A 66,408-nucleotide genomic window follows, 5' to 3' on the forward strand; every position below is an offset into this window, starting at 1 on the left:
AGCTGTAATTTCTAATTTTTACATTATTAGTTGTACCTAGATTTTTTTTACTTCCAATTTCTGCTTTCTTTGTCACATAAATGTTTACTATATTATGAATTTACATTATAATTTTAGATTGTAAGTATATGGTCTAAAATAATCCAAGCTATTTTTTTTTTTTTTTTTAGTTTGAAATTTAATTACATGTATACTATTTCATTAAAGCATAGAAAAGTTCATAGTCAACCGAGCACAAATACAACCTACAAGATACCTGGTTGATTTCAAAATTCACAACTAAATTTAGATTTGTTATTCCAAATATTAATGTAACTTTTTATTGTTGTTCTTTTGTTTTGACTATTTTTTTTATTTATTTCTAACAATTAATTATTACATATAAATAAATAACTGAATAAATAGTCAGAAATATTTAGTTCACATTAATGAATATAAATGAAGGGAATAATCAACATAAGAAGACTTACTTGTGAAGCTGAAAAACTGAGAGGCAAATTTAAAACCCAGAGCGAAGAGATATATTTGTGAGCAACGTTGTAATGCGAGAAGTCTATTTATAGTAAATAACCAAGCGGCAAACTGTGAAAGCAGCGAATTAGAAAAAAAAAATCTGAATCTGATAAGAGTAAATCTGTAGCAAAAAAAGAAGATGAATATTATTTTTATTCGTAGCAAAAAGCGGTAGAAGCGGTGGAAAACACTAAAAGCAAAAATACAATCTGCAGAAAAAAAAAAAAAAAAAAAAAAAAAAAAAAAAAAAAAAAAAACCTGTTAAAATTAAGTGGAAAAAATTATTCTAATACGAGCGGTGGGAAAAGATCAAAGAAGAAAAATCTAGATGGAAGCGGCGGCAAGATAAGAGAAAAAAAAAAAAAAACGGTGAGAAGATGGGACAGAAAAAATCCAGAATCTTACAGAAGCTACGCGAAAGATATGGAAAGCTAAAAAAAAAAAAGATAAAATTATAAAATTGGAAACAGAAGAAAACAGAAATCTTGGATAGAAAGGAAAAATAAATATAAAAACAAGGGCAAAAATGAAAATAGTAATAGGTGACTGCAGAATCCAAGAATAGAAAGGGAAGACAAATATAAAAGTAGGGGTAATTCTGGAAAAAAAAGTATTGCACGAAAAAAGGAGGACATCAATGGAAAATGAACAGAAAAATAGGAGTAAAAATGGTGAAGAAAATAAAAGAAATGACATAGACGAGAACAAATATAAAAAATAAGGATAAAAATGGAAAAAAATAAACCAAGAGGTGAGACACAAAAGGAAAATAAATGTAAAAGGATGGGTAAAAAGAAAAAAAATATTGAACGAAGAGCTGCCTGTTTATTGTCGTTTATTATATATAAGATTTATATAACTTCATGGCCGGTCCCAGGCCTGCACCCTACGATGAAAGTTAATCCAACAGTTATATTGAAAGGTGCATGAATTACAGAAGTCAATAATAATTACTCATCCTCTTGGCCAAGTTGCCTCTGTGTGTATTCAATTCGAGGAGGAACTAAAACAAATGTAAAACACCGATTGAAGCTAATAAGTAAAACGAAAAATAAAAACGAAGTTAATCAATCACCGATTGGTCAACAATCACATTTTCTTTGTTTTTGTAAGGAAGAGGTCATATGTAAGAACACGGCGGCCAATTTTAACGAAAACACATTAATTAGATCATGTGCGCAAAGGAGAAAATGTCCCATGAATTGTTGTGAAACCGACGATGGCAAACGAAGTATAAGCAAATACTAGCAAACAATCATACCGACATAAAGTTAACGTGATATATATATATATATATATATATATATATATATATATATATATACACACCTGTAGTTGAAAATCATGGAGTCTAACTTCTGTAGGTTGCAGACGATCGATGACTTCAAGTGTGATTTGGCTTGTAGCAGACGATCGACGACTTTTAATGTGATTTGACTTTTAGAAGTTCTTGTAGTACTCTGATTGATTTCGTGGGGAGAAGGGAATGGATTTAATTAACTGGCATATAAAGCTTAGCTATGAACTCCCTGGAATTGCATGCAAATATGCCTAAGACAAGATGTATTATAAGTGCATGATGCGCATTCTTCCTCGATCTTTCATTGGGGTGAAACGTTTTCGGCCTTAAATTCGTCTACAACTTGGGTTTCGATATTTTGATATGTATTAGGCAAATTAACATCTGTACGTTCCCCCCAGCCCCGGCCCGACCCCACAAAAGCAATTAAAAGATCATGTTCAAAATTATAGGACATTAAATTCAGAATACATTTATTATAAGGTACTTTCTTTTTGGGTCGGTTGATAAGTCCAGTTGTGGTCATGACACAACTCCAAGCAGGCCGCCTATTGGGCTCTCCGATAACTTAGTCCAACTATTTTGTCGACTACCCTGTATATTCATTTACAATTTACAAGAGATTGGAAAATGCATGCAGAGACTAGTTAATTAACGATCAACTGTGTTTCTGCACTTGTTTTGGTATACAAACAGATCAGATCCTGATCATCTAGTACATGAAAACTTCGGTTTGAAAGGTCCCAAACGCTGCAATGAGAACATTGTAGGATACCAGTTCCCCCAAGGCCAATATGAAAATGGGATCTCATGATTCATGAGCAACACAAATTAAAGCTAGCATTCTTCTTGTGAAAAATAAAATAAAACAACCTTAGGCCCCATGATCTCTCTCTATCATTGATTCAATACTACTCCGTACGTACTGATCGTCTAGTTGACTCACGGGCCAACCATATATGCATGCGTACTCGGAATTGTCTCAATATTTTGTTCCGTCGGCGTTCTATATATAAAAAAACGTACAGAAACTTCAATTCATTGCCTCCCTCCATCTGAATTGAGCCATCAAAGAAACCGGCCCTCAACATTGATTTACACCAGAGAGTGACTACCGCGTACTACTACTCATGCGCGCCCATTATAAGTACTCTGCCAACTTTTTCTTTTTTTCAAGAAAAAATTATTAATTCTTATTAGCTCGATCGGCCATCAGAGAATAATGGTCATCGTGAGAATTTTTGGCAGTCTGTTTTGATTTTTTAATTGTTAATTCATTAAAATTAAAGATGACAAACTATCAAGCATGATTTAAATATGATCAATGCATGATGGTATATCAACGTTTGCAAATTAAGAAGCACAACAAATGATCGAGAGTACTACTGACTGATAGATATACAAAGGATGATTTTGATGGTACTCGTGATGAATCATATATAATACTTCGATCATGGGATTAATGTCTATACGTAAGCATCCCTTTCACAAGAAAGAACCATCCATGTATAAATCAATATCGTTATAGAATAATAAAAATAAAAACAAAAACAACAGACAAAAAAAAAAAAAAAAGTAAAGAAAAGCAACACAATCATGTATGCATGCATGGTTGGTGTAGGAGCCAATTAATTCATTGACATTAATGCCTCCAGATGTCCAGATGGGCTTTACCGATCGAGACCCAATGGCATATGGATTTATATGATCTTAGGAATATATATATATATATATATATATACGCCTACAATGTCACAATCCCATACCTTTAGGACATTGCAATATTTAGCATTTGCATCTGTCAATCTCTCTCTCGTATTAAAATAACATGCACTACGTAAATATATGACGTATATAAAACTAGTTTTGGATCCCAAGCACAAGACACCTCTAATTATTAGGTAAGTCCGATTTTTAGAATTTAATAATAAATTGAGTTCATGGGTTCCCTCTAATTGATCACGGTTCTGGCCGGGATTTTATTAATTGGGAAATAATGCTTCATGTCTACAGCATGATGTGCGTCGTTATCTTTAATGAAACAAATAAGGGTAAAAATTAAGAGAGATTATGAGTGACGTATGCATTCATGTTATCAACAATGGCAGCCTAAATTAAATACAGCTTGCTGTTGCTGGTCCGCGGATGCAGAAAGGCCACGTATTTTATTGTTCAGATATTATCTACTTGTGTAGTTGGGAAGTGGGATTTTATAAGCAAGTGCCCCTTTTTGCTGCTGGCCGAAGGAAGACCAAGACCAAGGGATCATTGAAAGGAAATGAAAAGTCATGGGAATCTTTTGACAAATATTTTTCCAGCTCAAAATAATTGTCCAATTACAAGTTGACATGCATATGCGTGTGTATATATATATAATATGTGTATGTGTCTTGTACACTAGACTTGGAATTTTCAACAAACAATTGAAACTTTAATTAAATAATTATCTTATTAATTAAAGAACATGCATGCATGCAATTATTCTATAGTTCGACCGGCAAAGAGAAAAGATGTATAGATCTTGTCTATCAAAGGGCGTATGCATGGCGATTCTGATCGAGTTGTGTGTATATATATATATATATATATATATATATATATATATATTTTCCCTTTTAGCTTCTACCTTTCTGATTGCATTCATGGAGGTCGGATATTATTGTGTATATATGTGGAAAACTACTATATACGTACTTTGATGTACGTATGTCTGCGCTAATTTAATTCCTTAATTCTTAAAATGTTTTCATGTCCGTTTCGGGAATCCACCGCAAATGCTTTCAGCGTCAATATATATATATATATATATATATATATATTAACGGTACATTATTAATTCAACAAGATAATATAAAATTAATTAATTATGAATTAAGATCCAGCAGCTTGAAATTAATATCTGTCATTATTATTACAACATAGCCGGCCGTAAAAATATTACAATGAAATAACCGCAATTTTGGTCCTCCAAAGATATATGCTATATTATATGATCCACATGCACGCATATATATGACTATATTAATTTTCCAAATTAATATATAAACTAAAACCAAAAAGAGATCGTGCATTCTAATTTCTAATGCGAGTTAGTTAGTTAGTCATGATATTGCATTAATTGACATCATTTAATTATTATATTACAGCGTAAATACTTTCGAAAGTCTAGTCGTTCAGTCTCTTTTTAACAGCTTATATAACACCTAATTAATTTATGGCTCAATAGTTTATAAGTTCTATTAAAGGATATAATTCTATGAGATCAAGTCATTTCAAGAAAAAACGAACGCGATTAGCTAGTACTGACAAATATATATATATATATATATTATGCTTGCTAATTGTATGTAGATATATTAATGTATGGCAAATTTGCAATCATGATGTAAAATCGCATCGCATATTACAATATTATAAAAAAAAATTATTTATTTGCTATAAACATAAATATTTATTACGAGATGATCAATAGACTCATTCTCAATTATGGTACAATAACTACATATAAGATTGATGATCTAATCCCAGCTACAGCATAAATCACCTAAATATCAGTACTAGTACTGCAGATAGCTAGCTTTGGTGCCAAACCACAAATGATATTAGATATGGTTAGGTCTTGATTGGTAATAATTTAAGAGTAATATTAGATATAATCATAAAATATATAAACGTTATATAATTTTTTTTAAAATAATGAGATTAATTATTAAAAAATTAATTTTCTTTTTACATAAATTTTGTATTTACTTATTTTTAAAAAGAATTACGCCCATTACAAATATAATTTCAGTTTGATTATTTTCATCAAAAACCTAAAAATTAGGTTCAAACCTTTGCAGAGCTTACTTTTCAACGCATGTATGCATGCGAGGAAAAAATTGTGTGGTTCTCGTTCAATATATATATATATATATATAATTCATTGGTTTGATGTTACTTGTTAATTAATTAGCTGCTGACGATGTAGTACTAATAGTTCACCTACTACGTACTGTACGAACGATGGAGCCACGTACTTACTGACATCATGTGTATATAGTAGCACAAGTTATTTTCTTAATTATTAAATAAAAAAAATTAAAAATAAAAATAAAATACATCCAACGGTTAAGATAAGAGAGCAAACTCAAACGTATACTTAGTCCTAATTTGTTTTCAAGAAATATTTTATCTCATTTCATTTCATTTCATTTTATTATTATAAATTTTTTAAATTTTTATATAAAATAAAATAAATAATTTAATTTTTTTAAATCTTAAAATAAAAATAATATTAAAAAATATATTTTAATAATATTTTATTTAATTTTTTAATTTTAATCTCATCTCATCTTTAAAAATAAACGTGTGGAAAAAGGAGAAGCAAGCTAGCTAGGTCATCACTCAATCCATTATAATAACGTGTTGTTTGTGGTAGGAGGATAATAAATAAAATTTTTTATAATAATATCTCTCACTAATTTTTTAATATATTTTAATTCAACATTATTGTATTCACGTCAGCCAATGTATAATTTCAAACAAACATACACTACTACTATTTCTTTTTCGAAATTTTTGGATTTAAGTGGTTCATGCAGCAAATATACATAGTTAATTACAAACACATTTTTGGGTTTCATTTTAGTTATGGACTAAAAAACTGGAAAGAACAAAAAAAATGCCCGTTAATGGCCGACATTCTAGATCCCGAAAGGTTAATTAATTAATTAATAAAAATAGATGAATTTAGTTATTTAATTTGTGTGGATCATACTAGTAATGAGATTTGTGAGTTAAAATTAATGAATAATAATGAATAATAATAAATAGTAATAAGATGAGTTGAAATGAATTATGAATCCAAATCGAGAATTTTCTCATGATTAAGTGTACAAATTGCTAACGTAGTGTAAATTATTTAAGCAAATAGTTTCAATAATCTACACCACAAACTATATATATATATATATATATTTCTCAACTTACACCATCAATTAAGATATATATGACTATTAAAATGAAAGAAAATTTGTTCACATGGCACAAATTTAACCATAAGAGTACTCTAATGAAGCATATGCAACCGAATTTTTATGTCGTACATTAAAACTCCCCATACCTTAAAAGTGTATAGTGGAAAATAATTAAACTTGAAAAATATAATTGATGTGCAATTTCACCCAATAATTAACTTGTTAAGCATAGTTGAATTGAGAAATATTTATTAGCATATAGTGTCATACTAACAAAAGTAAACAGATTAGAAATATTTATTTATTCAGTTAACCGATTTCATCCATTAATTTAATTAAGAGGAAAAATCCAATACAACATATATATATATATATATATATATATATATATAGATGATAACATAAAATATATCTGATATATTACGTCATGCCAAATTATAAATTAAAATATTGCTACATCTCTCGGATGTAACTCGAGAACCCACCAAAAAGGTAAAAATATTTTTTTTATGTATTTTTTTAATCATCATAAATATTTTTAAAAAAAATAAAAAATCACAATAACAAAAAAAAATGCTTCTTTAATCATTAAATTAAAAAAAAAAAAAACACACAAATTCGGGACCCGACTTCGGGTACCAAAACTGCAAAACATTTATATATAAATTAATCTGTTTTATAATTTGTTTTAGAATGTGCGAAAAGGGATTTTAAACTTTTGAGGATTAAACAGTCTTTTTGACAAAAAGACGAACCGGACTAAGTAAGTGGGAGCACAAAAGTCACAGGAGGGTGGGGGCAGGGAGCGGGGCAAGTTTGTCAGGTGCTATAAGCGTGAGACACGTGTCCAATCAAGGAACCGACAACGACAAGGTCGGGGATATATCCGCATTAAAGAAAAGGCAGTTGCCGAGAGAACCAGCTCTCCTCCTGATTGGTTGCTTTCTTGACCTTGTGAATGACGTGGGACCCGTCTATTCGTGGAATTACACGCCTAAAAAAATTAAATAAAGGGGAGGAGGGGTTTGATTGGACAGTGGGACCCGGTACAGAAGGACGGGGCGAATCTTTCTTTAAGGGATTAGGTGGTATGGGACCTGTGTATTTGACGCGTGTACAGTGCGGTGGAGCCCGTGAGGGACCACTAATTTGCAAGAGAAAAAGAAAAAATTTTCCCGAATTGCATTAAGGTTCAGAGACGGGGCGTGGAATCGACGCCGTGGGACCCGTTTTCTTGCCTAACTCTAGCTTCTCGTGCTTTGTGTGACGTGGCGGTCACTGAACCCTTCGGGCCAAGAATATCAGTATGAGTAATGCTAATCATTTTTATTTTATCTTCTCCTTATTACGTGATATTGTCTTGTTTGTATTTACAATTTATTTTAATTTATTTTATTATTATTTATTATTATTTAATAATTTTAACTCATAAATTTTATTACTATTCATAACTTATTTCATTATTATTTATAATATATTTCAACTTATCTTTGAATCTAAACGATACTTTATTATAACCTATTTATCATATTTTATTTATAAATTTATCATTTAATATCATATCATAAAATAATAAAATAAACATAAAAAATATAATAAATAGATTTTTTTATTAATATATGTAATTAGAGATAATAAAAATTAAAAAATAAATAAATTTGTTGAAGATATAAAAAAATATGTACTTTTATATATTTCAGAAACAGATTATTTTATATTACCAAATTTATTAGAAAAATCATATGTATCTCGCGCTTTCAAGGGGCATTATAATTTAATAGATTGGTTGAAGGAATTATTTCAAATTTGGTTTAGAAACAACTCTTTTGTATAATTGCTTTGACTAGCTAACAATATAAATATCTTGCATACCTATTAATTAATGCAACTATATTAGAAGGCAAGACGCTGAATTCTCTGAAATGAAACCCCGGCTATTAAGTGTTTGATTGGATTTAGAGATGAAATGAGATAATTTTAGATAAAAATTTTAAATTAAAAAAATATATTACTAGTATATTATTTTTGAAATTTGAAAAAATTGAATTACATGATATTTAAAAAAGTTAAATTATTTATTATATTTTATGTAAAAATTTAAAAAAATTATAATAATAAAATAATATAAAATAAAATATTTTCTGAATTAAAATGGACCTGAATTGTTTCTACAAATTGTCTGAGAATTTACAAGATCAAAATTGTGCAAGAGATGGAAAATAAAGTACACAGTAATTTAAGCCGATCGAGAAGCTAGCGTGTCTTAATTCGAGGTAAAACGATAATTATACATGTAAAAACTTTTTGGGGGGTTGATTTGGAGGGAGGCATGATGATTTTTCATTTTTGACAGCTCCATTAAATCATGAGAAGAGGTACTGCTTAGTTTGTATTTTTAATTCCTTTATTTTGTTTTTTTCAATATTGGGGATAAATATAATATACTTATACTATGAATTGGAAGAGATCAATTATATATGGTCAATTTTTATTACATACTTAGTTAATTTATTACTACAAGTACTTTATGTGATTTTTAATATGAATCCAAAACAATATTCTATGTTGCATTTTTCATAGAATTTAAAGTCACAAACGTTAAAAGAATTCGCAAGGGCATTCGAGATTTGCAAATACGTATATACATGCATGATCAGCATGTATGTACACGTATATTATGTTGTACGTACATCATGCGTATATTCGTGAGACTCTTTTCCCGATTACTTAAAACGCTGTCTACTTAATTCGAGTAACAGTAGATCATATATAAGCTAATTAAAGAGAAGCACAATGATGGAAATGCCAAACGTTTGAAATAATTTGATGAATTTGGCATGTGAAATCTCTATAACTACTTGATGATCATGACCAAACGTTAAAGGGGACGTTGCAAAAGGCCGGTTTGGTTGTCGAAGTTTACTTAGTTCATGAAATAGGAGGGATGTAACTGGAAAATGAATTAATTTTAACAATAATTATGACTTTAGGTATGTAAGATGAGAAATGAATGGTCCACACAAATAATTATAATATTAATTATTTTATAAGTTTGTTTTAAAAAGTTTTTTTTTTTTTTTACTACTATTAAGTTATATCAATGATCTGTAAACAATCTAGCTTCTCATGTAAAATCATATATTTTAAAGTTATATGTATAAAGGCACGCATGTACACACGTGTGTCATGTATATATATATATATATATATTATATATATGCATATGTAACAGGCGCGTGATCATGACGGTGATTATGACGAGGACAATGACGATAATAATAAAGTTAGCAGGTAAAAAGCGATTCAAATATTTTTTTTTCTGTTAAATAGTAATATTAGGCTGCGTTCGTATGTTGAGTTGAGTTGAGTTGAAATGATAAAATATTATTAAAATATTATTTTTTAATATTATTATTATTTTAAAATTTGAAAAAATTAAATTATTTATTATATTTTATATTGAGATTTGAAAAAGTTATAATGATGAATTGAATTGAGTTTAACTTCCAAAATCAATTTTATTTAAAAATATAACTATTTTTTTATATTCTCAAACTATTTTATTATTATTTATAAATTATTTATTACTATTTACAAATTATTAATAACTATTAATAATTATTATTATTATTATTCACAAATTATTTATAAATATTTGTTTTTGGATAGTTGTTTAAGGGATCTTCTCTCTTCAAGAAAACCCAATAATGGTTGCGTCCCGGAACGGGTATTATCGCGAAGAAAAGACTAACATGGCAGAGCACAGGAGCCAGCCTCTTTTGTAGCTTAATTAAGACATGGGTCCATCTTTGAAAGCAACACCACTCTCCCTTTCCTCGCGGTCAACAATTTCGACAGCTAGGACCATTATTTCTAGCTGAAATCTTGAAAATACTGGCTAAATTAGTTCGGTATTACATGACTCACATACGTAAAGAAAAACTCACCTAACCATTTCATTTATTCGATGCTAGCTTACGATATTATATGTAACTACGTACTTGAAGGATGTATTGCCTTTTTATTTGGGTGGGGAGCTGGGGCGGGATGTACTGGGGATTCATGTAATGAGAAAAAGGTTGATTTTTGGCTATGGCACGTACGTATAACGCACGAAGCTAGCTGGTTAGCTAGTTGCTCACCAAACCAATTGTCAAGATTGAAAAGTAGGTAATGCTTACTTTTGTAATAGGTAGCTAAAGCCCCCACATACATCAACACCCACGTCTTAGTTTTGGGGTGTGGGGAAGAGGGTTGGGTACTGTTGGGTCAGATTGGTGTATATATGTTGATGGTCGATCGTGATGATGCAATTAGCTTTGGAGAATGATGCAGTACATGTGGCTTGTCCTGATTTCCCTATAACAACTTTCATCTTTGCAATCTTTTGATTCCTGCCTCTTTTCGACACAATACATGGGAATTTTTTAAGCGTGAAATCCCTAGCTTTTTACATGTTCTCTTACTTCCTTGCTAGTCATGAATTTGCTGTGAAAATAAACTAAAATTTGGAAAGAAGTGAAAATTAAGTAGCAAGAATCAATTAAGGAGTAATTTGAATTTAAAGATGAGTTGAGATGGTTTGTGAATAGTAGAATAAAAATTGAATTGTTTATTATATTTTGTATGAAAATTTAAAAAAATTATTTTAGAATTTGAAAAAATTGAATTGTTTATTACATTTTGTATGAAAATTTAAAAAAATTATAATAATAAGATGAGATGAATTGATATGAATTTTAAATATAAACAAGACCTAAGTAATTCGATCTCAGCAGTGACAATATTATTCAAAATATAGTTATATATAGATCGCACACGGGGGACATGCCTGCCACTTACAAACTTATAATTTATAATCTCATATACACACGTACACATTAAGATGATCAGATAAATTAAGACAGGCAGAAAGAGAGCACAACTACAAAGTGGCCGGGAAGACTAGAACTGGTGCAACTAGATATATGATGTGATAGGTGCATGTCGCTCACATGTTTGAAATCATCATCTGATAATACCACTAATATTTAAACTGACATTTTAGTACGGGCGCATGTACAAGGAATATTACACCTCGTCTACGATGCTTGCTTAATAAAGCAGCTAGCTTAGGTATACTTAATCGATCTGCAAAAAACGTGAAAATGACTTGTATAAGTAAATATATATATATATATATATATATGAAACTACTAATTGCAAGAATCAATCTGAATCTTACGTTGAAGTTTTATTGACAATATTTTGATTAATCAATAAACCCAAGTTATCCGGTGTGTCACAATCAAGGTGTTGAAACTGTGCACTATAGTTCTAATTTGACGATATATATAATATATATATATATATATATATATTCTCGTGCAAAAGTTTCTTAATCAAATAACCATAGACATGAGGTAGGATTGGTCTCTGTTATAAAGTAGCCCGTGGTTGCATTCAAACAATTTTTTGGTATTTATGTCGCTACCTCGAGACAACTTTTCATGTATCCATGCAGTTATATCAATGTCCTTTAAACATAATATATTGCAGTTCGAATTGAACAATCAATTTTAAGAACGAATGATTTTGTCTTTAAATATATATAAATATTCAGATATCAATAATTACAATTCGAATTGATTTTGAGACGAGATTTGAATTTTATCTTTAAAAGTAATTATTTTTAAAGATAAGAAAAAATCTTTTTAAAAAAAAAAATCCTTAAAAGTCAAATTTGTTGCAATAAATTAATTAAAAGCTCTTTTACGCCGATGAAACAGTCATTTTCGTTGTAATATCGCCAAAATTCTAAAACTTGAATTTAGATGCTACTTCCAAACAAGACATATTTGCACAATAAGAAAAGACACAGATTTTGGGATTCGAGTATATATAATATATTACATTGATCAGATAGGTCAACTTGTAAATCATTGGTAACCTTTTGATAAATTGACCGACCTGTCTTAATAAGGGAATTAAGAGATGTTAATGATCATTTAAGAAGACCCTGCAGGCCAATTATGTACTCCAGATGAATGAGATTATTAAGCTCACACATTTTGTGACAGTAGTTTTTTAAGTGGCGTGTGAATAGCAGTGAAACTGTGTATGTCTCCGCATTGCCAATAGAGTTGCGAAGTGCTAGGTCTGGGCTAGGACGTGTAGAAAATTAATTACTCTGATTGATTTTGAGAGGATCATGACATTTGATTACAACAGCCTATATATATGCACATGAGAAAGCTATATAAAAATAAATTAATAACCGCCCGCCGCCTACTCACCACTGCATTGTTTACGGTCTGATAATGTACGTGAAAATACGTGTACGTACTCCTAAGTCCTATTAACATCAGAAGCTTTTAAAGTTTGCCACTTTAAAAGTCTGTCACTGCTCATTCTCACGCCATCATTGTTATTGATGGCGATGGAAGACTGGCCCCGTTTGTAATTTGCACAGTGCTAAATCAATTTATATCAGTTTAATTTTAAATTATATTTAATATTTAAATATTTATAAGATTTATAATTTTTTCAATTCAATACTTAATTGATAATATTTTTTAATTTTTTATAAATATAAATTTATATTAATATTTAAATACATCAAAATTCATTTTAAATAAATTATATAAAATTCATTCTATTATCTCAATTTATTATTATTTATAAAATAATAACTTATCGTAATGCAGCTCAATTCAAAATTGTTTAGATTTAGAGACGAGTTGAGATATATTAAAATAGTCTGTAAATAATAAAATAGAAGTTAAATTATTTATTATATTTTATATGAAATTTTAAGAAAATTATTTTAAAATTTAAAAAAAATTAAATTTTTTATTTTATTTTATATAAAAATTTAAAAAAATTATAACAATAAAATAAAATAAATTTAGATGAAGTTTAAAAATCTAAACGGTTCTACGTAACGTAATCAAGCTAGTGAATTATAAACTGGGTTGTAGGTGACAATTTTGTTGTCCTTTCAGATGTCAGGTTGTTGCAGACATTGGGATTGCCTTTTGCATTGGATTAATTAAGGTTGTGACTGATTTATTTATGGTTATTTTCTGTCTTTTTTTCTTTTTTCCAGCGTATAATTTTTATTTTTTAGCAGTGTATTTGTTTTTCTTGTTCAGCAAGGTACTTCTTTTAGTTTGTCCTTATATATAATCGTTTATAGGACACTTTCTTGTTTCCAAGGCAGCTATTTTCAATGAAGTTTAGGATATAGGTAAGTTTGGATATCAAATTTATTTTAATTCATCTTAATTAATTATTATAATTTTTTAAAATTTTGATATAAAATATAATAAATAATTTAATTTTTTATATTTTATAATAATAATAATATTAAAAAATAATATTTTAATAATATTTTATTTAACTTTCAATTTTCATTTCAATTCAGTTCAACACCAAATACTGTCTTATGAGCTCTTAATAAAAAATTAAAAAGGAAAATGATTTTATGAAAAAGTCCAAAAAGCGGTCGAGCCATTGAGCTCAATTTGGATATCAAAATATCTCAATTTATTTTATCTTATCTTATCAATATAATTTTTATAAATTTTTACATAAAATATAATAAACAATTTAATTTTTTTAAATCTTAAAATAATAATAATATTTAAAAAATATATTCTAACAATATTTTATTTAACTTTCAATTTTTATTTAAAATTATCTCATCTTATCTTATCTTACTGTTCAAAACCCACCTAAATTATCCCATGTCATCTGAATTTATCGAACCTCTACTAGCCACCATAGAATATATTCTATTGGATGGGATTGCTTACTTTTCGGCAAATGCATGCAGATTATATATATATATATATATATATATATATATATATATTTTTTTTTACATTTTCTAGTTTAATTAAATGTTCACGAATATGCATGTATATGAATGACTAAAATACGATATAGTTCGCTTAAAAAAAAAAAAAACTACGATATAGTTCGATAAGTACGTAGAGACGTATTTTTAACTTTTTAAGCATTAAAGTGGGTGTTAGGGTGGTTGGTTCTCTCTCCCTTGGAAATTTGAGATTTGTTTGTTTTTAAATATAGATATAGATGAAATGAGATGAGATGCGTTTAGATTAAAATTAAAAAGTTAAATAAAATATTATTAAAATATATATTTTAATATTATTTTTATTTTAAGATTTAAAAAAATTAAATTATTTATTTTATTTTATGTAAGAATTTAAAAAAAAAATAATGATGAAATGAGAAATTTTTAAAATTTTAAATTTTAATCCTGAAAATAAACCGGGCTGCTTTATCTTCAAACTCTGGCATCCAACCGCAAAAAAAAAGGATTTATATATATATATATATATATATATGTATATATGTATAAAGATGATAAGAAGAAAACCAAAATATGAAAAAGACAAGGAGATATTTAAACAAGAAGACCCCCTCCACCCCCCACTTGTCGTTCATCATCATCTTCCTTTATTTTTTATTTTTTTTTAATTAAGCTTTGGTGGAAGGAGACGTTTCGTCGTTTTTCAGCTGTTTGTATCTTCTGACACGATTTGAAATTACATTTCATTATATATATTTTATTTCACTTCATAAATGCAGATACATGATACATCACTCTATTTATCTTTAAAAAGTTATTTTGATCTAGGAGTCCTGGCTGCATCAAATGATTTGAAAAGGGATCCAGGAGGGTCAAATCAACAAGAAGTTCTTCTTTGTTTTGATCTATATTCGCAGGTACTTCACTGGAAAGGCCATCAGAGAGAGAGAGATCAGCAACATCTATATATAAAATAAATCGTTGGACTAATTTTAAATTAATTTTCCCTGAAAATGGACATAATTTGTAGATAATGAGGTGAATAAAGATGGGTATCTTTTTCTCAGCCCTGTAACCCAACTCTCTCTTTCCTGCCTTTTTTTCGCCTTTTCAGTAGGGGAATTGCAAGATTTGAGTCTGACAGAGTGCTATCCCCTTGTATAGATTGATGAATCCCCTGGGTAGATAGATCATACAAATAAAGACAGGTGGGATTGATTGGCGCTTCTGTTCTGATGTATTTTTATATCTCATCCTGTATTTTAGCCAATACGGTTTCGTCTCAACACACACATACATCTACTCTCTCTCTCTCTCTCAAATTGTAATGGGTTCTGGTCACTGTAAGGCAGATTCTTCTTTCCTTTGCTGTGTAGAGATGATCATGAAGCACGTGCACACTCGGGTTTTAGTCACAACAGGTAACAGTTTATTAACTAATACACTAGTCGATTCCTCCTCTCTCTTTGCATCAATATATATCTTTACCTCTGTATCTCTCCTACCGTCTTTCCATAAATATAAAGCTAACATGGCTTCATATTTTAGTCCCTCCTCCTCCTCCTCCTCCTCCTCCTCCTCCACCTTCAAGCAATGATAACTTAATTAGGTTCTTAAGAAGAACATAATAAAGTGCATGGCCTCTGAAGTACTAGTCCTGGACAGATCAGAATTAGTGCACAAACTTGGTTGATCACTGCAAACTGAATAAATTTGTTGTTCTTTTGCCTCTTGATTTCACCAGGATTTGTCTGAAAAGAATACCACCTTCACAGTGAATTCCATAAGTCACCCGTAAAGCTCCGTCATACGCGTTTCTCAACGGTTCTAGCTCTTTCATGGGTTGAGCGATCACCCTAATTCCCGCATAATTCACAAGGTAGATAGATACTCCCTCAAGATATATTAGCATGTAATAAGTTATAACATATACAATCCAGTTGTATATATTGTGCATGTGTTTGTGTTTGTGTGTGTCTCTGGATTGGGTACCTGGATGTGAAGGCTAACTAACGTGGTCTCTTTTCAATGAAGTAACCTCAGATACATAATATATTTATTTCCAAGAAAACCGATGGCGACGTACTTTCATGGCAATTCAGAAATCCAAGCAGCTGATGGCTTACAAACCCTCGTCCTCATGAATCCAGCTGGTTACGTCCAATACTCCGACAGGCCACCACCGGCACAGTCCGCAGCCAACAACTTCGTCTTTCTAAATTCTGTCGCCGCGGCTGCTGCTGCCAGCTCCTTAAACTTCCCTCACGCGCCGCCACCCCACACCCAGCAGTTCGTCGGAATCCCTGTACCCACCTCTGCTTCACCCGCATCCCATGACCCCAATTCTCAACCCATGCACTCCCACCACGAGATCTCCGCCTTGCATGGCTTCGTCCCTCGGGTTCAGTACAATCTTTGGAACTCAATTGACCCAAACGCGGCGGCGCGTGAGACCCCACGGTCACAGCAGGGACTGTCTTTGAGTCTGTCTTCACAACAACCTGCGTATGGGTCATTCCGGACCGACCGTGAAGTTCCATCACAGTCTCAAGCGCCGGCCATTTCCGGGGAAGATATGCGGGTTTCTGGTGGATCACCTTCTTCAGCTTCGGGGGTTACTAATGGTATGCGGAGTGTGCAGCTGAGCTCTAAGTACTTGAAGGTTGCTCAAGAACTTCTTGACGAGGTTGTGAATGTCGGTAACGGAATTAAGAGTGAGATACTAAAGAAGGCTAATGGGCGGACTACGGTGATGGGAGAATCATCGGTGGCGGCGAGTGGTGAAGGTTCGGTTGGCGGTGAAGCAAGTGGAAAGCGTGCTGCCGAGCTATCAACGGCCGAGAGGCAGGAAATTCAGATGAAAAAGGCAAAGCTTATTAACATGCTTGATGAGGTATGGTCGTTTTTTGTAAAGATGCATGGTTTGCAGCTAGTCTCTAATTTGGCTTGGGGATGCGGGGTTTGGTTTTCCATATAGAGGAACGGATAAAAAGAATTTGAATTTTGATTCTTAAAACAAAAAAAGGTCTTTATCGGCTAAGTTCCGAGAGATTTTGACTAAAAGCTCTTCCTCAAAGAGAACGCGTGTCTAAAAATTTGTAAGGTGTTCCTTCCATAAAATGAGTCCTTAAAATCTTCACAAGTTTCCAAGGTTCAGCTTTTAGAGATTGATGGTATCTAAATGCGCGTTGTTAGTTTGGTTCAGCTACAATGAATACAAAATTTATGATAGACCCGAATTTTGATGGGAATTCCAAATACGGTAGCTTTGATTCCAATGGTTCACCAATTTTTCAATCTGAATTCTTTTGTTCGTGTTTTGTAATATGAAGGTGGAACAACGGTACAGACAGTACCACAACCAGATGCAGATTGTGATTTCCTCGTTCGAACAAGCGGCCGGAATAGGCTCGGCAAGAACGTACACAGCCCTTGCATTACAAACAATCTCAAAGCAGTTCCGGTGTTTGAAGGATGCAATAACAGGCCAAATTCGATCGGCAAACTGGAGCTTAGGAGAAGAAGATTGCCTAGGAGGCAAGATCGAAGGTTCAAGACTCAAATACGTCGACCATCATCTTCGACAACAACGAGCACTCCAACAGTTGGGAATGATCCAGCACAATGCTTGGAGACCCCAGAGAGGATTGCCTGAAAGATCAGTTTCTGTTCTCCGTGCTTGGCTTTTTGACCACTTTCTCCACCCGTAAGCATCTCAGAATTGTCATAATTCCATTTGCATTTGTTTTCTCATATTGCAATGATTCGTGATGTTTTCACTAACATTATTCAATTTGGATTTTAGATATCCGAAGGACTCAGACAAGCATATGCTTGCAAAGCAGACAGGGCTTACTAGGAGCCAGGTATCCCGTCAATGTCCTTGCATTCTTTATAATTGTTTACATTGTTGTGGAATTTTTCAAGTTGAATAGCTTGATCATAATGCAGGTGTCTAATTGGTTTATCAATGCTCGAGTTCGGCTTTGGAAGCCAATGGTGGAGGAGATGTACATGGAGGAACTCAAGGAGCATGAGCATAATGGATCAGAGGACAAAATAAGCAAGAGCAATGAAGATTCAGCATCAAAGTCCATTGCTCTGCAAGAGAAATGTCCTGCTACTGAAAATCAAACCAAAGGTTTCAATTCGAAACAAGAGAATTCTGCAAACCAGGGCGTGGCTCCTGCAATTTCAATTTCCAAAGCTTCAACATCTCCGGTTGGAGGAAATATTAGGAACCAGACTGGATTCACTCTCATTGGATCATCAGAATTGGAAGGAATCACACAGGGAAGTCCAAAGAAACAGAGGAGCAATGAGATGCTGCATTCTCCAAGAAGTGTTCCATCAATAAACATGGATGTCAACTCTAATGAGGCAAGCAATGAGCAAGTTTCTATGAAATTCGGGGATGAGAGGCAGAGCAGAGATGGATACTCATTCATGGGAGGCCAAATGAACTTCATTGGAGGTTTTGGGCAATACCCAATTGAGGATATAGGAAGGTTCGATGCTGAGCAGTTTGCACCAAGGTTTTCTGGCAATGGTGTTTCTCTTACACTTGGTCTCCCCCACTGTGAAAACCTCTCCTTGTCCGCAACCCACCATACATTTCTCCCTAACCAGAGCATTCAACTGGGAAGAAGAGTAGACATCGGTGAACCCAATGACTTCGGTGCCATAAGCACCTCCAACCCTCACTCTTCAGCTGCATACGAGAACATCAACATTCAGAACCCAAAGAGGTTTGCAGCACAATTGTTGCCCGACTTTGTGGCATGAATAACAGCATCCTTGAAGATATGAGATTGGTGGCGTCATGGGTTAAGGGTATCTTTCACAATTTCTTCCTCTTCCCTCTAATACCAAGGAACCAGGAAAATGCATGGTAGTGTAGAGAAAAAAGAATATTTACTCTGGTATAGGTTTATACTTCGAATAGAACCATTTGAGTTCCTCGACAACTTAGGATTTGAGAGCATATGGTTGAGGATTGTATATTATTTTTGTAAGTTTTGAAGATGGATAGATGGATGATGTCATAAAGATTAGTTATCTAGCTGGATATACAATAATATTAATGATTGTAATTACATGCCGCTGTGATTAATGTGTGTTCTGTCTAATGAAGGAAGGAAAACTAGGAGCAAATTTACTTCGAGAGTTCTGAGAAGAAAATGGAAAAATAGACCAGGCTACTATATTTTCCTTTCATGTATTCAAGCTTGAACAAAGCATGAAGTGAAGTTAAATCCGACCCATTCCTTATTTTCCTTGAACATAATCATTTTGAGCTTTTCATCTTGTTAGTGTACAAATGCTATGTTGTCAAAATTTGTAAAATAGCTCGACGTATGCTTATAGTCTCTACTCGATCGGGCTAACTTAGAATGCGTGACGATATAATAATTTCAATTCTAATTGATTTTGGGGTCCCATCGTTGCCTGCAGCAAGACCCTTATTTAACCTATATATATAAACTCTATTTTACACAACTTTGAGAGTTAAAGAGAGATCAAAAAAGAAATCCTCAGTGTCTTCACAAGGGAACTTTATTTCCAGAGATTGTGCCTTAAAACTTTGTTTTTTTTTTTTTTTTTTCCTCCTCCTTAGTTCTAAACCACTGCCACCATTTTAGATCTGTTGATCACCTTAGGCTTAGATTGTTGTTGATGAGTTCTTTGATGTTTTCGGAGATTCGATTAGTGGATGTGCTCGTTTGTGCTGAGGTGCTACAGAAAGAGTCTAGAGTATGGGATCTGCTGTGGTGCAAAGATTGTCTCCAAGCATGATATTTCAATGTAGTTTTTTATACGGGTCGTATCTATGGTATTCCTCGTCTACAAGCGAGGGTTTCACCATTAATAAGATGGGTCCCTTCTCTTTGTTACAAAGAACAAAAAAAAAAAAAAAAAAAAAAAAAAAAAAAGCAGCTTGTAGTTAGTACTCACTGTGTTTTCTTATGTTCGGTATTTGACAAACAAAAATTAGATAGCATAAATTATGCAAGTGATTTAGACAATTCAGAATCTGGAAGAAAGTACTCAAATAATATAAAAGACAAGTTATAGACAAATTTATCGGATTGCTTCGCGGGAAACGATACCTGGTAGCTTGTACGTATCTTCTTAAAGACTTTTATGTAGTATTTTATGTTCTTTTGGTTTGATTTGATCATCCGTTGCCTTCGAACCCGGGACTACCAAGAATAATTACTAATATTGAACTAAATTTGTCAGCTTTAGTGGCTAGATCAGCACAATAACTTAATGATGATATGTGACCTATAATTTACAATCATTTGATAGAGAAAATGCAGAAGATTCTCAATTTCACAAACAGATCCTTCCGAGAAGTCTGCATCAGTAATTGTCGATCAAAGGACAAAAACGTAACCGCAAACTCAAATCTTGATGTGGCATGCTTATTTAGTAATCCTGGCCCAATCTAGACCAAAAAAATCTGTTCCAGAAAGTAGCCAAGGGATTTCTAACTCCATGTCAGATGTCATCCATGTCTGAGCCATCTAAATCAACGTTGAGATGGTGTAGAAAATTGACATGGTAGTCAAAGTCAAATACGCGGCAGTAAACCTCAAACGCAGTTGCATGAATCAAGGATCTGACATGTTGGCTAATTCACAGAAAGGCAGCCAGGATAATACCTGCTTTTCTCAACAAGTAGGTGGGAGTGATAGTATATCCAATTATCTCAGCGTCCTGTGTTCATAGTCTCACAACTCCATCTCTTGTCGATTGGTCACCAGTCCTGCTAGGAACCACTGTTTCATTACCCTGAAAGCAAGGAAAGATAAAAGGTCGAGAAAAAAAGAATGGGCAACTGAGCAGTGAGTGTTGGACATCAGAGAAACTTTTGAAATGTAGAACATGGCTTTAACTTTGCAAGTTTAATTTCCAAGTTGCTGTCTTATAAAGAAAATAATGCTCATAAAGTTTTGATTGTGGAAGTGGACGAACCACTTGACAGCACCAAATAACAGAGAAGTGGTTCAAATCATATAGCATACAGCCGAGAACAGAAACATAAAGAAATTTCAGCAGTCCAATGTTTAACTAATGGAAACAAAAACAAATGACATGATTCTAAGATTTCCAAAAATATAAATGAAAAGCAAGTGGAAAACTTACATGAGAAGAGTCCATTGGAGCAATTGGCACTCTTTCTAAAGAGTGTCTTTTAAGCATTAACAGTATGCCACCAGTACCATGAAGAAGAATCAACATGAAAAACCAATTTATTACAAACACTTCAACTCATTTCGTAATTGTTACTAATAAGCACTAGAGGCTTTTTATTGTAAATGGCATCATACATAATTGAAACTAGATCTCACAGCCAATAAAACGCCACATAAGATCTCCAACATGGTCTAAAAGTTCTCGCCAATTATAAAACGTAACTGCATTATCTGTGTTTTCAATTGGAATACACCCAAAGGAGGAATTTTATTGCATGAAACATATAATGGTTTCAATGGATAGCAAAGCTGCAAAGTGCAACAAACTTTAAACCTTCCAACCTCAAAATCTTAATTTTTTGATGCAGAGGGCTGGCAAGTAAATCTACTCATAAAAAATGCATTCATAGATGTGGATTTTCTCCATGGTACAATGTAATAAAGATGAGACCAAGAGCTTCCTAAGAAAAAGCTTAAACCTTGCAACAGTGTGGATTTTGTAAAGAAACCAGCGAGTTAAAGCAAGGATGATATGTAAGGTAAGCTTATGGTTCCTCGGAGCCAACGAAAAATGTGATAATTAATCTCAATCATGAAAGGCAGCACCATGCACAATCCAACCTATATAGTAATTAATGTCATCTCTAAAAAAGATCTCTAGGAAATTCATGTTCTAAACTTCTATTCTTTTCTGAGATGCCTATTCTAGAGAAGCAATCGGCAGCTCGATTTTTTCCCTCGTAGATATTAGAAACCATAATCTTCAAGTTTGCTTCATGACTACTATTTTTAAAACAAGCAAATCACCTAGGAATATTATGTTTTCCAGAGTTGTTTCACATCTCTTTAGAAGCCATATGTGATTGCTCTTCACTGGTAAAAGCCCATTTCTAAGAAGCTTCGTGGCTTCTAGAAAAGGAACTGAAACACATTAAATGTACCAGGACTCTGTTAGAACACTAAACAAGAAAAATGGACGCAAAAAAAAAAAAAAAAAGTGAGTGAAGGGCAAACAAGGAGAGTTTCATGAAGTGGGCACACATTTTGACTTTTAATCGTAAAACCCAAATCTTTTATTATTTTTCTGAGTTCACCATTAACCAAGCTTGTCTTGCTTTCTTCCAAATTATCATGATTTGTATGCAACTTCCCGGACAGAATTATTAGAATGCAATCAATCTGGAGCCTAATAAGTTAGTGTGAAATTAAATAATATGGATGAGACAAAAACACTGAAATTCATTCATTCTACAACAACAGGGAAAGCAACAGAAATAACAAGCGAAAAAATCAATGCTTTGCCAAAAACTTGAATAACCTCCATAGGAATTGGAAAAAAGAAAAAGATGACATATGAAAACCCAGTTAGAAAGAGAGAATCGGTACCTTGAATTTCTCTTTCCTTCCTTGTTCCTCGGAAAGAAGCTCTTTTAATTCCATTTTGCACGAGCAAGCAACCTGGAAACCTGTGTGTGTGTGTGTGTGTGTGTGTGTGAGGGTCGAGTGGATTACAACTTGCACCTAACAACGGAGAGAACGTCGGCGCAACAGAGACTAGGCTTGCCACGAACAAGATCAGATGGGCCAGTGCCAGGCCCGGAGAACGTTACTTCCTATAAACTCCAAAACAAAAGGCCCCCATAATTACGTGGATATATAGCAAGCACAGGCCCAATATACATGGCCCGGATTTCTTCAGCACGGTTACGAAACGCGAACAAAAATTTGAAAATGTATATGAGAGCAGGAATTTCTCAAAATTAAAATTCTATCGGTGGACTTTAGCCATAGAATTGTTACCGAGTCCCATTCTGGATCGATCACATTGAGATATAGCTGCGTGCAAGTTTGACCCTATTTTTCTCCCATTAATATATATATATATATATATATATATATATATATATAGCCAAAGATAGAAAGAGTTCTAATAAGGAAACTTCAAAGCTAGCTGTTCTCGTGCTTAATTAGTAAAAATAAAATATTTTATTGAATATATATCCAATGGCGTATTTAATATTCTAAGAAATAAAAATGGTTAATTGCCGGTCTTTCTGCTCCATCTTGATTCTTGACGATTGATATTTCACAAAGTCGTCAGGCCCTCTAAAAACAAGCCCTCATCTTTTGACATATATTATTAGTGATCTAGATCATCGATCTTCTGGTTAATTTAGCAGGCAGAAGACAAGCCACGGAACTTCTCAATTTTTTTTTTTTTTTTGAAAATAAACCTCAGGAACTTTTCATTAAGCTTCACGTATTACAATTTGTATCACTATCCAGACATCCCACAATAAAATCTGGGACCTCCTCCATCCATACTTGTTCTTCCCCTATAGCTAAAGCTTTTTTTTGCTAAAGTATGAGCCACCATATTCTTTTTTCTAAGAGCAAATTGTAAATGCCAATCTGTCCTATTTCTGAAGTAAAATCTAACATCCTCAATAATGATCGAACTGAAATCAGATAAGACTTCCTCCTCACTATTTACAGCTTCAATAACTACTTTTTCATCACCCTCGAATATGGCATTTTGAATGTTAATATCAAAGCACAAATCTACTGCTTTCCTTAGAGCAAAGCTTTCTGCAACTGCTGCATTCACCATATCAGCCTTATGATCACACACAGCAACTAAAGCCCCTCCTTCTTCATCTCTTATCATGATTTCTCTTCCTTTTTACATCCAAAGAGGCATCCCAGTTAACCTTAACAAAGCCCCTTTCTAGTTTCTCCCACTGCACCCTTTCAATCAAATTGTTCTGCTCTGTACCATTTTGCCTGCCTTGAAGAACTTGAACCTGAGTCTCTTGATACTCTTGCAGAGCTACCTTTGTAGCAATGAAAGAATTCATGGGGCAAGCCATTCTTTTTTCAAAAACCTAGTCATTTCTCCTAAGCCAAACCTTCCTTAACAACACTGCCATCTCTTCCAACTGGCTCTTGGTCAGTCTGGTCATAAGTTGCTCCCACAGTTTCAGGAAGTCCATCTATGATCTAGCCCATTTCTTGACACAACTTGCATCATTACCCCATATGTCATTTGCTGCAAGGCACTCCCACAACACATGCATAAGGGATTCTTCTTCTGCATCACACATAGGGCATCTTTTGTCCTCTGTCACCTTCCTCTTATACAGGTTTTCTTTTGTTGGCAGCAAACTATTGGCAGCTTTCCAGAGGAATAACTTTGTCACACTTGGCACCTCAAGGTCCCTAATGCTTCTCCATCTGTCGTCTCAACTTTGATCATGTGGTAGGCAACTTGAACATTTCAAGCCCTTTAATTTGTTTTAATTTTTTAAATGTATTTATTTAATGCTGATGAGTTCCCAGCCATGCATGCAGTTATATTTTAACTCTGATTAAATTGGATATGCACAAAGTTTTAATAAATCCATAATTGCCCTGAGAGTTCTATATATATTATATATCTATTCATCCATCTTAACGAGAAAAAAAAAACTTATGTTTACTAGGGTTGACAGGCATCTTTCAACGCGCTTAAGCAGCTTATGTTTACTGGGGCTTTAGATATCAGATATGATTTGTTGAAAGTTTTTTTTTTTTCGTTAAGATGGATCAATAGATATTATATATATATATATATATATATATTTTGTTAATATATTGATTATAAATGTTCGAGATCTTTAAAACTCCCGCCAATAGGAGTTTTTTCTACGAGACTTTCCTGATCTTGATCTTCCATGCATATATGCATGGCAGCTTGTAGATATAATTAGAAACCATTTTGGATTCAAGAATTGATCACAAAAAAAAATTTACATGTGTTCAAGAATTTTCAAGTGTTCAAAGGAAATTTAAAGAGGAGAATGCATGCACCTGCAAGGCTGCAGCCAAAATAATAAGATTTACATGTCCGAATCAAAATAAACTTAACCGCATGCAGAAACAGATCATCAGGACTTGGAAACAAGATTGAAATTCAGAGGAACGGATTCACGACCAGCAGACATTTTCGGCCGTGGAAAAAATAAAAAATAAAAAAAGCCCAGCACACGCGGTATTTGAAATTGAGTAATGCTACGTACAGTTGTGAATGCGTAAGCGTTGTACAGTCGCTTTGAAAAAGAGTGACGTCTACTATTAAAAAATTAATTTTTTTTCATGTAAGTCCAGTATTTATTCATTTTTTTAAAGTAATTGCGCGGTACTTTACACACTCACGACTGTAACTATTATTCATCTTTGAAATTTGAAGTGCTATATATAAAGGGCGGCTCTACTCACACCGCTGGGAGCTCCTGCTAGTTGATTTTGGTTTTTTTTTTTTTTTTTTTTTTTTTTTTTTTTTTTTTATATGTCTTTTTTTAACACTTTTAAATATATATATTTTTAAATTCACAATATTGTTAAAAAATATTTACTTAATCATTAAAAAAAAAAAAAAAAAAAAAAAAAAAAAAAAAACCAAACCAATGAGAGCGACGATCGAGCGGGATGACCAGCATTTTCCATACGTGCGCATGAAATAATTAGATCAGTTGGCGCTATATATAGTTAATTGGGATTTGGGGGCGGCAGACCATAAAAAATTCAAAGGAGCCCTCTGTCGGTATAAATTCTAGTTGGTGGATTTTTTTCACAGAACATACATAATTGTTGTCAAAACTCTTTCTATATGTAATCATACCATCATGCATTGACTCGAGTGACTCTTTGTAAATTATAATTTTGACTTCGACCAAGTAGTACTGCTAATTGTGAACTAGAACGCGACAAGCTAGTAAATCTCTCTCTCTCTCTCTCTCTCTCTCTCTCTATATATATATATATATATATGTATGTCCAAATTAATATGCATAACTCATGACTCAGAAGTTATATATAAATATATATATATATATATAATATTCACAACTCTTTGATCTATACTTCTAAAGCGTGGAAATATATCCACTGGTCCAAGGCGCGATCGATCAAGGATGTTACTTTCATCATAATTAATTTGCATGATCAACTAATTCGGGAATATACGATTCATTCAAACCCGAACCCCAGGATTTCATCATTTTTAATGTAACATCGACCCTTCAACCGCTGTCATGAAGGTCTTGAATCCACTGAAATATACCTAGCTTGTTTCGGTGGGCGCGCGAGAAAATGTCAAAGAAACTAAATGGAAAAACCCAGTAATCTTGTCATAGAGTTGATTGAATAGTGCACCGGTAGTGGTGCTAGTAGATTCATATGCCAAGTCTATTTTGGCGAAGCACATGATAAAATTAAACTATAAATATTTCTATTCTAAGGCATCTATACTAGTACACCATCCACATGTCATAATCTAATTTAAAAGATAAATTTTAAAATTTAAATCTTATAAATCAAATTATGTCAGATAGATGTGGTGTGTGGTGTAGAGGCTTTAGAATAGCAATACTCATAGACCATATTAGGATTGCGAGGTCTATAGGTTGCATGTGTATCGCTACGAACTCCAAATCACCCAAGACTTCATTGCCTTTGAATTTCTCAACAGGATTGCATGGATTGTGGATTCGTTAAAAGAAGAAACCCCAAATATTGTATTTTCCTAATTAAACCAATATCCAAAAGATGAAAACTAATGTTAATCATAAGATTATTTGACAATTTTATACAGAGACCATAACTTGGTTCCAAAAGTGATTTTCTACTAGGTTTACTTGACAAATTGGAATTGGATTTAGAACCAGATAAGAACTAATTCAACGAGCCGGTGAATAATTAATTCAATGAATTGGATGATTCATTATAAAATGTTTGGATCCAGTAGTTCGTTGATAATAAAAATATATATAAAGTGCAATTAATTCATATATTTAAGTTCAAATGTAAAAGAGTTTAAAATGAATTTATTGACTGGCTAGCTAGCTTTAATATATATATATATATATATATATATATATATATATAAGAATATGATTATATAAATTTAAATAGTTTCAATAAAAATACAACTCGCGTATTTTCATCATTCTAAAAAAATATTAATGTCTTCGAGTAATAATTAAGATCACGATTATTTGGTACATCACGATTTAATACAAAAGACTCATTTTCCTTCTAGTACTCCATATTTTTTGTTTTAAATTTCTACTCTTTTTAAAGGAGTTTGTGATTTGTCGCGTATCAGCCATTATTCCGTGTACATTCATTTGGCCGTAGTCCACAACTTCCTCATTAAATTGACCAGCGAACGCTGCCATAGAATGAAATTATTGAGTAGAGTCGTCCCATTAGACTAAATGATTTTGCAGGAAACGACCAGTCTGATCAGGATGTATATATGTCTCTCACCCTCCTCTAAATTAGCCGCCTTCTTTTACCACTGCAACCAGAACAACCTTGTTCTTTCATATATACATTGTTATTTTCTTTCAGATACACACTATTCTGCATGTATTTGTGTTATTTCATGGATGACATTGAAGTTCCTCAGTATTTCCTTTGCCCTATATCCCTCCAAATAATGAAAGACCCTGTGACAGCCATAACAGGCATCACCTACGACCGGGAAAGCATTGAACACTGGCTACTCACCTGCAAGAAAACCACATGTCCGGTCAGCAAACAAACCTTGCCAAAAGGCTCCGACTTAACCCCTAATCACACGCTACGCCGCCTTATCCAGGCCTGGTGCACCCAAAATGCCTCGCATGGCATCAATCGGATTCCCACACCGAAACCTCCTCTCGACAAGTTTCAAGTCCTCAAACTGATCAAGCATCTTCGGCAACCTCAATTCCAGCTGAAAACCCTTAGAAAATTGGAGTTGCTGGCATCCGAAAATGATAAGAATAGGAGTCATATGGTTGAAGCCGGAGTGCCTAAAGCCATGTTGTTGTTTATTGCGACACGTTTTAAGGAAGGCCAAACTGATGGTCTTGAAGAAGCTCTTAGTGTACTTAACTCTAACCCGATTCCTTCTGCTGAAGCAAAGCAACTTCTTATGGAAAACGATCATATTATCGATTCTTTGACGTGGGTCCTTGGTTGCGAAATGGAAAACCAAGAACTCACGGTGAAATCCCATGCGATGATAGTGTTGAAAACAATCACCACAGATCCGAGCACACGTATTCTCGAAAGATTGGAACCCGAATTCTTCAACACGATTGCGAGAGTTTTAAAAAGTGGGATCACTCGACAAGGATCTAATGCCGCTTTGAATGTGCTATTAGCTGCTTGTGCTTGGGGTAGAAATCGAATGATGATGGTTGAAGCAGGCACAGTTTTCGAGCTCATCGAACTTGAGTTGGAGTTGCCCGAAAAGAGAACTACAGAGCTTATTTTAGGAATATAATTTCATCTATGTTCCTTAGCCGACGGGAGAGCTCAGTTTCTGAGTCATAGAGGAAGCATTGCCGTGGTCTCAAACAAGATCTCGAGGGTTTCACCGGCAGCCGATGATCGTGCGGTTCTGATCCTTTCAATAATATGTAAGTTCTCTGGGACATATATGGTGATTCAGGAGATGTTGAAGGTTGGGGCAGTATCAAGGCTTTGTTCATTGCTCCAAGTTAACTGTGACACATATTTGAAAGGCAGAGTAAGGGAAATCCTCAAGTCACACTCTGATGAGTGGAAGGGTTCTCCTTGCATTGGTGTTCCTCAAGATCAATATTTTAGGTGAAATTGGCGCCTCCCTTCCCCCCTTCTCTATCTGTTAAAAAAAAAACCAAAACCTTCATATCTGATTTTCTCCGGAGGGGAGGAGGCCTCGGCTTTTTCTTGATCCTCTCCTCCCTCTACTTCCCTCCTTTCTTCATTCACACACCTTGTCTATCAAGGTTTCTTTTACTTAGTTTTATTTTACTTTCTTCAAGGTAAAAAAAATAGATTTACAACTTTTCAACAACTTCTAAGAGATATGCGCGGCATAAGAAGATTCACAAGTCTAGCCAAAATCATTCAAAGAGAAGTTGTGGTTTTGCAAAAATCACCCTGCATGATTCTCATGCGCCACCTCTTCCAGCAACTCTTCTCGATATGACACGCACTAAATCACCAGACTTGCCACCACCAGACCTTTCAGATTTGACATTTGTGGTTGAAAAGAGACAAATATGTTGCCTTCACGGGTCATCACAGATTCCGAAATCTATCGGAGTTGGTCCAAACTATAATCCATCATTTCTCACATCTATCTTACTGCTTTCATTTTTAGTTTTCTTATTGTTAATTAAAATAAAAAAAGAGTTCGTCTCTCATACTTTTGTCTGTAGAGGTTGAGTCATCTCTTTCTATAAAGGGTGAGGTTGAATCTCTGTTTAGACAAAGAGGGTTGTCTCTTGGACGTTTGTTTGTAGAGAGTATTAGCAATAATGAAGACCAGACTAGTCACAAAAGGAAATAGTGTACTTGTGAAGCTCAAAATGCATTATTTTAGTTTATAATGTCATGTTTGATATAGAGATATCCCAAAATGTTTCTAGTCATGGATATAAATTTTTTTGATAAATGAATGATGACAATTTCCCTTAAAAAGATATTTTAGATGAAATGCATCACCTACTTCATTCACTCTCTGTCACTCCCTATATATCCATATGTCATTTTGAACAATTAATGCAAGAAAAACGAGCTGGTGTGTTTACTTTGGCACGCATTCGTAGTACGAGAGGTGTATTTTATGTATTCTTGAACCAGTTTACCATGAGAATCAGGTGGATCCAAATCGAAGAGAGAGGATGCAAAAGCGTTAATCTCTGAATTAATAAATTGGTAGAACAAAGACAACTAAAAGCTAGCACGGTTTTGGATTAGAACTCCAACAACCTCAAGAAGTACCACTAGTGATACCTTCGGCTTGTCTTCTTCTCAAAAATTTGCCTGCCCATATATATCATGTATTATAGATCAGCTTTTGTTGTTTATAGCATTTCTGAATTATATATACTGCATTGATTTCCTTATTTTATAAAAGTGTATTTTTCGTGGGATTAACCGATGGACAAGGAATCATCAACTTAATTACACATTTATGTCTTTAGATCATGATCAATGAAAGAAGAAGGAATGACTATATATGAAACTATCCAGATGAATATTTTCTGCCAAATATGATAGAATCGAAGTATATATGCAAATTAGTTGTCACATGCATCCACAATTATATATATGTGTGTGTGTCCAGGGCATGCATGCATGCTAATTAATCCAGTTACAGCAAGGCAGCATGCTAGGAATAATAGGTACGTACAAGAAATTTTGCCAGGGAAGTAGAACTTTTGAACTTGATTTCCAAAAATTTAAGTCATGAGGATTTTGGGGAGATATATTAGACATCTAATCAACAATTCAAGACATCTTATCAAAGTGAGGTACTGGGTCTTTGCTTTTCGTTTCTTTGTTATTTTCTTATATGTGTGATCTGTTCCTCTTCTTGTATGTATGTTGGTTTTTTAGGATTATTCTTTCTATTTGGTTTGTAATTTGTTGGTTTTCTTAGTTTGTGGTTGGGTCTTTTGGTTTTTGATACATGAATTTTGGTCTTTATACTTATTTGTAATCCTCATGTATCTAGTTATAACCACAATTTTCCTCCGTCAAAAGTAAGGGTTATCAATAAAATTGGAGTACTCTCATCTTTTTTAAAAAAAAAACAAAAAAGAAAAGAAAACAAGCAATAGAAACGGAAAGCAATATTTACATCACCGTGCTATATATATATATATATATATATATATATATATATTATATATATATATATATATATATGTATATATACAATTTTTCCTGTAAACGAGTATAGGGCATGATTAACTAATTATTAATTAATTTAGGCTAATTTAATGATTGGAATAGCTAGCTAGCTAGCGCCTGCCCGAAACTCATATTCTTGTAATTGCAAGCTTGTAATTCCCAGCATTTTTGGTTCTGATCATGATCATAATGCAACTAATTAATTCGTGTCACGTACATGAGGCCGCCCATATATAAGACCGGCCCAGTACTGCTACAATATTGTTTTTTAAATAATCAGAAATAATAAAGACTTCACTTCGTTGTTCTCTTTTGACGTTTAATTCATGTCCAGTATATCAATTTCATATTCGCTGCATGCACTATTAATAACGCAACGTCTACACTAGCTTTGATAAAATCGGAAAGTAAACTGAATCCCTTATATAATATAATTAATCTTTATCATGAAATGATACATTGGACTTCAATATTATAAGTGATAAAAGATTCCACATGCTGTAGGTGTAGCAGGCAAAGACGATTTCAATGTACCATGTGGATTTCATGCAGTAATTGCCAGGCCCTACTTTTTTTACATTAAAGGCATTATTATGATTTGTCAAAGAATTAATCACATTTCCACTCGCGTGTACTTCAATATATAATTATATATTAATGTAGCACTTGTCTTGTGCCAACGTAACTATATTATATATATATATATATGGTTATTATAATTAATAATGGCAAATTAAGCTTTCACAATTAATGGCAACGATGGATATACGTGCAATTACAACCGTTAAATGTACGTTGTCACGAGAGCCATGATTACTTATTAATCACCCATTGACCCAATATGGAAAGACTAAATATTCCATGAAAACTTCATGTAATCATTAAAAAAAAAAAAAAAAAAAAAAGCAACTAAGCTTGTGAACCAAATTATTTAGACATACATGAAGCAATTAACATTAGTCATGCACGAGATCACTTCAACAGCTTTATAGTCTTGGATTTAAATATTTTTAATTTAACATGACATCAATGTGGAGTGTTTTTTTATTATACCAAAGTTATAAATAAAAAAATCTTCATAAGCCAGCAATATGAGCACCGACTTTCCCATAATAATTAATTACCAACCTTCCATGAGTTTTCATTGGTACAATATATATTAGATTTAATAAATAAAACATGACAGATATTTTTTATGTAATGGGGCTTGTCATAATTAATACAACTACTAAGAGCATGATGATGGAGGATAATATTTATGGGAGACTTTAATGAAATTATAACTCAAGATGAGAAGAGTGGAGGAAAACCAAGACCTGAGAAGCAAATGGAGGGAGGATGTTAGACGGGCTCTGGAGTGCAAATGCACGGTTTATATGAATTGGGATGGAAGGAACAAAAATATACACGGAGCAATAGACATAAGGATGAATCTTTTATTAAAGAGAGACTCGATCGAGCTGTAGCTAATCAGGATAATTCCTCCATGCCATCCTTTGCTTATGATATTATAGCATTTAACGAGGAAATTATACAATAAGTAATTTTGATGAGAAATTGGAGATGACATGATCTTGTTCATATATAGATTAAGCATGTACTTTAATTTGTTGTGATTATTTTGAAATTCAATAGTCTTCTTCATGTGATGTAATCCTCTTAATTATAATTCGGAGAGCTAGCTAGCTCTGTCGGGGTCCAAATTCCATTTCCTTTTTAACAACTTATTATGTATAAATCAATTCCTCAAATCATGACTGGCGAAATGTTGCGGTTGATTCAGTAGTTGACTACATTACCGAGAAGAAAATGGTTGAGTTTTACATTAATTTTAAAGACACGTATAAGGTATTTGAGCGAGGATAATTATTTTTTAAGACTTTCAACGATATGATCAAAAGATCATTATATATTTTTGGATGCATGATCTAAGTGAAGCATATTCCCTCTCAAAACAATTTTATCATGGGCAATGTATATATATATATTAGATGGAGGGGCGCCCACGTGGGGCTGACCTCTCCTGCTGGTAACGCAGCCATGTGTTACTTGTAACGTATGTAACGCATGGCTTAAAGCCATGCGTTACTGCCGTTACACAAGGTAATTGAAGGCTGGCCTTAAAGGCCAGCCGTGCATAGGAGGACTATATATAGTCCTCCTCAATTGTGTTTTTTGCACCCATCTAAAAAAATAGAAAAAAGACTCTCTCTCTTTTTGTTCTCTCTTGATAAAATATTTAGGCTGTGGATTTGTAAGTGTTACTCTAGTTCCATACTACGTAGTACACTTTCGCCACTAAGAGGAAACACTTGGAGTTTATCAATCTGGAAAAACTTGTGGAGCAATTCTCTAAGCTGAGCTTGGGTACTTTTCCGCTGTGCATTCTAACATTGGTATCAGAGCTATTTTTTGAATTGCTTCCAGTTTTTAATTTTTTTCTCGCATATGCTTGAGATTTGTATGGTGTTTTTTTTATTCTTTTTTTTTTATCTGTTAAAAAAAAAAATTACGCGCACTAGGTGGTGCTGCGAGCACCAACGCAGTGGTGCTGCGCGCACCACCGCAAGGCACTGCTCGCACCACAGTGGTGCAGCGCGCACCATTGCGGTGCTGCGCGCACCAGCGCGGTGTTGCGAGCACCAGCGCGCACCAGCAAGGTGCTGCGAGCACCACCGCGGTGCAGCGCGCGCACCAGCGAGGTGCTGCGAGCACCACCGCGGTGCAGCGCTCGCACCAGCGAGGTGCTGCGCTCACCATCGTGGTGCAGCGCGCAACCCCTCGGTGCTGCGCGCACCAGAGAGGTGCTGCTCGCACCACGGAGGCGCAGCGCGCACCGGCGAGGTGGTCGGCAGCACTCTGCTGCTTGGACCGATCACTTCCGCCGCCTGCGGTGCTGCGTGGGAGGCTCCAGGACGTGCTGCTTCGAACGGCTACTGTTCACGTGAACAGTAGCCGAATGGGGGGAAGAAGATGACCATTAGGTCATCTGATTTCCATGGGCTTGGGCCTCATGGCCCGACCCACTCTTTTTTTTTTTTCTCTTTTTTAAAGATCACGGGCTGGGCTTGGCCCAATATTTTTACTGGGCATATTTTTAAAGCCCAACTTTGTTCAAACCCATTTTTTTAATACAGAAAATAAAATGAGGGGATGAAATTTGCTCTAAGATATATTGTTATATTACATGTGTTTTTTTATTTAATTGTTTTTAGATTAAATGTGATCACATGTGAATATATAGTTATATTCATGCTATTTTTTTTTTCCATTATGTTATTTTACATGTGATCTTTTATTTAATTTGTTATATTAAATGTGATAACATGTATATGTGAATTGAACATGTGGATATGTGATTATTTTTATCATCTATGAATGTTAGGCTTGAATGTTTATACATTAGTCTTTATTGATAAAATAGAAAAATTCCCACTAAGTAGTCTTAGTTAGAAATGTCAGTGTAGATGATAGACTGAAAAAAATTACAGTGACCCCAGTAAGAACTGTAAATGTACTGTATAGCCAAAAGACCACAGTGACCCCAGTAAGAACTGTAAATGCACTGATGGAACAAGAAAAATGGACTGTAATGGTCTTATATGATCCATCTTTGTAGACTGGCCCAACAGGTTACTGTGGTTGGAGTAGCTATCCTTGTAGACTGGCCCAAAAGGTTACTGCGATTTTAGTAGGTTATGTCTTTACATGTGACTAGGACTAGATGACTACTTAAGATAATGGGAGTATGGTTGAGAATTATGATTAATTCTCCCATATATTTTTTTTTGAATTTGCGCAGGAATTAGGTTAAAAATTTAATAATTGGATATTGTGGCGCAAGAGATGATTCTGAAGCCTAGCGATTTTTCGATCTTGCGACATGTCTAAATTTTTTTTTTTTTAACTTGGATAGACGCAGCAGATTTCTTCGGTGTGTGTGTAATATCCCTTCTTTGCGTATTGTAGTGAAATGTCATCCAAGAGTATAGTTGTCGATTTAAACAAAGGGGAGAAATTGGATGGGGAGAACTACGACATTTGGCATCGCAAGATCCAATATGTTTTAGATGAGCAAGAGGTCTTGGAGGCCTTATCTCACTCCCTTACTGAGCCCGGGGAAGGGACCTCGGAACAATACAAAATAGATCAACTAGCCTATACTCAATGGGCTAAGAAAAGTCGGTGCGCGCGCATAATAATGTTAAGCAGCATGCACAATGATCTAATGTGTGAGTTCGAGATCTATGACACTGCCCAAAGCATGTGGGAGGCTTTGAAGTTGAAGTTTGGTGGAACTTCAGCCACTAGGTTGCGTGGGTTAACCATGAGGTTTGACTCCTATAAGATGCGCTCTGACCACACGATGAAGCAGCATCTTAGGGCTATGTCAACCATGATCCTCGAACTTAAGTCGGCAGGAAACAACCTGACTGATGAACAGCAAGTCCAGGCAGTGATAAGATCACTGCCGAATTCTTGGGAGAATATGAGCCAGAACCTGACGCATAACGAGAATATCAAAGACATTGATGATGTCTCGCGTCACTTGGAATTGGAGGCTGAGCGCCTAGAGGCTGCCAAGCCCAATCACACGGCCTATGTGGCTGATTCTGGTTCGCGTAAGGCATCAAGGCCTAAGCGCAAGAAGTCTAAGAATGGAGTAGCTGCTAGACAAATTAAGAAGGTGTCAGGAACTTCTCAGCGCAGCAAGAGGGGCAAGCGCGGGAAGAATAAGTCGAAATTAGAGTGCTTCAACTGTGGAAAGAATGGCCACTTCGCTCGTGACTGCACTGAGCCGAAGAAGGTACACTCTGACTTTTCTCGCATTGTTTTTGTAACTAGCCATGTGATGGTTGCTCACTCCTATCCTGTGTGGACTGTTGATTCAGGAGCGACCGAACACATAGCGCGAGATAGAGTTGGATTTGTTGAGTATCGCCGGATTCCAGCTAGGAGTCGTGATATCAAGGTGGGGAATGGAGCTAGCGTTGAGGTACTGGGACTTGGTACCTACAAGCTGGACTTGCGGGGTGGCCGCACTCTTTTCCTTCACAATGTGCTATACGCTCCCGAGATCCGACGAAACTTACTTTCTGTAGTCACTCTATTAAGACTTGGTTTTCGTATTGTATTTGAAAACAATTATGTTTCCTTTTATTTGGGCCATGTGTTTTATGGCAATGCTTTTCTACAAGACGGTTTTATGATATTAAATTTAGATTATTCAAATATAAATGAGTCAATTGCTTTTCTTTTTACATCTGATAATTTGGATTCATATAAATGGCATGCTAGGCTTGGCCATATAGGACAAGATAGAATGACTAGGTTAGCTAGAGAAGGCCTTATAGGCAATCTCGCTAAGGTCATCTTACCCACATGTGAACATTGTCTAATGGAAAAAGCTAAGAGAAAACCGTTTGGAAAAGCCACAAGGGCATCTTTTCCACTGCAATTAGTCCACTCAGACATCTGTGGTCCAATGAGTGTGAGGGCAAGACACGGAGGTGTCTACTTCATCACATTTATAGATAATTTTTCACGTTACGGTCATGTCTACTTAATCTCCCATAAGTCTGAAGCATTGGAATGCTTTAGGCGATATCTAAGAATGGTTGAGAATCAGTTAGACAAGAGTTTAAAAGCTCTAAGAACTGACCGAGGACGAGAATATCTCTCTGAGCAATTTAAAAGGCTCTGTGATGAAAAAGGAATCAAAAGACAATTGACGATGCCGAATACGCCCCAGCAAAATGGCGTGGCGGAAAGGAGAAATCGAACACTGCTTGAGATGGTTAGGTCAATGATGGCGCAAGCAAACCTACCAATTTCTTTTTGGGGGATGCACTTTTGACTGCTGCCTACATTCTTAACCGAGTGCCCTCCAAATCAGTAACTTCCATCCCATATGAACTATGGACCGGCGAGAAACCCAATTTGAGTAACTTGCGGCCATGGGGTTCAACGGATTTTGTTCACAATCTTTCTCATAAGTATGGGAAGTTAGGCCCTAGAGGGAAGAAGTGTATCTTTATAAGGTATTCAAAACACTCTAAAGGGTATGTATTAATAGGTGAACAATCTGATGGAAGTGTGACTGAGATTGAGTTACGAGATGTGGATTTCATTAAAGATGAGTTTCCAAGTAGAGGTGAGGTTGATAGGAGTTTAGAACTTCATGAGATTGTAGAACAAGAAAAAAGTACTCCAAGGAATTTAGTTGAGAATGAGGAAGAAATTCTTCAAGCTCCTACAAATTATTTGAATCCAAGTGGGAGCACATCACTTGTCAATCAATCACAACAACCTCAGCCGCGTAGAAGCACACGCGAAAGTATTCCCCGTCATCTTTTTGAGATTGAAGGGGAAACTTTTATGGTAGCTCCGCATGATGATGACGAGCCTAGGACAATTTATGAGGCTCTCTCATCTTCTACAAAAGATGAGTGGATGAAAGCTCTTAATGATGAGATTGAGTCTATGAAGATTAATCAGGTCTGGGATCTGGTTGATCTACCAATAGGACGTAAGACTATTGGGAACAAATGGATTCTTAAGGTCAAACGCAAGTCGGATGGATCAATAGATAAGTACAAAGCTCGCTTAGTGGCGAAAGGATATACCCAACAGGAAGGTATAGACTATGAGGAGACTTTTTCACCAGTGGTGAGGTTTGCCTCAATTCGCCTGATTCTAGCTATAGTAGCAAACATGGATTTGGAACTCTACCAGATGGACGTTAAGACAGCATTTCTCAATGGAGAACTAGATGATGAGATCTATATGGATCAACCAACTGGTTTTGTGGTCAAAGGTCAAGAGCGCAAAGTGTGCAAGCTCAAACGATCTATATATGGCCTAAAGCAATCATCTAGACAATGGTACCTCAGATTCCATCGAGCCATTCTCTCGAATGGGTTTACGATGATCACAGAGGATCATTGTGTTTATGTCAAAAGGTCTAAGAAGAGTTTCATTATGTTGTCATTATATGTTGACGACATACTACTAGCTGGAAATAATAAAGGGTTGATAGTCGCCACAAAAGAATGGTTATCCTTCAATTTTGAGATGAAGGATATGGGTGAAGCAGAATACATTTTGGGAGTTAAGATCTACAGAGATCGCTCAAAGAGACTTTTGTGTTTGTCTCAACAGACTTACATAAAGAAAGTCCTCGAGCGCTTCCTAATGAATGGATGTAAACCCATTGACACCCCTGTTGCAAGGAGCGAGAACTTGTCTAAAGTGATGTGTCCTAAGACTCAAAAAGAAAAGGAAAAGATGGCTCGTGTCCCTTATGCTAATGCTGTGGGTAGTCTGATGTACGCAATGATGTGTACTCGACCTGACATATGCTATGCAATTGGCTTAGTGAGTAGATTCCAATCAAACCCCGGACTAGCTCACTGGAAAGCGGTCAAAAGGATTATGCGATATCTCAAGGGAACTGCGGACTATGTACTGTGCTATCAGGGTTCAGATTTGCAGCTAAGAGGTTACAGTGATGCCGATTGGGGCAGCGACCTAGATGAGCGCAAATCAACCACTGGGTATGTCTTTCTGCTCAACCAAGGCGCCATTACGTGGAGCAGCAAGAAACAACCCTGTATAGCTTCATCCACCATGGAGGCAGAATACATAGCTTGTTCTGCAGCAGTTCAAGAAGCTGTTTGGTTATGGAGGTTCCTCAAGCATTTAGACATTGGCACGGATACTTCAGATCCGGTGACAATATTCTGTGACAGCATGGCAGCTCTCGCATATGCTAAGGACTCAAAGTATCATGAAAGAACCAAACACATAGATATCAGATATCACTACATCAGAGACATGATAGCGCAAAAGGAAGTGGTTCTGAAACATCTTTCTACGAGTCGCATGGTTGCTGATCCCTTAACGAAGCCTATAGCAAGAGATGTCTTCAAGGCTCATGTTAGGGATCTAGGACTGCGTAGACTATAAATGTAATTTGTGTTTCAAATGACATAAAGATGTAACATTTCCTTTGGGATATTAATACAATATGATTCAGTTCTTATCTTTATCGTATTGTTTTTAATACACATACACAAGGTATGTCAACAGGCTTAGATCGGCTCACTCACACGAGCGATCGCCTCTAGCGCTTAAGTAGCGAGTAGAGATGAGACATTGTGTCCCTAGGTACTTGTCCAAAGGGATAAGTTGGTTGACACAAAGTTATGTCGCCTTAGTGGGAGCTAAGATGAGGTCCATTGATAGGACTATGCATGGGTTACCCCACCATCCATGTAACTTGTAGTAAGCCAGATGCGAGTTCCTCTTTGACGCCTTGGAGACGTGCAAATTGAGGAATTCGGGTTAGACGCTTAAGGAGCGGCTAGACTGAGATCTGTACGGTGTTGATATAGACATATGATCTTTGACAAAGAGAAATCCACCGTAGCATGTGTTTCATACTATATGTGCTTATACGACCATATGAGTAAGTGAGTAAAATGTTTCCCTCTTTCTCACTGTGTGAGTCTCATTTCTTAAAAAAAATGTCCTTTTGACTATGTCACGAGATGGAGGTTGTGATGTTTGCTACTTTGGCATGCTGTCTATGGCCATGATTGATACGGTCTAAAGAGGCATTGTTGGGAAAGCAGTTCGACCAAAATTGAGTGATATGAGTGTAAAGGGAAGACTATTCGATATCGTATCTTCGATAGTGTTTGCTGACGTCATACAAATGACGCTACATCTTGGTAGCGGCTAAAGGTTGTGAACACATTGAAATATTTGGAGGTACTCAAGCATTGTTCTGAGTTTTTTTAACTCAAGAGGGTTCGAAAATGCTTGATCTTGATGCGATCGAATAAGTCTAGGACATGACCAGACACTTTAGGAATGTTACTATGCTGGTCTTCTCTGGGAGAGATTTGGTGTATGTACTCCCTCCTTTCTACAGATGTACTTGGTGGTCGCACGACCTATTTATTTGTATGAACAAGATTGAGAACATTAGAGAGATGCTGACCTGGGGTCATGCCCACTGTGTGCGAGTGGGAGATATTAGATGGAGGGGCGCCCACGTGGGGCTGACCCCTCCTGCTGGTAACGCATGGCTTTAAGCCATGCGTTACTTGTAACGTATGTAACGCATGGCTTAAAGCCATGCGTTACTGCTGTTACACAAGGTAATTGAAGGCTGGCATTTAAGGCCAGCCGTGCATAGGAGGACTATATATAGTTCTCCTCCATTGTGTTTTTTGCACCCATCTAAAAAAATAGAAAAACGACTCTCTCTCTTTTTGTTCTCTCTTGATAAAATATTTAGGCTGTGGATTTGTAAGTGTTACTCTAGTTCCATACTACGTAGTACACTTTCGCCACTAAGAGGAAACACTTAGAGTTTATCAATCTGGAAAAACTTGTGGAGCAATTCTTTAAGCTGAGCTTGAGGTACTTTTTCGCTGTGCATTCTAACAATATATATATATATTATCTAGTAAAGAGGTGGAAACCATGCACCTTCCAATTCCCTAGAATATTTTATATTGTAGATGGACTAAAAGTTATTGATAATTTTTTTATAAATTACGTACATAGCTAGCTAGTTGTATTGTAATGATATATATGAAAAGCTAGGACTTTCGTACACTTGAACGTAATTAGCGTAGTAGTCATTCTTCATTTGCAACATTAACTCGAAATATCTTCTCTCCTCGATAAATAAGCTTTTTATTTGGTTGAGAAAATGAAATATATATTTCAAACAGCATATATATAAGATTTAAATTCGAGAAATAAAACAAAACCCCGCATAGTTTAATATTTTTATTTAAATTAATTAAATTTTGTGAGAAACACAACCAGAGTCCCTTATAGCCTAAAGGACTCAGTACCTCGAAATCCAACTCGAGAATCACAAGTATTGGAGATAAAATATCAAGAATAACAAGAACAAAATAGAAGATCAACAAGAAATAATATACGAATAAAGAATAAGGAATACAAAAAGAGATTACGTGATTCGGCCCTAATGGCCTACATCCATGGCAGAAACAGCCTCAGAGATCATTCTTTATTGAGTAATCTTCAAAGCCAATGTATCTTATACAAGATCAAGCTAATTCCGAGCCAAATACAAGCCACAATATAACTTTCATTTCTCCCTCAGTAAACCCTAGCTTATCTCTCTCTAAAGTGTACAGAGCTCTCAAAGACGACAGAAGAAAATACCGAAATGTAAAACCACTCGTAACCCTAACACAGCTAAGAGGCATATATATACATGCTCAACAAATTGCTGCACATGTCTTTGATCCAGCGGCTCTCATTCATCATATTAGATAAGCCAAAGGTTGCTCACGTGTCCAGCACATGTTCTCTCCACTGCATATCAAATAAGTGCCGCTGCTTATCACCAAGTGTCCCACCTTTTATTTGGCTGCATATACATTAGTTAGAGTAATAGAGAAATGGTAAAATAATTGACATAATATTCACAATTCTCCACCTTGACAATATTATACCCATCACTTCTATCCTAATCTCATCTTGGTTGTTCCTGCAATGTCTCTCTATTAAGGATCTTCAATAGATTGCATGTTAATTAAGTTCAGACAGTGTCTGAACTTTGCTAATGGCAGAGATTTAGTCATCATGTCTGAGGGATTTTCCTCAGTTGGAATTTTCTCCACTCCAACTTCCTTATACTCAATTACATCCCTTACAAAATGGAGCCTAACATCTATATGCTTAGTCCTTTTATGGTATACTTAGTTTTTAGCCAAATATATTGAACTCTGGTTATCACAATGTACAACAATATTTCCTTTAAAAATACCTAATTCATGTGATATACCATTTAGCCATATGGCTTCCTTTATGGCCTCTATCAAAACTATATACTCAGCCTCTGTCGTTGACAAAGCCACAACAGATTGCAAGTTTGACTTCCAACTAATAGCCCCCCCATACTTAGTAAAAACATATCCTGTTAAAGATTTCTTGGTATCCATATTACCAGCATAATCAGCATCTACAAAATCCTATAACTCACAGCCTTCCTTAACATTTGATCCATATTTTAGGCCCAAATTAATAGTTCCAGAAATATACCTTAATAACCATTTAATAGCATGCCAGTGTGCCTTACCAGGGTTACTCATAAACCTACTAACAATACTGACAGCATATGTAAGATCTGGTCTTGTACAGACCATTGCATACATCACACTTCCCACCATGCTAGCATAGGAGATTTGTTGCATAAATTCTATTTCTGATTTTGTTTCTGGGGCCTGACTAGTGGACAACTTGAAATGTTGACCCAAGGGTGTGCTTACAGGTTTAACTTGGTCCATACCAAACCTTTATAGAATTTTAGAAAAATAATTTTTTTGGGATAGATACAGACATCTTTTTGACCTATCTCTTATAATATCTATTCCTAAAATTCTACTAGCTGGTCCTAGATCTTTCATGTCAAACTCGGATTTCAACATACACTTAGCTTGTTTGATCATATCAGAGTCTTTACATGCTACCAAAATATCTACATACAGTAAAAGATATATTAATATTCCATTAACATCTTTATAGTAAACACAACTATCGTAACAGCTTCTTTTAAAATCATTTTCAAGCATGTAAGTATCAAATCTCTTATACTATTGCTTGAGAGATTGTTTTAGATCATATAAAGATTTTTTTAAGTAAACAAACTTGATTAGAGTTAATGTCTTTTATAAACCCCTCAGGGGGTTGCATGTAAATTACCTCTTTTTAAGTCTCCATGTAAAAAAGCAGTTTTTACATCCATTCTAAGTGCAAATCATTATAAGCAATGAAAGACAGAAGCAATCTAATGGAACTATGCTTAACCACAGGAGAGAATATCTCATTAAAATCTATTCCCTCCCTTTGGGTGTAACCTTTAACCACTAACCTTGCCTTAAACCTAGTACCTTCTACCCCTGATATGCCTTCTTTCCCTTTAAAAATCCACTTAGATCCCACCAGTCTAACCCCATTAGGTTTTGTAACTAGATCCCAAGTTTTTTTTTTTTTTTTTATTAAGAGACTTCATTTCATCATGCATAGCAAGTATCCACTTAGTGGCATCCTTGCTAGCAATAGCCACTTTATAGGTTCTTGGTAAACAACTCCATCTACAGCAGTCAAAGCAAAAGCTGTAAGCTCAGCTTGACCATACCTTAGAGGTGGTTTTCTAATCATTTTCTTTGTGTCTTACCAAAATGTAAGAGTCAGAACTTGATTTATCTAAGTCCTCTGAAATTGGGTTCTCAGAGTTACTGATTTGCCCAATATTAGGATTTGTTGAGGTGTTTACCCTCTCCACCTCAACATGTACATTTCCCCCAGTGTAACCTGGCCTTTGTTCTACCTTTTCCTTATGTACCCTAGCCATTTTTGATTCGTTAAAGATCACATCCCTGCTAATAATACATTTATGCCTACCAGGTTCATCTAACCATAGTTTATACCCCTTAACTCCCTCAGGATATCCCACAAAAATATACTTAAGTGTCCTAGGGTCTAACTTATCAGTTTTTGAGTGTGCATAAGCTGTACACCCAAAAATTCTAAGATACTCATAACTAGGTGGTTTTCCAGTCCACATTTATTGTGGTGTTTTAAAACCTATGGCAGAAGATGGACACCTATTAATTAAGTGAACTGCTGTGGCAGTAGCTTCAGCTCAGAAAGTTTTAGGTAACCTAGCATTAGACAACATACATCTCACCCTCTCTAGAATAGTCCTATTCATTCTTTCTACTAGACCATTCTGTTGTGGAGTTTCTCTCACAGTTTTGTGCCTTAGAATCCCTTTCTTTTGACAGAAAATGTTAAATTCAGTTGATAGAAACTCCAACTCATTATCAGTTCTTAGAGTTTTTAGTTTTCTGCCTACCTGATTTTCTACTAAAGATTTCCATTCCTTAAAATGTTCAAAAGTGTCACTCTTATGTTTGAGAATGTAAATCCATACCTTCCTAGAGTAGTCATCAATGATGGAGAGGAAATAGTTCCCTCCACCATGAGAAACTACTCTAGAAGGTCCCCAAATGTCAGAATGTACATAATCAAGGGTCTGAGTAGTCATATGAGTTGCCCTTTTAAAACTAACCATTTTAGTCTTTCCATAGACACAGTCTTCACAGAAAGGTAAGTTATCCATGCTAGCATCAGTCAACAAGTCTTGTTCGTGTAATTCTAAAAATCCTCTTTGACTAACATGTCTTAATCTCCTATGCCAAAGCACATATTTATTTTTGATAGCATTCTGAACAGGAGATGCTTCCCCCACAGTGGTTTTTCCAACTAGAGTATAAAGGCCATTTTTAATTACCTATTGCATAGTTGTGAGTGAACCTTTAGTAACTTTAAGGACCCCTGCTTCAGACTTAAAAGAATAACCTAAGTTATCAAGTGTACCAGGAGAAATCAAATTTCTCTTTAAGTCAGGTATAAATCTGACCTTCCTTAAACGTCTCTCCATCCCATCATGTAATTTTAGTCTTATACACTCAATTCCCATGATCTTACAAGATTTATTATTCCCTAAAATTATATGTCCACCGTCTAATTCAGAAAAGGTTTCAAACCAATCCTTGTTGGGACACGTGAAAAGAGCAGCCAGAATCTAAAATCCACTATTTTCCAGATCCTATCTCAGATACATTCAGTACCTAGCCACTTTCATACCCATCTAACACCACTGCCACATCCCCATCCTCTTTATTTTTGTTTACTACATGAGTTTTTCTGTCAGGACAATCTCTCTTGAAATGTCATTCTTTGTGACATAGAAAACACTTTAAATTGTTTTCCTTTAGACTTAAACCTTCATTTCTTAACATCTAATTTATTTTTCTTGCCTCTCTTTTCTGGTCTTTCCCTAACAGATAGTCCCTCACCATGTTCTCGTTTGTTATCTTTTTGATTTTATAATTCCCTAGCATGAAGCACAGACTGTACTTCATCTAGAGATAAAGTATCTCTACCATACATCATGGTCTCCTTAAGGTTCTGGTATGATGAGTCCAAAGAACTCAGCAAGAGGATTGCTTGGTCCTCATCCTCCACCTTAATATCTATATTAGCTAGGTCTGATATGATTTTGTTAAAAGTATCCAGATGTTCCCCTATTGAGGTTCCAGGAGTCATCTTAAGAGTATATAACCTAGTTTTCTTGCAGAGTCTATTAGCTAGGGATTTTGTCATATAGAGGTGTTCTAGCTTTAGCCAAATACCAGCGGCAGTTTCCTCACTTGCTACTTCCTTCAACACTTTGTCTCCTAAAAACAAAATAAGAACACTGTGGACCTTTTGAAGGATGTCCTTCTGGACTTCCCCCTTTCATTCCTCTTTCGAGGAAGAGCCCATTTTTTCACAAGTGAGAGCATCATGTAAGCCTTGTTGGACTAACAGAGCTCTCATATTTATTCTCCATAATCCGAAGTCATTTAGCCCTGTAAATTTCTCAACATCAAATTTCGTGGTCTCCATTGAATCTAAGCTCTAGATACCAATTGTGAGAAATACAACCAGAGTCCTTTATAGCCTAAAGGACTCAGTATCTCGAAATCCAACTCGAGAATCACAAGTATTGGAGATAAATATCAAGAACAGCAAGAACAAAATAGAAAATCAACAAGAAATAATAAAAGAATAAAGAATAAGGAATACAAACAGAGATTACTTGGTTCGGCCCTAATGACCTACATCCACAACAAGAACAACTTCAGAGATCATTCTTTATTGAGTAATCTTCAAAGCCAATGTATCTTATACAAGATCAAGCTAATACTAAGCCACAATATAGCTTTCATTTCTCCCTTAGTAAACCTTAGCTTATCTCTCTCTAAAGTGTACAGAGCTCTCGAAGACGGCAGAAGAAAATGCCCAAATGTAAAACCACTTGTAACCTTAACACGGCTAAAAGGCATATATATACATGCTCAACAGATTGCGGCACGTGTCTTTGATCCAACGGCTCTCATTCATCATATTAGATAAGCCAAAGATTGCTCACGTGTCCAACACATGTCCTCTCCACTACATATCAAATAAGTGCCGTTGCTTATCACCAAGTGTCCCACCTTTTATTTGGTTGCATATATATTAGTTAGAGTAACAAAGAGATGGTAAAATAATTGACACAATATTTACAGGTTTCGAATTTTTTTTAATGAAATGCATGGTCTTATGCATTTTCAAGAAAAATAATGATACTTTGGGAGGAAAACTCTTCTTGCAAGCAAGTTCGCGCACCAAACTGCACACTGATATTAACATGTAAAGCGTCTATTTAATGAAACGATACGAATTGAGATGGAAATAATTTTTATAAAACAAAAGATATTTTCTTCTCTCAAAATTAAGTTTCCTTCTTTTATTTTTCTTTTTAATAAAAAAATTATATAAGCGTCAGTATGTGATTTGATACGTCAAACCATTTCTAACCAGTGTTTTAAATTTTGTACCGTACTAGCCAATATGATCGAAATTTTTCGTTTCGGTCGTCCGGCCGGTATAGGTACTATATCTGTTCCGTACTAGCCAAAATACCGGCCGGTACCTGAATTTCGGCCTGTACCGGCCTATATTTCAGCCGGTACCGGCTGATATTTCGGCCTTTTTTTTTTTTTTCCTTTTTTCAAACTACAAGCTTATTTTTTAACCCCCAATTCAGACTAGACTATTTATAATTTTTATATATATGTATTTATATATAATTTATTTATATATAGACTATTATTTTAAAATTTAATTTTTATATATATTTATATATATAATTTATTCATATATCAACTATCCCGAAACGTTATTTCGAAATGCTATTTCGAAACGGTATCAGTATCGAAATATTTCGTTCTAATATCTTGACCAATACGATGTTCGGTACGGTATTCAAAACATTACTTCTAATTAGCAAAGATCAAAATTTCAGCCATCATGCATATTCGAGAAAACTCTAGCTATGATCTATCGAGGTCGAAAATTCAGCTTTTCAGCCAGCTGAGCATTCATAAGGATGCAGGAAATTTCAAAAGGAGGTTGTTAGAGTTTTGAATCGATCATATAGTCCAATTATAATATTTTCATTGCACGTGAAAATTAACAAGACGTTCCGGATTCCAATTCCAACATTATTAAAATTAAAATTAAAAATAAAAATAAAAGTAAGGAAAGAAGTGAGTGGAGGAAACTGGTACGTTTAAACATTAAAGAGAATTGATTTGAGTTGAATTGAGTTAATAAAATATTAATAAAATATTATTTTTTATTATTATTATTATTATTATTTTAAGATTTGAAAAAATTAAATTATTTATTATATTTTATATTAAAATTTAAAAAAATTATAATAATAAATTAAAATAAATTAAAATAAATTAAAATAAATTAAAATAAATTGTATTTCCAAACCAACCCTTAAAACGAGCAATAAACGGCAACGCTGCTGGCACACAGCTTGATCTAAATCAGTGTGATGATGATCGCAATGATCCATGCAGATCAGTTCGTGGTGGTATCTAGTAGCTAGCCAGCAATGCAAGTAGTAGATAAGGACAGGTCAGCGGTTGCTAAATAGTAAATGCGCTTTTGTTAAGACTCCGACTTGGCTGGCGGCTTTGACATTTTGGCTGTGGATATGGTCGCCACTTGCCACTACCTACGTACTATTCTTAATTACTACTTCTCAGTACTGACTATATATTTGGGTTTACCACGTGACAGTATTTCACGACCGACGCCAATATGCGACTTCGATCACCCACCCACCACACTCTTGTTGTATTGTGGTAGGGCTTCCACATTTTTTTTCTTTTTCTCTCTTTTAATTCTTCGATCCCTTGTTGTCTCTTCTAAAAAGTTGTTCTAATTAGCTATTTCTCTAGCTAGCTTGTTTGTTTTTTAGCTTGATCAATACAATATATGGTTTTGGAACGACTACCTTATACGGATATATTATAAGGAAATTATTTATTTGTATTTAATTATGTTTTAAGAAAATGATTATTTTTTATTAAAATAAATATATTTTTATCATAAATAATCTGTCATAAATATTTATTTTTCTTATATTATATATATATATACATATTCATACATACATATATACAGTAACGTACTCCAAATACTTTGCTGATGTAAGAGCATACAACAACTTCGTGATGTTTATTGTTTTCCATGGATATACAATTAAACAAACATAATTAACGCAGTTGTACGTAGTACTGTTATTTCAAGTCAAAAGTCGACCTGTTCAAAAAAACCCGAAGCTAGCTAGGTTTTTTCCTCTTTAATTAATTAAAGGTGAGATTTAGTGGGAAACGAAACTGCATACGTAGGCTTCAAAAAAATTAGGAAAGTTAGATTTTTGCAAGATTGGGCGAGAGTATCATGATCAGCAGGGTTTATTGTATTGGGTTATTTAGCAAGATCGAAGCTGGTCAAACTCATTTAATTTGTGAACATGAACTTCATCATATATATATATATATATATATATATATTACGTTAAGAGAACAAACATTAATAGTATACGACTCGATCTAATTTTCTGATGGGGACCGCAGTACTGAATTTATATATAATGTTGTCTAGTGTCTTGTAGAAAAACTCATGCTAAATGACATAATGAAATTGCATATATATATATATATATTAATTAAAGCTTTTAAATGAGATTTTAAAACAAAATGCTGCCTAATTAATGTAGATGATCATGATAAGATTAATTACTTGTTGGGATCTCTCTCATGAATATTATTGTTTATGTTATATGCAATCAAATTGTCACAAAACTGACCGACCGATGGAAGTAAAATATAATTTGGAACATCAATCAAGATCAGATCATGAGGGCTTGATCTCAAATTTGATCACCTATATATATATATATATATTAATGGTAATTGGTAATTGATTCATGAAATCCGAAAATTAGCCCCCATCTCCGTCGACTATTTACAAGGCTGGATCGATCGAGGTCAATTAATGTCCGTGACGGCCATTAGATTCAAATTACTTTTCACATTTTCTTTTTAATTAACCGCGCGCCTGCATGCAGGCCTCTATATATCATGCTTGCTCTAATTAATTAATTACCAGATCATACGGGTGGAGGGAGGGAGGATCAATATTAGTCACTCCCATGCATGCAATTATAACCAAATGATCATAGAGTAAAGTACTAGTTAATTAGCAGACAAGTAAGAAGTAGGTGATCAAAACCCAAGAAAAGTACATGTTGGCCACATTAACTAATAAGGCCAAGTACTACTACTACTACTACAATGAGAGTGATTTCGTTGCCTAGTCTCCACTTGCTTTTTGTCGGCAAGTTGACGCTTAGAAAACACGAGTTTGAGAGAGAGGCAGAGCAGTAGTTCTAGAGAGAGAAAGTCAAAAGTTTGGGAAGGGCGTTGGATATACATTATATATATTTGCATGTGCAATTCACCACCCATTCCTGACCTGGTAAAGTTGGCCCTCCTTGAGCCTTTGAATAGCTTGGAAAAGTCATCTTATCTCTCTCTCTCTCTCTCTCTCTCTCTCAACGATCCTATTTTCCGTGTTTTGACTTTCCAATTTCGAAAGCCTGATCAGTACTCACTCGCCCACACGCATATAAAATCCACCCCCAACGTCTTCAAAACCCATTAATTCACAACTCTGCAACAGCTTCGCAACCCAGATAGCTAGCTACCTTGTCAAATATATACTCAATTCTTCCGGGTTTTTATTTAAACTCTTGATCTTCTTGGTAATCGGCTTTAGATGGATGAGATCGATGTTCCTCGATTCTTTCTCTGCCCCATCTCTCTTGAAATCATGAAGGATCCTGTTACAGTCCTTACTGGGATAACCTACGACCGTGAAAGCATCGAAAAATGGTTGTTTTCCGGTAAAAACAATACCTGCCCGGTCACAAAACAAGCTCTCCCTGCTGATTGTGATCTCACACAAAACCACACTCTCCGGAGATTGATCCAATCGTGGTGTATCATGAACGCTTCACATGGCATCGAAAGGATTCCAACACCCAAGCCTCCGATCCACAAGAATCAGATTTCCAAGCTAATCAACGATGCCAAATCCCCACAGTTGGCGATGAAATGTTTAGAAAAGCTCCGCTCAATCGCTTCCGAGAGCGAAACCAATAAACGTTGCATGGAAGCTGCAGGTGCCGTTCAGTTCCTAGCGTCAATCATCTGTAACAATTATTCGGCATCAGAAGAAGTTTCGGATGATGGCCTTGACTTTACAAGTGCAAGCTGTGAAGCCCTGAGCATCCTCCACAGTCTCCAAGTTTCTGAAGCCGGCCTAAAGAGCCTCACCGGGAAAAATGATGAATTTATAAGCAGCTTAATGCGGGTGATGCAACGTGGGAACTACGATTCTCGAGCTTATGCGGTTCTATTATTGAAATCTATGTTTGAAGTGGCTGAAGGGATGCAGATGATCAGTTTGAGAACCGAATTCTTCATCGAAATAGTCCAAGTCTTGCGCGATCAGATTTCGCAGCAGGCCTCCAAAGCTGTATTGAAATTACTAATCCAGCTTTGTCCATGGGGAAGAAACAGAACTAAAGCAGTCGAAGCGGGCGCAGTTTCTATTTTGATAGAACTTCTTCTTGATTCTTCCGAACGGAGGACTTGTGAAATGATTTTAATGGCGTTAGAAATGTTGTGCGGATGCGCGGAGGGAAGGGCCGAGCTTTTACAGCACGGAGCGGGACTGGCTATTGTGTCAAAGAAAATTCTCAGGGTTTCCCAGGTCGGGAGCGACAGGGCGGTGAGAATTCTTTGGTCCATTTCGAAGTTCTCTGCAGCTCCGGCTGTTCTTCAGCAAATGTTGCAGCTGGGCGTTGTGGCAAAGCTGTGTTTAGTTCTTCAAGTGGACTGTGGGAACAAGGCTAGAGAGAAAGCTAGAGAAGTACTTAAATTGCACGCTAGGGCATGGAAGAGTTCTCCATGTATACCAAACAATTTGCTTTCTTGGTATCCGTCTTGATCAGGGAGATCGAGTAAATTGTGCCTTTCTGTTTGAAGGATCCTTTTTATGCACTTGTACATAATTATTTATTGGATTACGTACGTGGGGATGAATTAATTACTAGACCCCAAAATATATGATGAAATTCATGTAAGATCATTGCAAGTCACAAATATTATTAGCTAGCTGTGCCGGCACTTTTCATTAATCGCTTGGAAGGATTTTTTTTATTTTTATTTTTTTCTAGGCCCGATTCTTGATGGACAGATTGTTTGGAACTTGGAATTGCATATTATGGGCACAAAATACTTCAATAATGTTGATCTACGTACAATATGATACACATGAGTTCAAGTAAATTAAAATATTAGATATATTTGGGAGTCTTTTTCTTTTGATATATCTTGGGTACGTACATGTGATCGAGATTATGTTAATTATATGGCTGTCCATATATATATGATCACAATTAAGAAAATTAATAGATATGCAAGTAGTACTTCATGAACTCATTTTTCTTCTCCATTTTCAATATTGTTACCTTTAAAGTGGTTATAATGGCACGAATTTAGAGTAATATATATCATGAGTTCCTCTTCCCAAAATATAATAATGGAAGGCCGTATGCTATCTTCCCATCTTTCTTCATAGTTTCCTAGTTTTCATTGTTGCGGCCACTAATTGCGCGCTTCCCATGTCAGGTACGTATTCGACAAACCAGCATATATATCACCGATCCAGCTGAAGCTAGCTAGCTAGGACATTTTCTATTTGAATTTGTAATAGATGAGCTATAAACAATGTGCTAATTTAGAATATCCTTTTACGTACATTTTGATAACCAATATTACTTGGATCTCCATGCATGCACTGATCACGGCGCCTGTATTCAAGTTGGCTGCGACGACCAGGCCGTAACGCAATCATTTTGGTGTTCCAGACCCATCGTAGTTCATGTAAAAACACGGCCTGAGACTGTAAAAACAAAGATATATATATATATATATATAGAGAGAGAGAGAGAGAGAGAGAGAGAGAGAATATTATTCCGGAGCATTTGACGTTCTCGAAATCCGGCTCTCTTTTATATATCTTTCTAAAACCAGAAGATAAATTAGCCCTGCGTACGTCTATTAGTTAGTGCATTAACATTTATGTTCAATAACTATTAGATCATCGGTTGATCAGGGAGCTCTCTCTCTCTCTCTCTCTCTCTCTCTCTCTCTCTATATATATATATATATATATATATATATATATTCCGTTGAATCAATATATAAGATAGCTAATTACATCTCATATTCTAGTCACTTTTACGTGGCCAGATTCTAAGTTACTAAAAAGAAATATAAAAAAACTGATCAGGGCATTGTCATGTCATTTAATTTCCTAATATGAAGAATTAATTACCGCAAGCTGTTAGGGGTAAAAGAGAACTTCTCTTCCTCTTGTACATGATATAGTTCGATCAGTTGACGATCGATCTCTGTGATCTGGAGGATCAGAAAAGCCATTAATCCCAAGATTACTGCTAATTAATTGGTTCATGATCAATATATAACTAATTAATTTGTCGCCTACATTATTATTTATACGTGAGAGAAGTACCGCTCTCTCTAAGTAAAAATGTAGGCCTGTAATGACTATACGATGTGGTACTATAGTATTATACCACACGCGCACACACATATATATTTTCTCGCATGAACTTTTAATTGTTTGTTTATATTCTTTATCGTAGAATTGGAGTATGAACGTACCGTTGAGCTTGGGCTAAGCTTGTGTGCGCGTCATGTAACATGCCCGCAGTCATGTGCTCGATCGTAATGATTTTCAGAATCGTGTTTTTTAGTACTGTTTGTAAAGTCAACTAAATTCTCACGACACTGGCGCGCGCCCATGATCATGATCTGTTTAATTGTAGATTATTGTCATCTTGAAATTATGCCAATAATAATAATATAATTTCCTTGTTAATTACGTCATATATATATAATTAAGCTTACTTTTTTTAATTTTTTTTTTTTTTTTTTTTTATAAATACAAAGTATTTTTATATAATTAATCTTATTTACACATGGTAAAGCGCCAAACCCGCATGTTTCACCGAAAGTAATTACTGGCCGTAAGTTCGTTCTATGGCAAATGATGGTGAGCACCATGTCTCTTAATTCGTGCGTCGTTATGGTCAATCCAAGCTGCGACAGTTGCACGACATATATGCAAATATGGATTCTGATCATGTCGAGTACTGGGCAATTTAATTAACTCCGTCGTCGTTCAACCATATGCTAATTAGCAGCGTACAAGATGGGTGGTTTATTAAAATATTATATTAAGATCTAGTCGTGATTCATGCGCTAGCTAGCTAGTTAGCTCCTTCAAAAGATTAATTGGATACCATCAAACTTTTGGACCCTTTCTAATTCTTCTGAAAGGTTCGTTAATTTCATGGGATGATCATATAAGTTGCATATATGTATATATTAATTCTACCCTTTCCAATTAGTTTCTAATTAAGCCCACTTAATTAATTTGCCAATTTCTAGCCTCGAGGGCCGGAGACTGTAGCCTCGCTTAATCATTATAATATTTTAATCTTTGAATGATCGAACCAAGGAAGACCACAAATGAATTCAGAGTTGAAAAAACATGTGGTACAAAATTAACATAAAATTCAAATGATATAACTTATATATAGAGAGAATGGAATATGTTTAATTATACCCCCTAGCTAGAACATGTGGTTCACAAATTCTGCGAAGGTCAACGTACGATCGAAAATTACTATTTTGTCTTCATGCATGCACTTTTATGCGAAAGGTAGCTAGGTTTTTTAATATGGCTTATGGCTTAATCTAAGGTTAAAAACATAAAATTAAAAATAGGCTTTCATAACATCAAGGCAGCTGGTACGTACGTAGGTGTTGTTCCAAGTTTTTTCAGCCAGCCAAATATGTATTCATGACCAGCAAAGATATATAGAAACTTCCTCCTTCAATTTGACCTTCAAAACTGGCAGTACGATTCTTGCAACTTGCATCCATTTGGCGTCTCTTACTTCTATGAATTCTACGGTCAATTATGTATGAAGAAGTATATATATATATACACATGATCATATTCTACAAACTGCGGGCGCTGGCCTGATATATCTATCATGAGTACGTGCGAGTTGGGCATTACAGGCAGCAAGGAATACTCCTTTCTTTCTATTGCGCCTAAAATAGTTGAAATTACATCACGTATATACGCACGCCATGGCCGGTACGTGTTTGGAATAAATTGCGGCGATTCATGCATGCATATTGATCATGTCTATATACAACGTTTGTTTGAATGGATTAGATTGATCTTGCAGCGTCCTGCATGCAGTAGTACTACTCATGATCTTTTCGGTCCATTTAGTATTTCAAACTGTGCACGTAATCGTCCTGATTCCAGTACAGCATGCATCCAACAATATTATGGACGCTAAGTACCAAATACCCATCTTTCTAATTTAACGCGTCACGCGCGCCGAACATGAGTCCCAACCAGCTAGCTAGCTAGCTTCCTTTTCAAATTACCCTTAACAAGCATTAATATATATATATATATATATATATATATATATATATATATACACTTTGGATATATAGCTAGCTAGATATATCTAGCTAGATATATAAGATCATCGAAGAATTGATCAAATAATTGAGAATATTATACCCTGCTTGCATAGACCTTTCAAATATCCTTTGCTATAAACAATAATAATATTCGATCAGACCTCTGATTACTATATATGCCAAGCCAACGTATAAATATATGTAGCAGGAAAATTTAACAAAGGAATATTATACGTACAGTACTTTCCATCCCTCTATTTAAACTATCATATATATATAACTGGTTATGTATTGTATCCTTCAACTATATGTAAAAAATGATAAAATCTTAATCTAATTTAAACAGTTAAGATGGACAGACAATAATATATAATTCGAAAATAGGTGACGTGACACAATCTTAATGGTAGGATTCTAATGGAGGCCGATACAAATTGTAATTTGTTTTATAATTAAGTTTGAGGGTGTGGTGTGCTAATTTCGATAGTTTAGGGTTCAAAATATATGACACCTAATTTATTGGAGGGTAAAGTAGTTATAATTTCGTAAAAAAAGTAGGCATACTGATCATTACTGCATCCACTTGATCATGATGACTTTTGAGTGAAAATGATAGATAAAATAACTTCAATATTACTGCATATGCAATTCTTTTTTATAGGAAACTTCATGTAGATTTGTTAGTCACAAATTAAATAGTGTCCAAACCTTATGGTTTAAGCTTTTAATTGAGATATATATATATATATATATATATATATACACACACAATATATATAGTATCCAATATACAATATAAATATCATAATTAAGTACGATCGATGGATGATACTGTCGAACAAGAAATGTACATTGGGAAGGTCTTCGTGATATAAAGATAATTGACAAATAATGGATCATGACTTCAAACTTAAACACATGCATATATATGCATATATATAGATCAGTGGACTTAGCTAGCTATAGCCTATAGGACTGATATATCTTTACAATTTCTTATTTATGTCACGGTTGTTTACCATATTGAGTAAAATAAGGATCAAATGATCATATTCGTCAATCGTATCCTCGGAAAAGTATCATGTAATGAACCTGCTGTGATTGTAGTGGTGATGACGGGGGTGTAACTAGGAAATTGATGTAATAGCAGAAATGGTATGACCGTAAAGAAAAGGCTTCAAAGAGCCATGCATTTATTCATTGATAAAGGAATGCTTCGAGGGATTCCAACCTCGATTCTAAAAAAACTTCGACAATATTCCAGATTTCAGTTCTCCTTCCCACAAGGACATCCCAGTACATATACTCGGAGACAACATGTCAACATCTCTAATCATCTGTAACCAAAGTAAGGCCCTGAAGTAATTTCCTACTCCACAAACTAAGCCCACGGCCACTAGACAATTTAACAACTCGAATACAATAAAAGTAAAAACTAATTTGGAGGCCCATCAAGTCCGACCCAATTTAATTGGGTTCATAACATATCACCACCAGTTGACAAATCGAAGGGGCACCAATTAGAAATCAATGAATTTGGATACTGTGCTTCTGCTCCAAGCCCTGGCAGCAATATTGTTGCTTGAAAGGTATGATTCCACAGCTAGCATTTGAGAGATCGACCATACTACTTCTTGAGAAGTTATGTCTTCGCCTAGCAATGGCAATGGTGGCCGCAACCCATGCCACAAATATTGCTTGTGTCATACCTTGCTGATTGTTCAGCTCTATCTTGATGCTTCCGAATGGAGTCCGATCCACAAAATTACATCTGCTTATAATTGGAATTAACTTGGACAACTATCCACAGAGCGTTCAGAAAGAGTGTGGCGTCCAAAGAAACGACTTTCTTCCACCAATTCGTTCGTTATGTTCGAGCTCATGAAGTGCCCTCATGTGTTTGACACACTCAAAGAATCCAAACTTGAATCAGCCAATTCAGGCAACTCGGATCCTGTCGTCTTGGAATCAGGCTGTTGATTCAAAAATTTTGTATAAACAAGTGCAAGTTCAATCTGTGAACCAGCAGGCATCATTGACGATATAGCTAGTCGACTCAAACGAGGAAGTCCCTTCGACCCCATACGAATGACCCAATGAGCCATTTGGGAGATTCCCATGAGCCAAACTTCTTGACTGGACACCATCAGTGGATAGCCTTAATAAGGACTTTCCCCTTCTGTTTTTTCTGCAGCCACCACCAACGGGTACATTCCTGAGGGATCCGCCTTTTGTCCAATACCTTCTGCATGCAGCGCTTGCAAAAGTACCTTGGTTGTGTCAAGCTGTAGTTGTTGTAGTAGCAAAATTTTGTGTTACAAGAACCACACCGGGGACAATTTGGCGATATTTCGATGTTTAGTTCCCATCCTCTCTCCATGATCATCATTTGCCTTAGACTACTCATGCTTTATTAAAATTAAGCCCTCAAAGTAATATGGGTGCTGGGAGGAGATGTGATTCAGTTGGAGAGAATACAGTGGTGCCAACAAAGTAATATGGGCTATTGGGAACAAGAATAATATTGGGTTTAAACTTGTTCAAGGGCATCTTGGAAATGCGTATGCGCGCGCGCCCCATGCACATGAAAGTGCACGACAAATTGGGATTTGATGGTGCCGTACTTGAGGACGACATGTAGTGTGTCGCAGCCCCGTAGGTTGATGCAAAGTGTCGGTGCACAGGGGGAAACAATTAATTAATGGCCTAGATTGAGAGGCTCATATTAAATTTCTTCCACAGGCAGACATGCATTAGATCGCTTGATAGGGTTTCCCTCGAGTTCTTCTTGATTCTCATCCCCCAATCACACAGGTTTTATGTCCTCTCTAATAAAACTCAAGTTCTGGAGTTGGTATTCAGTTTTTGGAATAGATCCAGTAGTACTGCTAGCTACAAAGAATCAAATGACATCACGGCATCAATCCTTGATATATATAATCCTAAAATAATGCTCAAGAAAATATCCTAAAAAATTAATTACTAAGAACATTATTTAGGAAATTATTATATATATAAGCTTTATATACATATATAGCTAGCTCACCTTTAATTTCCATCCACCAACCTCTCTCTTTTACGATCTCCTTGGCGTTCATCATCTGAAGAAAATTCTAGAGATTTGTAGGGGAGGAGTACTACAGCGAACATTAATTAGCTGAATCTTGCATGAGATGATCATCATTAGTCGTTGCAGGCAATGATCTGGTACTCAGGTGATTAATCTAATTAATGATCATATTGAATCAATCATGCATTTTTTTTAAAAAAAGAATGTTTCGAACCTTATTCATGTAGCAAAAGCAAAACAAGTTTTGGGCACCACGTCGATCGTTGCATTATTGTAATTAATTCATTTTTCCTTGATGTATTTCTTTTACTTGTCTTCAGTGTTTTCCATTGTGCTTGATTCTTTCTTAAACTAATGGGAAGCTCATATTTTCAAACTTTTTCATCTAATCTTTATCTAAACACAAAAGCTAATATAACTTCTATGAACTTTAAAATAGAACACAAAATTCAATACAATTTTTACAAACTTCAAAACAAAAATTATATTCAAATAATTTTTTAACTTTATAATACTTTTATTCAATTTTTTTCTCATTTTTCAAAACTCACTCAAATATTTTTACTCAAATTATTTCACTACTATTCACAAAATGATATTTCAAATGTTAAAACGAGCCCTCAAACATCATATGATGCCGATGGGTTTTAGATTGAAAACGGAAAGGGGTGGTGGTTACTCTTTTTGTGGCTGCTAGTTACTTGTCATATTAGTTTCCCTTTTTTTTCTCAAGGTCTGTTCATGCCTGTGACCATGAAAACCGAGTACTGAAAATCTTGCAACCTGTATAAATATTATAGATAATACAAACAGAGATCACTAAAACATGTTCCACGTAATCTTGTGTACATAAACCAAAAAATAAAAAGACTCGGTACCACAGCGGCCGAACTAAATCACATATATCCGAATGCCCAAAAATATCAGCAGCAGAATCTGCCTTTAATGTTGCATTGGACTTTCTAATTCTAGAAGAAAAGAAGAAGAAGAACATGACTCAGATTTAACGGTGTTAGTTTTGGAAAAAGATCCGAATTTTAGTATCGAATGTTGTGACTGTGCAATAATTCAACCGCAGCAGCAACCACTCCTTTTCCCTCCATAGAAATGTCAAACCCTGGTTCCTCAATCTTTTTATTCAGAAGCTTATCGAGTTCCCCGCGCAATTTCTGCAAAAACCCATTACATATTCACTTCATCAAAGTCATGGAAAGAGAAAGAAATAGAGAAAGAAAATGAAAGGGAACTTCATTTGAAGAGGCATTCAAACAAAAAATCTCTAGAGACAAAATGTACCCGTATTAACTCTAGAACACTCTTTGATGCAGAGAAATGTAGGTAACCACCAAGCATCTCAATGCCCTCCCCAGTTTTGCTAGGAATGAGATTACCACCGAAAAGAAGTAGAGCATAGTCTGATATATTTGTGGAATCTCGGACATAGATACCGGTCGTTTTCACTTTTTCACTGTAAACCATGTAAGGCAGAGGGAACTGATGAACCCCTGCATTGACAGATGCAGGATGGATGTCAACTTTCCCAACTTCTTTAGTGTAGAATGCCGTTCGCTTTCCTCTTCTTTTGCACTGCACTACGTTTGGATAGAGTCCAGCACAAAGGATTGCACAGACCATCTCTAAATCATGGCTGTATTGATTGTACGCCTGCACAAACATATGAGAGCTATTAAATCCAGCAAATCCTTCTTTGGATTGAAATGCAGTAGAGATCTCAAATCATTTCGTCGGGAAGGAAAGAAAGCAACACTAGTTCACAAGACACAAATCAGTCGATGAGAAATCTCTCCAAATGAAATTGTGCAAGTACCAAAAAATACATAAATAAATAAATGAACAAAGTGGGGAGGGTGAAGGAATACTAAATTAAAAACCATAAGGGCTCACATTAGGACCCCTTGATTTGTCTACAAAACCAATGTCAGATAATAGATCTAGAAACTGCATTCTCATATCCTCCATCATCTGCAAGGTTACTGGGGATAAGAAGTTATCCCAACAGAATGCTCTTTCCTTTCCATTACGTTTTGCATCCTTCCATCCTTCAAAAGCTTTAAGAAGTGCTATGTGGTCACTGCATACAAAAAGTGGTAAAGTTAAAGAATTAGTAACGGAATCAAGGGAAACCTCAAAAAAACTCTACAAAGGAAAAGGAGCAGAATGGCAGCTTAATGACCAACCTGCAAGAATCACCAGCAAAGGATCTTTTTGCTGCATCAGCTTCCTCTTTCCTATTTATTGGTAGGATAAATGGGTCACGATGTGCAAGAGCAGCTGCAATTGTTAAGGCAGGATTGAGGCATTGAAAGATAGATCCCATAAGAAGCATCTTCCCGATATTTGGGTCCAACGGTAGAGTGCAAAGATGGCGACCTGTTACAATAAATGATTAAGATTACAGTCAACATCCTAAAGCTGATATCTAATAGAGAATTTGTATCCAATGTTACAAACCAAGTGGCGTAAGCTCCTCCATATCATCTACGGCTCCAATAGTTTTAAGAAGTTCAATTGCATTTTGCACAGCAAGAGTATCTGGTGGCTGAAGTGCTTTTGCCAAAAATGATCCAACAGTTCCAAGCTGCAAACTTTTGATATGCAGGCAGAGCTCTTGCAAAGGTGTTCTGAGAATTTCAGGTAACTGATACTGAAGCATTGCATCATGGATCATTTTTGGATACAGTCTATAACAAATTCCAGGTTGCACACGGCCAGCACGACCTCTTCTCTGAAGTTATCTCGCCATAGTCACAAGAAAAAGAGAGGGAGAAAAAAAGGAGATTTCCAATTAAGCAACAGATCAGTTAAGCTATATAAGGTGGAGAAACATTTTTTTTTCCTCAAGAGAACCTCCCATTGGCTATTACACTTTTGTGGCACTAACTGTATACCTGATGCGCAGAAGCCTTAGATATCCACGATGGTAACAGACAAGCCAGTTTGTTCAGAGCATCATAACTAGTTTCTTTTGCCTTTCCACAGTCTATGACATGCACAACATCATCTATAGTGATACTACTTTCTGCAATATTTGTTGCCAGCACAATTTTCCTACAATAGTAGATGAAGGATAAATAAAATTTCTTGCAAAAAATTATATGGAATCTAGGAAAAAAATGGCAAGTTTGAAGTTGTTCGTGAAAAGTGAGACACAGGCTTGGTCGTGTTCCAATTGACACTATACTGTTAATACAAGGAGAAACCGAGTATTCTTGTGAATAAAATATAACGTCCATGGTACCATAAAGACCCATCATTCTCACACTTCGACAATTATATGATACTGTAAGCAAGCAAAAAATATCAATTTATGCTCATTTGTGTGGGAGGAGTTCATGAATTGAAAAAGACACTATAGCTGCACGACTGCAGTGTCATTACTTTTGCATAGGTCCTTTTAATTTATGAAAACTATGCATGGCAAGAAAGCAATAATTGAGCTATATAGTCCATATATGCACTATCATGCAGATGGAAAATTAAGAAATTGATATTCCACAATATTCAACTCCCTTTATGTTTGGATAGCTGCTCAAAATAGCTCCCAATTCTCTAGCCTTGTAGTTTTCGAAGACTTTTCGCCTTTTTATTTGCCATGCTAGTTGGTTGTATCCATTCTTGTTCTTCCTATGTACTTGCGTTGCAACCTTGGCATGTTTTGATAAAATTGCGTAACATATAAAAAAGAAACAGATATTTCCATAACTGGTAAAAGCTAAACATCTAAAAAGATAATGAGTTAATCATAACAATAAAAAGAACTTAGAAAGTGTGCTTGCCTCTTGTTAGGGGGAGGGCGATCAAATATCTCACGTTGATTAAGGGTGGGCATTGAACCATGGAGGGGAAGGACAAGAAACTTGCTGGGATCACCAAGGAAGCTGTTTCCTTTAACTTTGTCAAGTAACTTGGAAATGTCATCCCAGCCTGTAAGGAATACAAGAATAGCTCCATCACCTTCATGGCGACAAATATATTCAATTGTTGCTTCCACCTATAATGAAATACCAATGACAATGATCATGATCATGAAAAAAATCCTATTTTTACTTGGAGACAGGAAATATATATAAAAAAAACAAATGAAATTGCACAGAAGAAAGTAGTGATAGAAATATCTTATCTTTAGAATGGGAGGAAAAAACCTATACAGGAAAGTACCCCATCCAAGCAATATATAGAAAGCGAGCTGAGTCTTTTTTACCGAAAGGGGAAGTGCCACTTAATCGTAAATTTGAATGTTGTATCATCATTACACATGCTGGTTAGGTTGAGGCATATCAGTGAATAACAGAGCAGCTGTGTTTTATAATCTGTTTTACGCTTTGTGCCAAGTATCATAGGGACCAGGAACCCCCAGATCCGCCATTGGTTGCAGGTCAAATGTTAATAGAAATATACTTCCTGCGAAATTTGGTTCATTAAATTATGTTGGAAGTCCAAGAAAGGGGGACAGATGGCTGAGCAATTCTTAAACATCTTTCTGTTTTTTGTTGGGATGATAACACCTCTCATCCTGTATGTATTACATTTCTTATTAATCTCCTGACAAAATACAGAAATTGTCTAGCACAATTATTGATGGGAAGGAGCGACACAATTGAGCAAAAGAACATCCATCGAAAAAAAAAAAAAAAAAATCCTAAGCAGAAAATCAGATACACCATGCTAATTCTTTTGAGCAAGAAAAAAATTCCAAGCTATTGATAAAGAAAATTCTTTTCATTGGTTAATGGATAACCGAAAGTATATACCAGGCTCAAATCAAGCTGTGAACCAGACCAAGCTTCAAGAGACTTTCTTGTAGATGTACTAAAATTTTTGTAGTAAGAATCAATATTAACATCCTGCATGGAACACAACGATATTATGGTGAGCAGATATGAAATTATAGCAGAAATTCCTGTATGACACATTTCAGGATATTGTAATGAGTAATTCGGTATATACTTCCTAGAAAATGTCCAAATGCTCGTAAAGCATAATTGAGATACATGAGAAGAAAAAAAAAGTACTAGAGATATGGGCCAAACATTGTAGATTAACGACAGTTTCTACACACGATGAAATGTCCAGCAGTTTCAGATACCAAGAATATAGCAGACGAGAATTTCTGGTTTTCAGTGTTTCCTTTAAGGTCCAAAACTAAACAAAAACAAAAGAGTGGCCTAGAGAATTAGTGGCCAGAAGCCTTATCCCGTCTTCTTTATATCTCAATTTATGCAGCCATCATAAAATTTTCTTATCAGTAATCTAATTTCTAAATTCAACAAGGACAGTGTCAAGTTGTTAATACATACAATATGTACCTATCCATTGCAGATTTGCATTTCAAGGACTATGAAGTAATCGGACGCTAAACTTAGATGCACAAAATGACATCTAACATAAATCTCAGCGGATATGGGGAAACAAAAAAAAGAAAAGAAAGAGAATTAGGGAGGTGGGAATGCAAGTATGCCTCAAATAATTCCATTAAAGGATCCTTCTTAGAATCTTGCTGTCTCCTTCTCCTCGAATTCCCCTCAACGTTGTCAAACTCTGACTTGATATTATAATGAGTTTTCTCCAACACATCCTCTAGGAAAAACTCAGCCACAGGGAAAGTCAATCCCTGCCATTTAGAGAAAGAAAAATGATGTGTACGCACAGTATATATTCAGCAACCTCGATGATTGATCTTTGAACACTATAAAGGTAAACAATAATAAATACCGGTATATGTATAATTGGGGCATTCCCAAAATATTTGGAGAACAAGTCGGCATTGATGGTAGCACTCATTAGAATAAGACGTAAATCTGGACGGCGAGGAAGAAGGTCATGCAGAATTATTAATAAAAAGTCTTCATTCATGCCTCTTTCATGGATTTCATCCACTAGCAGATGGCTCACACCAGTTAACTCTGGATCCTGAACCTGCAGTCCAACATCAAATGTGAAAGAATATGACAATGTCCTGGAAGAGACGAGAATCAAAGGCTTACCATATTTTGACAAAAATGAGACATCATGGCATTAAATCCCTTTTTTTCATTTTATTTTTTGGTGGGATGATACTTTTAGTTGTCCAAATAAAGCTAAATGCGTTTTTGGACAAATTTTTTATTTATTTATAAAAAAAGTTGTCCAACAACACGTGGCCCTATTTGGCTTGTATGCACTACACAGGTGACGTTTCACCAGTGAACACTCGGAAAACCATCAGTTTGCTCTTCTCCAGGCTTGATATCTAAGTTGAGAATGATTATCGAATCAAGCTACTTTCCAAGTAATTTCACAGTCCAGAATTATGAAAACCAAGATATATATACACAAGTTGAGAAAGAAAATCTAGGTGAGACCAAACAAAGGTCCAAACAGCAGCTAAAAGCAGTTGATAAATATCACATTACCAACTGTCGAAGTAATACTCCAGTGGTACAAAATAGCAACCGTGTTTGAGCAGAGCGCTTTGCTTCTAGGCGGATCTGATAGCCAACAGTTTCGCCAAGACTTTCCCCCCTTTCAGAAGCTATACGAGCTGCAACAGAAATAGCTGATATACGACGGGGTTGGGTGCACATTATGCTGCAATCAGCACCACGCAGACAGGATATTTCATCTTCTAGAATAAACTGAGGGAGCTGAGTTGTTTTGCCACAGCCTGTCTCCCCTGAAACTACCAATACCTATGTTGCAAATAAAACCAAAAAAATCAGGGAAAACTTGAAAATACAAGAAGTGGCACTGGATAACAGAAACCGAGGAAATAAGTTGTGGGTTGATTATTACTCTAATATTCAAGGGAATCAATGAATTTCTAGCGACATCCCCTTGAGAAACATTTTTTTTTATCGGTAAAGAAGAATTTTATTGACAAGAAAAGTAGGCATAGCCTAAGTACATGCAAAGTATACAAGAGCAACACCTATGCATGATTGTCTAGAGATACTAGAAAGTCGTGAATATTCATGCCATTAAAATCTATTACAATCGACCAATGGAATAAAATATTAAGAAAAAACATTCTAAGCTTTGTCTGTTTGCTATCCTCGAAGCAACTTCCATTTCTCTCCCTCCAAATGCACCACCATAAGCAAATCAGGATCATCTTTCAGATTACTGCAATGTGGAAGTTACCTTGGAGGCCTCTCCAACTTGCTAGTAAATCAACCACCCTTCTTGGAATCACCCAAACTAACCCCACTATATCATGAATTGTTAACATGCAACCTCTACCACCCAAACTAACAACCATCATAAATTCTTAACATGCAACCTCAGGATACATGTAGCTCATCAAGAATAGGCAGCATAAAGACACTGCATTCATTGATACTTCTAGTATACAGCGGATCAAGGGTTGCCTCTCTCTCTCTCTCTCTCTCTCTCTCTCTCTCTCTCTCTCTCCCCCCCCCCCCCCCCCCCTCCCACAATACACACACACACACACAAAGAAATATGAAAATGCTATTGGAACTTTTAAAGCATGGTTAGCAGCAAAAACAATCAATACGCAAAACCTGACCTGGTTTTCTGCAACAGCCTTCAGAAACTCAGATTTCACTTTGAATGCAGGAAGCTTTTCTCTGAATGATTGCATTGCCCTTAAAGAATTACTTGCCTGCATGTAGGCAGTACACACCATGAACAATACTTGACTTGGCAATACTCTTACAAAATAAAGTAAATAACAAGAGCAATTTGTTATTGGTGCACGCGACATTTAAAAATAATGTCATAACTTGAGAAAATTGGAATAATTACCTTCATGTTTTCCTGCCTTTGCTTAAGTTCAAGACTGAGCTTCTCCTTAGCAGAATCAATATCCAACAAGGAGTCAGATTTTCTTACATTACCACCAGCTGATGATTTATTGCCTGCTCGAGTAGGCGTCCCAGAAGAATCATTAACAGGCACTGCCTGCTGAGACTCTGAACTATTCAAAAGACTGCCAACTCTCCTCTCAATATCTGAGGACATTCGGATCTGCAGAAAGGTCAATAGTTTTAAACCCAATACACAGACTTCATATATACAGATGGTGGAGATCAATTGTACCTCTTTCTGTGTGGATCCATGACGTTCATCAAGATCGGCCCTGTAATCTGGCAATGGAACTTTGCTGACAACAAGAGCCTTCCCTTTATTGTATGCATGGCTATCTTTCCACAAGTACAAATTCATAAGGAAAAAATGTAAGATGAGGCT

General features: G+C 35.2%; 4 protein-coding genes and 1 long non-coding RNA gene across 10 annotated transcripts in view; 3 read left to right on the forward strand and 2 right to left on the reverse strand.

Annotated features, from left to right (window-relative positions):
• Positions 1 to 15,596: 15,596 nt before the first annotated feature.
• LOC121264441 (BEL1-like homeodomain protein 1) lies at positions 15,597 to 19,686 on the forward strand. 5 transcript variants are annotated; one of them, XM_041167606.1, is made up of 7 exons: positions 15,597 to 15,798; positions 15,943 to 16,011; positions 16,335 to 16,469; positions 16,625 to 17,483; positions 17,923 to 18,296; positions 18,396 to 18,456; positions 18,542 to 19,686. In XM_041167606.1, the coding sequence occupies exons 4-7, from the start codon at positions 16,665 to 16,667 to the stop codon at positions 19,373 to 19,375; spliced, it is 2,088 nt and encodes a 695-aa protein (XP_041023540.1). In that variant the 5' UTR covers positions 15,597 to 15,798; positions 15,943 to 16,011; positions 16,335 to 16,469; positions 16,625 to 16,664; the 3' UTR covers positions 19,376 to 19,686. The 5 variants fall into 5 exon arrangements, with proteins under 5 accessions (XP_041023540.1, XP_041023542.1, XP_041023544.1 ...); XM_041167608.1 differs by having other exon boundaries at positions 15,598 to 15,798; positions 15,967 to 16,011; XM_041167610.1 differs by lacking the exon at positions 15,943 to 16,011 and having other exon boundaries at positions 15,598 to 15,798.
• Positions 19,687 to 20,915: 1,229 nt separating this feature from the next.
• On the reverse strand, positions 20,916 to 23,309 carry LOC121264442. Its single transcript, XR_005940499.1, has 2 exons — positions 23,179 to 23,309; positions 20,916 to 21,388 (listed from the first exon to the last, which is right to left on the reverse strand). It is a non-coding gene; the product is annotated as an uncharacterized LOC121264442 (long non-coding RNA).
• A 4,838-nt stretch (positions 23,310 to 28,147) lies between these two features.
• LOC121266160 (E3 ubiquitin-protein ligase PUB24-like) lies at positions 28,148 to 29,508 on the forward strand. The gene has a single exon (XM_041169897.1). It carries the CDS (start codon positions 28,202 to 28,204, stop codon positions 29,105 to 29,107), a length of 906 nt encoding a protein of 301 aa, XP_041025831.1. The 5' UTR covers positions 28,148 to 28,201; the 3' UTR covers positions 29,108 to 29,508.
• Positions 29,509 to 49,997: 20,489 nt separating this feature from the next.
• LOC121266451 (E3 ubiquitin-protein ligase PUB23-like) lies at positions 49,998 to 51,724 on the forward strand. The gene has a single exon (XM_041170268.1). It carries the CDS (start codon positions 50,299 to 50,301, stop codon positions 51,532 to 51,534), a length of 1,236 nt encoding a protein of 411 aa, XP_041026202.1. The 5' UTR covers positions 49,998 to 50,298; the 3' UTR covers positions 51,535 to 51,724.
• A 7,238-nt stretch (positions 51,725 to 58,962) lies between these two features.
• Positions 58,963 to 66,408, reverse strand: part of LOC121264887 (DExH-box ATP-dependent RNA helicase DExH1) — a 9,012-nt gene continuing 1,566 nt past the window's right edge. Inside the window, exons 3-16 of one of the 2 annotated variants that reach the window (XM_041168229.1) lie at positions 66,259 to 66,358; positions 65,965 to 66,186; positions 65,726 to 65,821; positions 64,611 to 64,886; positions 63,931 to 64,134; positions 63,677 to 63,829; positions 62,970 to 63,062; positions 61,995 to 62,209; positions 61,107 to 61,266; positions 60,670 to 60,943; positions 60,396 to 60,588; positions 60,103 to 60,289; positions 59,494 to 59,862; positions 58,963 to 59,366 (exon numbers count right to left, since the gene is read on the reverse strand). In XM_041168229.1, coding sequence (XP_041024163.1) covers positions 59,235 to 59,366; positions 59,494 to 59,862; positions 60,103 to 60,289; positions 60,396 to 60,588; positions 60,670 to 60,943; positions 61,107 to 61,266; positions 61,995 to 62,209; positions 62,970 to 63,062; positions 63,677 to 63,829; positions 63,931 to 64,134; positions 64,611 to 64,886; positions 65,726 to 65,821; positions 65,965 to 66,186; positions 66,259 to 66,358 — 2,674 coding nt within the window. In that variant the 3' untranslated portion in view covers positions 58,963 to 59,234. Of the gene's footprint in view, positions 59,367 to 59,493; positions 59,863 to 60,102; positions 60,290 to 60,395; positions 60,589 to 60,669; positions 60,944 to 61,106; positions 61,267 to 61,994; positions 62,210 to 62,969; positions 63,063 to 63,676; positions 63,830 to 63,930; positions 64,135 to 64,610; positions 64,887 to 65,725; positions 65,822 to 65,964; positions 66,187 to 66,258; positions 66,363 to 66,408 lie in introns of both variants that reach the window. The other variant, XM_041168230.1, reaches the window with a different exon arrangement.

This window comes from Juglans microcarpa x Juglans regia, chromosome 5D (assembly GCF_004785595.1).
Source record: "Juglans microcarpa x Juglans regia isolate MS1-56 chromosome 5D, Jm3101_v1.0, whole genome shotgun sequence".
NCBI lineage: Eukaryota > Viridiplantae > Streptophyta > Magnoliopsida > Fagales > Juglandaceae > Juglans > Juglans microcarpa x Juglans regia.

Bases quoted from the DNA above. Each gene is read 5' to 3' on its own strand.
- LOC121264441 (XM_041167606.1), top strand. From the start codon at position 16,665: ATGGCGACGTACTTTCATGGCAATTCAGAAATCCAAGCAGCTGATGGC. The intron at 17,484-17,922 runs GTATGGTCGTTT...TGTAATATGAAG, and splicing joins TTATTAACATGCTTGATGAG to GTGGAACAACGGTACAGACA. The intron at 18,457-18,541 runs GTATCCCGTCAA...ATCATAATGCAG, and splicing joins CAGGGCTTACTAGGAGCCAG to GTGTCTAATTGGTTTATCAA.
- LOC121266160 (XM_041169897.1), top strand. From the start codon at position 28,202: ATGTATTTGTGTTATTTCATGGATGACATTGAAGTTCCTCAGTATTTC.
- LOC121266451 (XM_041170268.1), top strand. From the start codon at position 50,299: ATGGATGAGATCGATGTTCCTCGATTCTTTCTCTGCCCCATCTCTCTT.